This window comes from Pseudorasbora parva, chromosome 2 (assembly GCF_024679245.1).
Source record: "Pseudorasbora parva isolate DD20220531a chromosome 2, ASM2467924v1, whole genome shotgun sequence".
Classification (NCBI taxonomy): Eukaryota; Metazoa; Chordata; class Actinopteri; order Cypriniformes; family Gobionidae; genus Pseudorasbora; species Pseudorasbora parva.
The window spans coordinates 9,484,050-9,556,138 of NC_090173.1; the positions used below are offsets into that span (position 1 = coordinate 9,484,050).

Consider the following 72,089-nt stretch of genomic DNA (forward strand, 5'->3'; position numbering starts at 1 on the left):
TCTGTTCCTCTTTAGCTTTCATGTATATTGAGTTGCAATGTCAGATAGAAAGTACTCATCTCTTTGGAAAAGGGCAAGAAGATTAGAAGAAAAATGTGCAAGTGCTCAAACAGCTGCATCAGAGTTTTTGCCAAAAAATGACTCTCCTCATTGTCCTTCAACGCTTTCCCAAGAAATTACAGAAGAAGAGAGTTCTGTCAAACTGAAAAGTGCAGATGAGAGAGATCTGGATGATATCCTGTCCCAGAGCAGCTATAGGGAAACTAACCTACCACTTAGACAATGCATTGCACAGTGGACAAATGAATTTCATGTAAAACACAATGCAGTGGATTCTTTGCTAAAACTTTTGATTGAAAATGGACACCCAGACCTGCCAAGGACCGCAAAAACACTGCTTGGCACCAGTGAAAGTGTTGAGTTCGAGATCAAATCAGGAATGCAGTATATCTACCTTGGCTGCAAAGACCAGCTCCTGAGTCATTTGAAAATGTATCCTTTACAGGATATTTCTGAATTAGATTTCATTGACTTTTCGCTCAATATTGATGGCTTGCCACTTTTCAAAAGTAGCAAGAAGACTCTGTGGCCAGTGTTGTGCCAATTGAATTTATCTCCTCCCTCAGTATTTCCGTTTGCTTTATGTTTTGGTTTGTCAAAGCCCAAAAATCTTGACTTTCTTGATGATGTTGTTGGTGACCTTCGCAGCATTATAGAAAATGGACTAGAGACAGACAGTGGTTTGATTAGGATGAAGCTGCGTTGTGTTACATGTGATGCCCCAGCCAAGGCTCTTGTGAAGTCCATAAAGCTGTGTTCAGGCTATTATGGGTGTGACAAATGTACACAAAAAGGAGTGTGGGATGGCAATCGGGTGATCTATCCTGAAATAAACCATCTAACATTGAGAACTGACAAAACATTTCGAGATCAGTCTCAGGAGGAGCACCACACGTCTTCAGTTCTGTCACCATTTTGCCAGCTCCCAATTAACATGATTGAACAGTTCCCAGCTGATTATATGCACCAGTGTTGCCTTGGGGTTATGCGCAAAATGATCCTCATGTGGCTGAGGGGACCACTGGGAATCAGACTGTCATCTGGTCATATTAAGCAGGTCAGTTCACAGCTTCTGAAGCTTAAAGCAAGCATTCCAAATGTGTTTGCAAGGAAACCAAGAGGCTTAGAAGAGGTTGACAGATGGAAGGCCACAGAGTTGAGACAGTTTACCCTCTATACAGGAAAAATTGTGCTTAAAGGCATAATTGCAGAACAGCTCTATGAGCACTTCCTGGTTTTTAGTGTGGCATTATCCATCCTTGTTTGCCCAAGACTAACAAAACAGTACAATCACAATGCAGAGGAGTTGTTGGTGTACTTCATTGCACAGGGAAGACATTTGTATGGGGATGAGTTTCTTGTTTACAATGTCCACAGTTTGGTACACCTGGCATCAGATGCAAACCGTTATGGCAGTCTAGATGAGTGCAGTGCTTTCTCTTTTGAGAATTACTTGCATCAGCTGAAAAGATTGGTTCGTTCTGGGCGAAATCCTCTCTCACAGATTGTGAGGCGGCTTGGGGAAGCAGACAAATCGAGGAAGATACTTCATGAACCAAAGAAGACTATAGGAATAAAGAAACCCAACAATGTCTTCACTCTTAGTGATCTAGAGTGCTGTGAAGTTGTTGAAGTGTCTGGTGAGACAGAGCATGGGGAGAAGATGTTGCTCTGTCGTGTCTATGATCAACTTGAGCCATTCTTCATGCAGCCCTGTGACTCAAGGTTGATTGGAGTCTACACAGCCAGAGACAGTCACACTCGGATGAAAACATTTTCTGAGAAGCATTTGGGCAGGCAGGCATTTATGACTGAGGCAGACAGTGGTTTGAGGATTGTACTTACCTTGCTCCATTCATTCTGAGAAGTTCTCAGACTTAAAGGATTAAATCACTTTTTTAGAATGAAATGTCCTGATAATTTACTCACCCGCATATCATCCAAGATGTTTATGTCTTGCTTTCTCCAGTTAAAATAACAGTTAAGGTTTTTGAGGAAAACATTCCAGGATTTTTCTCCATGGGTTTCACCGGGGTCAAAATGTTTGAAGGTCCAAATTTCAGTTTCAGCTTCAAAGGCTCCACACAATCCCTGCCAAGGAATAAGAGTCTCATCCAGCGAAACGATTGGTCATTTTCTAAAAACAAATCTGACCGTATATACATTTTAACCACAAATGCTCATCTTGCTCTAGCTCTGTGATGTACCACACATTACGTCATCATGTTGGAAAGGTCACACATGACGAAGGCGTGAGTACCGACCCAGTGTTTTACCTTTTTTTTTTGTAAAGTGCGATGTTGGATGATTTTGAAGTTGGAGAAGATGAGATGGAGTTTTTCACCCCACAGTCGGATTTCACGTCGCGCATTACCTTTCCATTATGATATCGTAATGTGTGGCGCATCGCAGAGCAAGCATTTTTGGTAAAAAGTAAATAAATATATAAATCAAATAAATAAATAAAAATATTTACAACATGACAGATTGTTTCACTAGATGAGACCCTATTCCTCAGTTGGGATGGTGTAGTGCCAACTTGCTGGTTGCAATTCCATTATATAGAGAACAATCCTGGAATGTTTTCCTCAAAATCCTTAATTTCTGTTGGACTGAAGAAAGAAAGACATTGACATATTGGATGACATGGGGGTGAGTCAATTATCAGGACATTTTAATTCTGAAGTGAACTAGTCCTTTAATACACAGTAACATAGTTGTTCATGTATTATGTAGCAAAAATATTTAGTAATAGCTTTATAATTAATATTGCTCACAGAGGACACATTTAGCTGTGTGGCATATAACTGCTAGTTGCCATTTTTTTGTGTTGTAAGCCACCCCAGATTTTTTTATTTTATTTTATTTTTTCATTGTGTGGAAATCCAACACATCCAGATTCATACATCCAAGTGGTACGAACTTGTAAGTGTTTATGAATATAAATTTGCTTGGCCAAAGATCACAATGTAACAACATTTTAATTTTCCCCCCAGAACACAGTCAAACAGTTTGCAGTTGTGAAATTTGTGAAATCCAACACAGTGGATGCTGTGCCAACTAACTGGCTAGAGACAACTGAAAAGGTATTTCCTAATAATAGATAAGTTCATGTAATAGATAATGATGTAAGCTTGTACTGTCTTTAAAAAAGGGATTCTAAGCTAGGGAAATATTTAAACTGGCACAGATGAACTATCAAATGCTGTTGTCAGTCATTCCTGGAAATGGCAAGTATGACTAAACATTCTGCAAATAATGCTGGAAGGTGGTCAGTTAGCCTCTTTGCAGCAACATAATACTGAAGAATATATCCTGCAGATTAAATAAATCCTTTATGTTGTATTTGACTTAAAGTGGGCTTGGTCACACCTCTGATCTAGTGTTTATTATACAAAGATGCGCATTTATTTTGTATTTTTTGTAGACTGTGTTTTGCTACTGGCCACAGAAGAATGTTACTGCCAAAGTCAAAAGGAGAGAGATACCAGACAAAACACTTTGGGCCAAATGTAAAGTCTCAGTTTTAACATACACAGGTATTGTATTGTTTCACAAGGTATCTTGAGAACTTAGCCCACAGACATCTACTAAAAAAGGACAGATTTTCTCCACACAATGGACTTCAATCGCAACCAGAATCCAAATCAATGCATTTCCAAAGGGCTTTAAAATGCTTCAAATGACTCACCTCGATCCCAACTGAAGAATATGGCCTTATCTAGCAAATGCATCGGTCATAAAAATTTATATATATATATATATATATATATATATATATATATATATATATATATATATATATATATATATATATATATATATATATATATATATATATATACTTATTAACCAATATTGTTGTTGCTGGATTGCGACACGTGGGGCATGACGTCATCACGGAAAGGTCACGACATTAAACATTCATTATACATCCAGGATACGCACATGAAAGGACCATTTTAAACAATAATCTGACACAGACATAAATGTCATTCAACATACAATAAAATGTGATCTATCCTCCTTCTCCATGCTAGTAAAAATGGGGCAGTATGAACACTTGACCTTTCCAATGTGATTAGGGCTGCAACTAACGATTATTTTAATAATCGATTAATCTGGTGATTATTTTTCAGTTAATCAGATAAAAAAAATTAAATAAAAAAACAAAACATTCTAACCCTTTATTCAAAACCAGTACAGATAGTACAAATTCACAGTGCAAAAAAACTTTACAAAGCGCACAAACAGGTTGCTCATTGAACATCCCTGAGCTGTTAAAGCTGTATATATAAATTTTTTTTTTTATTGACTAACACAAGAAACATGCACATGTAAGCTAATATTAAAGTTCTTAGTCAAGAGCAGTGAGTGATTTCTTCTTTGTGTTTTGTTGTTTTATTAACATTTAATGGATAGATCTCCCAAAATGTTTAATTGTCATAATTTACTCTCTGAAGTTGTTTTAAACCCAAATAAGTTTCTTTCTTCTGTTAAAAATAAGTTATTTTGAAGAATGTGGGTAACCAAACAGTTGATGTACCTCAGTGACTTCTATGGTATATTCTTTTCCTTTGGCAGTCAATGGGGACCAACAACTGTCTGGTTAGCCACATTCTTCAAAATATCTTCTTTTGTGTTCAGCACAAGAAAGGCAGCATGTTTACTATTAGGGCTACTGTCTCTTTAAGACCTGCATGCGAGGAGTGTAATATACACGCATTTCTCTCAATTTTCTCTGTTTGCTTTCACTTTAGACATAACCAACTGTGTTTATGTAAACCTTGTGTGTATTTAACAGTATTAGCGCAATAAGACGCGATATATAACTTAGTCCAGTAACCAAGTAGCCAGTAACCAAGCGCTGTTTGACAGGCTTTTAGTGCCTGTGCGCGTCGGGTTTTTGCGCTCAGAAAAGCGCATGTTAGAACAGCGCATCAGCATGCGAATGACATGTTTAACCGGAAGGGTTTTAAAGCACATGAAAATAATGAACATTTTGTGAACTGCAGTGTCCTGTTCCTCTGATTTAACATTTGATGTGTCGCGTTGTACAGTTGGTCTATGTTGAGACGGAGCCACCAGAACTGCAACTGATAGAATGCACGATACTACGATATTTCTACAAAAGCAAATCACATGACACAAAGAATCGATAATCAAATTCGTTGCCAACACTTCTAATAATTGAATTTTATTAATTCGTTGTTGCAGCCCTGAACGTGATGACGTCATTCCCGGCGCGTCACAGTCCAGCATAAGACCAACAATTGTGGTTAAAAAGTATATAAATTATTATTATTATTATTATTATTATTATTATTATTATTATTAAATGACCGATTGTTGCGCTAGATGACACTATTCCTCTGCTGGGATCGAGGAGAGCCATTTGAAGCACTTTAAAGCCCTTTGAAACTGCATTGATTTGGACTTCAACATTCTGGTTGCAATTGAAGAAAGAATGATGTAAACATCTTGGATTTTAATAAATTTCATAAAATTTATATTAAATTTTTTTTTAATAAAATTTAATACATGCAATAAAATTTTCTGATACATTTTCAGAAAATATTATTTTTGTGGTGAATCCTTTAAATGGATAATTCACCCAAGAATGAAAATGACTTGAATATGAATAAAGAGACCACTTAACATTGATTTCTGAACTTGAGGTATCTTAATTTTTTTCAATACAGATATACTGTATACACACACACACATTGTATAGAATATCTCTGCTCTGATCTCTACCGATATTTTGTAGACACCTACAATAAGGCCAGAGACAAGGTCAATCAAGCAACAATGACCTCAAATTTGGACAGTGACCAGGAAGTAGAAACAGGAAGAAAGATTGTCACTCCTGCTCGCTACCTCGACTCAGGTAAAAGACTGCTTGTTGGCTCTTTGTATTTGTTTCCATTTTTCAAAAGAATATCTAATGTTATAATGTTATGGTGTATGTATGTATGTGTGTGTGTATATATATATATATATATATATATATATATATATAGTATGTACAGTACAGGCCAAAAGTTTGGTCACATTACTATTTGTAATGTTTTTGAAAGAAGTTTGTTTTGCTCATCAAGCCTGCATTTATTTGATCAAAAATACAGAAAAAAATGTAATATTGTGATATATTATTACAATTTAAAATATATGGTTTTCAATTTATTATACTTTAAATTCTCATTTATTTCTGTGATGCAAAGCTGAATTTTCAGGATCGTTACTCCAGTCTTTAGTGTCACGTGACATCCAGTCTATCAGATTATCCTTCAGAAATCATTCTAATATTCTGATTTATTATGAGTGTTGGAAACAGTTCTGCTGCCTAATATATTTGATGAATAAAAGGTTCAAAAGAACTGCATTTATTCATAATAAAAACATATTTTCAAATAATATAAATCTCCTTTACTATCAATTCTTATCAATTTAACACATCCTTGCTGAATAAAAGTATTGATTTATTAAAAAAAAAAATCTATATAAAGATTTCTATTTTTAAAACATTTGCTTCTTTTTTCTTTTTTTTCTTTTTTTTTTATTCATCAAGGTATTATAAAAAAGTATCACAGGTTATGAAAAAATATTAAGCAGCAGAACTGTTTCCAACTTTGAAAATGAATCATCATATTAGATTATGATTTCTGATTTCTGAAGGATCATGTGACACTGAAGACTGGAGGAATGAAACTGAAAATTCAGCTTTGATCACAGAAATAAATGATCATAGAGCAAGTATAATAAATTGAAAACCAATTATTTTAAATTGTAATAATATATCACAATTAAATTTTTTTCTGTATTTTTGATCAAATAAATGCAGGCTTGATGAGCAGAAGAAACTTCTTTCAAAAACATTACAAATAGTAATGTGTCCAAACTTTTGGCCTGTACTGTATTTGTATATATATATATATATATATATATATATATATATATATATATATATATATATATATTTATATATAAAATATATCCATTAGATACAGATATAGATGAGCCCTTTGCCAAGAGAGTGAAGACATTAACTGACACTGCCACGATGAATCAGACTCCACAGATGCCAAAAATGCCTTCCTGTAAGTAAATGGTACTGAGTAACCACAAAGTGTTTGATGTCTGTGAATAATCTTTGTCTTGTTTTCCTCAGAATTTTTTTATATATACTTTCAGTGAACTGCTTTGACTTTCTAACTTGCTACCTTGTGTTTTTAGTCACCCCATCAATGGATTTCTTTTCAGCCAGACACAACGAGGACAGCCCAAGTAAATTTCCATTTTAACATTAATCCATTTCGTTTTTACCCCTGTCTGGCTGTGCATTTAGGAATTTTCTCACAAACACAGATATCACTGGAGGGGTGTAAAATGGCGGGTTCATTATTATTCTTAAAGAAAACACAACAAAACAGTGTAATGACAAACGTTTAAGTAGGCTCTTTTACATTTCGCTTTGAAACCAAATCTGCTTTTTTAATTGTTCTGTATTTTCTCTAACTGAACTGAATGATTTTTAAGTACTATAAGAAATCAAAACAACGGTGGGGGCAGTGCAGTTGTGGACAAGTGATGTAACCAGTGTTGTGGCTGAACACCAACAATCTCAGCAAGCCTACTTTAAACATTTGTAAAACCTACAGCAGATTTTATGCTTTCTAAAAGCAAGGATTATGTTATAAAAACAAAACATACACACGAGAGTATGATGAATCATATTGATTACGGTTTAGAAGCCTGGAAAGGACCTCATGGTGTGTGTTTTTTGTTTAGAAAAGGCTCTCATACTTAATGCAAGACAGAAAATATAGAATTCGTCATATTGACTGATATACTGTAAGTCTATTGAAATGTTCCCAACTGTCAACTTGAGATTTGAATCCATAGTGGAAGGAAGAGTTCTGCACACAATAGGAAAGACACTCCGTCATTGTTTCTTATTTATTAACTCACTTATGCCGTCAAACTGTTGTATGAACACAATATCACACATGTAGCTGTGCGATATGGCTGTATATCAGCAAGCTGTGATTACTTATGGCCGAATTACAGCTGAGCTGATATGCCATATGTGTCTGATTTTAATAAATTAAATAATTTTGCCTATAAATGTATCATTGTATCCCTTTATCAAGGAAAACACATTTGCTAATTTTTCATTGTGGCCATAAAGTTTATAAATGGTCTCCTAAGATTTATTTATAATGGTCTTAAAAAGTCTTAAATTAGACACGATGAAACCTGCAGAAACACAGATGTAACCAGCTTTTCTTTTTTTCTATTTTTGCCAGCTTTTCACACAAATTTGGATGTGACCCCAACAAGGACTATGTTACAGAGCAATGACCAAGGTATGCCTGTCATCACTAGACAACTTTGTTATGGTGACATCATGTAATTGTACATCATTTAAACGTGTTATTTTGCACAAATTTAGGTCCCTCTATCACAAGCACTCCGAATACAACTCCAAACACTCAGAGTAAGTTGGATTCTTGATCATTGCCATGCAAGTACTCAAAGAATTACACAAACTACTTGCCATTGTCAGCTACCAAAGGCACTGGTACTTTCAGTAATCTGGGACTTTTCAGAGCTTAGTAAATTCTGGGACAGATTTTTGTTTCCATTACTACTTAATGAACAATCAACAATGATGAAGTAGGTACAATTACACTACCTATGTAATTTCTCATGAGTAAATGTGAGATGGCAGCCAAATGGAATGTTATGTTAATCATGTTTTTAATTTCACTCTTGTGGTGAAGGTAACCACTGGGCTCAGCTGTACCTAAGTTCTTGTGGTCAAAAAGGACCATTTCTCAGATGTATTTTTATATTTCAGATGATTCTTGCACACCAGCATATGTGAGGGCCATCTTTATGAGACTGGACAAGATCGAACTCTCTCTACAGACCATTCAGTCCATTTTAACCAAAACCATGAGTTCTGATGACCCTGAAATTGAAGAGCTGACCAGGTCACTACAGACTCCAGCTCAACTTGAAGAAGCTTCTGACAAGCTAAAGGACCTCGCTCACAGAAAGAAAGTGGTATGTGAAAATAGGACATTGCATTGGGTGGCAGTTCTCCTCTGGCAGGGCGTTATTTTGATTCAGGCAGCTGTACAGGTCAGATTTGATCGGAACAGTCTGAGATTGTGTGTTTTTGTGTTCATTGGAAAGGGCAATCGACACTCAGTCATGATCAGTTAACAAGCTCATTCTATTTGTTTGGACAAGGTGTTTAAAAAACTACAGATGAATTTGACAACTTTTTTAACCTAATGAAAGGAACACTGAGAGGAAAGGAATTCACTAGGAGATATGCCTTGTCCTATCAGAAAATTGTTTTTCTGCATTGTTTCTCTTTACAGGTTGATTATCTGTCACTGCTGGGAGGTAAAACTCCTGGTGACTCCGTGAGACGAATGATGAGAGAAATTGGAACAAATGGCCTTTGGGCAAATTACAGTTTGAAGGGTCGAAAGGGGAAAAGAAATTTTCAGGATTTGGCTATATATCCCATCATAATCCGTAAGTTTCAAAAGAGAAAAGAGGAGACGTTTTTTTCATAATCCTCCACTCCACAAGCGTTCGTTCTCGCTGTTGTTAGATGTGAAGACTTTAAATCCACCCAATTATAAATTTTTTGCTCTGTTTTATTTAATCTTTGCAATCTGGCAACCATGTGCACATACACTACACTGTAAAAGAAGCACTGATTATCATAAAACACTGGCAAACATGTACAGTAAATAGGAGTATAGTAATCTCCATTGAGATATTCTGCTTTAATGATTATGTCATACAGTAGTCTATTTCTTCACAAGCTACTTGTGGGTTTTGCGACAAAATCTGCCATCAAACCTAATAAATCCAAAAAATTACTGTAAAGGGTTTGTTGAAATTTCAGCTTAAATTGGGTGCTTACTACAGGATGTTAATAAATAAAAGGGTTGATCTTGAAATATTGAAACTACAAGGCTACAACTACTTTGTCAATTACTGATTCAGCTACATTAAAGTACTTATACTTTTCTCATTCTTGTTTTTCCCTCTTTTCCTTTCTTTATATTTAGAGGCCTGCCACAAGATCCACCCGACAACTCTGCAAAAAACAATAGAAAATTGTATAGCTGATACACTGAGATATGCCCCTCACAGAGTGAATCAGGTCAGTGTTAAGCATTTGTTCAAAACACAAGGATGTAAAGTATTCGCTATTCAACGAATTATGCTGTTTTTCCAGATAAATTTAGGTGACTTTATTTTTTATAAGTATTATATAGAAATTAGTAATTCCACTATCGTGACAACAATAACTTGATTAGCTCAAAGATGAAAATGTATTAGCTTAGCAAAATTTTCTGGCTAAGCAAGAAAGCCATGTTTGGTGAACTTGAAAAATGTAACTGACCCACTGCATAGTTTACAGTGTCATTGTAGCTAACATGTAGCTGCAAATTTACATGATATAAATGTGATTTTAGTGGCAGGGTAGTTGAAGATGGTAATGCAAATTTTCAAATCGAGTTTTTTCATTTGACAAAACCAAAGAAAATACACCTTTGTCAGAAAAATGTACATAATTAATGGCATAGAATTGACATTTATTTGAATGTTGTTACCTGTTTTTATTAGTTTGGTTCATTTATCCATCTTTGTTTTATAAATCAATTAATTTCATAATAGGAAAATATATGAATATAAATAAAAAAATGATAAATGATTTGTTAAAAAAAGTTGTTGCTAACTATTTTATTTTACTTTATTTTTTATTTCTATATTTACTTAATTGTAATGCATTAATTTGTATTTATTTCCCTATGTATTTGTACATGCATGAAAGACAACAGCATCTACTTTAAGATATCATAAATTATTATGATTTTAATTAATAAAATTGTCTATGCAGCGGGATAATGGAGGACCCTCCATGGATGAAAGCCAGTTAATGAGTCAAGAACATGCAGCAGCAGCAGAGGGGAGCGGCCTGATTGAATCTGCTGACTAGAAGAACTGTTTACAAATACAAAATGTATAAAAATTAAAAAAAAAATGTTGTTTAATCATAGTTGTTTCTTGAGCAGTTTTTGTAAATTATTATTATTATTTGTATCATGGTACAATACAAATGTTTAAAAAAAAAATTATTCATAGTTGTATTTCATGATGTACAGTACACATTAATCTGTAAAGAGAACACAGCTTAAACACTTGCTAGCTGTTAACATAGGATTCCATTCATTATGCTAAGCTAAGCTAGCGGCAACCCTGCCAAACGAAAACAATGCATGCACTGAGACAAATGCATTTGCCCACATATCTAAATGTAGGAAAGAAGTTCAATAAGCCCTATTTCTAAAAACGGTGGGAGTGTTCCTTTAAAGATAATAAAGTTTAAAATGTTACAGAACATTTGCATGTTATTGAAGCATGAAGTTCGACTCTACATAAAATCCCCTTTTGTCTGGTAACATTTAACAAACTAGAAAAAAAAAAACTTTATAACAATGTTAGGGCATAATGTTCCAACAATGTTATCACAAAAAATTTGTTTGTAAAGTACATTATTGTATCTTTTAGGAGAACATTCTAGAAACGTTTTAAGACTTTGGGGTAGACAATGTTCTAAAAATATTATCACTTAACATTTTAACAAGGATATTCCCAAACCATTTTATAGAACATTATCACACCTCTTAGGAGAACATTGTGTGAAGTACAATAACATTTACCACTTTATAAAATGTTAGAGGATAATGTTCTAAAATTTTTATTTGTAAACATTTAAGGAATATCACAAAACATTTATAATGTTTTTATAGAATGTTATCCTAACTTTCAAAAGAACATTCTAAGAACAAAAATAAAACATACAACATAAAACTTTATAAAAACGTTAGGGAATAATGTTATAAGAATTTTACCACTAAAACATTTTTACAATGTTTTTAGAAGAATGTTCTCCTAACTTTGAAAAGAACATTCTGGGAACAAAAATAAAACTACCCGCTGAAAACTTTATAAAAACGTTAGGGAATAATGTTATAAGAATGTTACCACTAAAACATTTTTACAATGTTTTTAGAAGAATGTTCTCCTAACTTTGAAAAGAACATTCTGGGAACAAAAATAAAACTACCCGCTGAAAACTTTATAAAAACGTTAGGGAATAATGTTATAAGAATGTTACCACTAAAACATTTTTAGATTGTTTTAGAGGAATGTTCTCCTAACTTTGAAAAGAACATTCTGGGAACAAAAATAAAACTACCCGCTGAAAACTTTATAAAAACGTTAGGCAATAATGTTATAAGAATGTTACCACTAAACATTTTTACAATGTTTTTAGAAGAATGTTCTCCTAACTTTGAAAAGAACATTCTGGGAACAAAAATAAAACTACCCGCTGAAAACATTTATAGAACAATACATGGTAATGTTCTCAGAACATTCTGATAACAAAAAAATTCTAGCTGGGGATACACATGAAATAAACAGTGCTTTTCAGGACGGTCTGTCAGTAGTTGTAATATAACACTGTATTGTCCTCACTGTAAAAAAAAAAAAAAAAAAAAAAAAAAAAAAAAATGGTTACAGATGGTTACCGAGTAGATCGTTCTCTGGGATGCGTTTTCATGGAAATCAAGTGTAAAGAGTTTTATCTCTAAAAACAGATTTGAGTGACGAACGCTGTGCTAAGTGATGAACTGTGACTTGGAATCTCATATGGGCCGTTGTTTCCGGAAGAAAGCACTGAACGCAGTAGAGAAAAAAAAAGAAAAAAAAGTCCATGTAATTAGATTTCACAAACTTAATTCCTATCGACCAGCTCACTTAGCACAACGTTCGTGGCTCGACTAGTCGAGACTGTTTTCCAAGATGGCTGCAGTCTGTAAACGTGTAATGTACTGTCTTTAGAAAGTATCTTCTTATTAAACCGTTTGTACTCTAACAAGTTCTCAATGCTGCGGTTTGCATGTAGGGATCCTCATTATGCTGCCTTGTTAGTGTGAGGTTATTTTGAGCCTTGTTAGTGGTATTAACTAGCGATTTAATTTCACTTATTCCATGTCCCATAGACAAACATTATAAGCTAATCTGTGTTTAGAGATAAAACTCTTTAAATTCGATTTTCATGAAACCGCATCCCAGAGAACGATCTACTCGATAACCATCTGTTAATTACCCCTAGGGTCATTTCTCACCGGAGTTGTCCTTTAAGCGCAATGTGATTCGTGTGGCACTGAAAACCGAAAGCTAATATTTTAGTCTATGGATCAGTTACTGTGTGGATCAGTTATATGATGGTTAGATGCACTTTTATGGACCGACAAGGCACTGGCATTTTAAAGCTGGGAAGAGCCAGGACTTTTTTTAATATAAATTTAAATAACTCAGATTTTATTCATTTGAAAAAAGAATGTCATATACACTTGGGATGACTTGAGGGTGAGTAAATCATGGGCTAATTTTCATTTGTAGGTGAACTAACTGCTGTAAACCGGGTCTACAAACACAGTAGATCCACACAACCCCCCACACAATTTACATTTTAATAATAATAAATAAGGGAAGACTTGAAAACCTAGGGCCCTATAATTTCCACGATCACGGAATCGCGGACGGAATCGCGGAATTGGCATATTAACGCGGAATCTGCATATAAACGCGGAATCTGGTGTTAACGCAGATTTCCCCGGAGTTTTATATATTTGTAATGAAATTCTGTGTCGTGTGGGTGGAGAACGTATGTCTGAGGAAAGTGCAGACCGGGGGAAGCAAATCTTCGCGACACAACCCCTCCCGTAATTTCAGCTCGGCCTTCAAAACAATGAAAGTATGGCGAAGTTGGTCTCCACGGCTCTGCTTTCGGCAGCGAAAAAGTTAAGAAACTCGACGCTAACGGCGGTTTCACACTGCACGCGCAGGCGGTGCAGAAGCTTTGCGTATGGAGAGCGGGAGCCGCGCTCGTGTATTGCACAGACAGACAAATATTGTCCATTCTGTCAGATTTTCCGGTGTTCTGCTCGACCCCTGTCATCTCGTGCTTTGATTTATAATGTGCACATTAGGCAGCAATGCATATCTGCTGCAAATGCGACCGTTTTCCCCTCTGTTAGTCTGTTCCAAACATGCATTTAACATGCTGTATATGGGTAGTTTACATGATAAGTAACCTTAAAGTTAAAATTAAGCATCTAGTTTTAATCATTTAAAGGGGCCTTTGAAGTTGGGGAAAAAAACTTCAGGCAGTGTTGTGTTTTCGTGTATTTTTATTTTTCACAGCTCTGGATATCATAATGGTGATTGTTAAACACACAGAACAATTCACTACATGATTTCATGGTGCAATGTTTTTTTTTAATGTTAATTTTCAAATTTAAATGTTTTACTTAATAGTACTTAAGAGTACTGTAAAATATGATTCTTATGATTTTTTTTTTTTTTTTTTAGTTCTTTTTAAAAAAAAATTACTTGAAAGAAAAAGCTAATGGAGCACTTTCATTTTAACTTATATAAACTATTATAATTTATTTTACCGGAAAGTTTAAAGCTAATAACCATTAATATTTGAAGTATTTGAAGTGCAGTGTTATGTCAAATATCATATTTGTCCTAAAAAGTAAATGTGATGTTTGTTACCTCGATAAATTTAAGGTCATTCCTATTTTTTGTTTTATGTTGTATTATATTAACATTAAAAGCAAACTCTTTTTTCACCAAAATTACAGTAAAGGGTAAAAAAACTGAATTACCAAACATTTTAACGGAAAAAAAGGAATCTGCAAAAATTAAAACGGAAAAAACGGAATTTGCAAAAATTTAAACGGAAAAAACGGAATTTGGGAAAAAATAAAACGGATTTTATAGGGCCCTAAAAACCCAGTTTGTGAACCAAAGGCCAACCTAGAGGAAAGGAAAATCAAACCTGAGATCTCCTTCTCAACTCACATCTTTCTCCTAAACAGAAATGAGATCAAGTGAACATCAAATTGAGACATAAGGCTAAGTCTCCTGCTTCTCACATGTTTATCCTGAGACAAAAAATGACATTCTCTCATGTTTATCTCCTCTAAAGTTTCATAAGAGATCTCAACAACATCACATACTATGCTCTGATTTGTCTCCTTGGCTAGAGAGACTGGATTGCTCATATGTGTCTCCTCTAAAGTTTCAGAAGGGATCTCAACAGTATCGCATGCTGTGCTCAGACTTTTTTCTTCAGCTAGATACTCTGGAACTCTCACTTTTGTCACCTCTAAAAAGTTTCATAAAAGATCTCAATAACATCACACATTGTGGTCAGAATATTCTCCTTAGTTAAAGTCTCTGGCACTCTCAAATTTGTCAAACAAATGTTGGTCACTTTTTCAAAACTCTTCACACAGTGATCACAACTTCAGTCTGTGCAAGCTAAACTGTGGATCATTGGCACTTGATTTGAGACATGAATGAAGTGTTTTGTTAGTTTTTGTGGATTTTGAATGTGAAATAACTGATGTGAAGCAGAAAGTTGGTTTGGAGAACAAGTTTTGAAAATGACCAAAGTATTGAGAAATGTGGCCTAGCGATTGTAAAAACTGTAATTTAGTTTAATTTGGCAGGGCAAATCCCAGCATCTTCTCTAGTTTATTTGAGAAGGGTTCTGCCACATTGGTAGTTTGAGCTCTTTTGGCCTGTGGTTCACAAACTGGTTTTTCAAGTCTCCTTTATTGAAATGTAAATTGTGAGTGGGGGGTTGTGGGGGTTGAGGAGAGAAACACATAGGCGTCGTGATTTACTATCTAACATCTAACTATCTATTAATACATTAGAGAGCTATTTCTGCTTGATTTAACCCTTTAAGCTCAGGTATTGCAGTAAAAACTCTAAATCTTTACAGTTTGTTTGTGATGATAAGAAATGTCACAGCAAACACACAGGCGTCGTGATTTACTATCTAACAGGGGACCTGAGTCAGTGTGTGTGTAACGTAATCACTATTCAATAATGACCTGCAATTAATACATTAGAGAGCTATTTCTGCTTGATTTAACCCTTTAAACTCAGGTATTGCTGTAAAAACTCTAAATCTTTACAGTGTGTTTATGATGATAAGAAATGTCACAGCAAACACACAGGCGTCGTGATTTACTATCTAACAGGGGACCTGAGTCAGTGTGTGTGTAACGTAATCACTATTCAATAATGACCTGCAATTAATACATTAGAGAGCTATTTCTGCTTGATTTAACCCTTTAAACTCAGGTATTGCTGTAAAAACTCTAAATCTTTACAGTGTGTTTGTGATTATAAGAAATGTCACAGCAAACACACAGGCGTCGTGATTTACTATCTAACAGGGGACCTGAGTCAGTGTGTGTGTGTAACATAATCACTATTCAATAATGGCCTGCAATTAATACATTAGAGAGCTATTTCTGCTTGATTTAACCCTTTAAACTCAGGTATTGCTGTAAAAACTCTAAATCTTTACAGTGTGTTTGTGATTATAAGAAATGTCACAGCAAACACACAGGCGTCGTGATTTACTATCTAACAGGGGACCTGAGTCAGTGTGTGTGTAACGTAATCACTATTCAATAATGGCCTGCAATTAATACATTAGAGAGCTATTTCTGCTTGATTTAACCCTTTAAACTCAGGTATTGCTGTAAAACCTCTAAATCTTTGCAGTGTGTTTGTGATGATAAGAAATGTCACAGCAAACACACAGGCGTCGTGATTTACTATCTAACAGGGGACCTGAGTGAGTGTGTGTGTAACGTAATCACTATTCAATAATGACCTGCATTTAATACATTAGAGAGCTATTTCTGCTTGATTAACCCTTTAAACTCAGTTATTGCTGTAAAAACTCTAAATCTTTACAGTGTGTTTATGATGATAAGAAATGTCACAGCAAACACACAGGCGTCGTGATTTACTATCTAACAGGGGACCTGAGTGAGTGTGTGTGTAACATTATCACTATTCAATAATGACCTGCAATTAATACATTAGAGAGCTATTTCTGCTTGATTTAACCCTTTAAACTCAGGTATTGCTGTAAAAACTCTAAATCTTTGCAGTGTGTTTGTGATGATAAGAAATGTCACAGCAAACACACAGGCGTCGTGATTTACTATCTAACAGGGGACCTGAGTCAGTGTGTGTGTGTAACGTAGTCACTATTCAATAATGACCTGCAATTAATACATTAGAGAGCTTTTTCTGCTTGATTTAACCCTTTAAACTCAGGTATTGCTGTAAAACCTCTAAATCTTTGCAGTGTGTTTGTGATGATAAGAAATGTCACAGCAAACACACAGGCGTCGTGATTTACTATCTAACAGGGGACCTGAGTGAGTGTGTGTGTAACGTAATCACTATTCAAAAATGACCTGCAATTAATACATTAGAGAGCTATTTCTGCTTGATTTAACCCTTTAAACTCAGGTATTGCTGTAAAAACTCTAAATCTTTGCAGTGTGTTTGTGATGATAAGAAATGTCACAGCAAACACACAGGTGTCGTGATTTACTATCTAACAGGGGACCTGAGTCAGTGTGTGTGTAACATAATCACTATTCAATAATTACCTGCAATTAATACATTAGAGCTATCTCTGCTTGATTTAACCCTTTAAGCTCAGGTATTGCTGTAAAAACTCTAAATCTTTGCAGTGTGTTTATGATGATAAGAAATGTCACAGCAAACACACAGGCGTCGTGATTTACTATCTAACAGGGGACCTGAGTCAGTGTGTGTGTGTAACGTAATCACTATTTAATAATGACCTGCAATTAATACATTAGAGAGCTATTTCTGCTTGATTTAACCCTTTAAACTCAGGTATTGCTGTAAAAACTCTAAATCTTTACAGTGTGTTTATGATGATAAGAAATGTCACAGCAAACACACAGGCGTCGTGATTTACTATCTAACAGGGGACCTGAGTGAGTGTGTGTGTAACGTAATCACTATTCAATAATGGCCTGCAATTAATACATTAGAGAGCTATTTCTGCTTGATTTAACCCTTTAAACTCAGGTATTGCTGTAAAACCTCTAAATCTTTGCAGTGTGTTTGTGATGATAAGAAATGTCACAGCAAACACACAGGCGTCGTGATTTACTATCTAACAGGGGACCTGAGTGAGTGTGTGTGTAACGTAATCACTATTCAATAATGACCTGCATTTAATACATTAGAGAGCTATTTCTGCTTGATTAACCCTTTAAACTCAGTTATTGCTGTAAAAACTCTAAATCTTTGCAGTGTGTTTGTGATGATAAGAAATGTCACAGCAAACACACAGGCGTCGTGATTTACTATCTAACAGGGGACCTGAGTCAGTGTGTGTGTGTAACGTAGTCACTATTCAATAATGACCTGCAATTAATACATTAGAGAGCTTTTTCTGCTTGATTTAACCCTTTAAACTCAGGTATTGCTGTAAAACCTCTAAATCTTTGCAGTGTGTTTGTGATGATAAGAAATGTCACAGCAAACACACAGGCGTCGTGATTTACTATCTAACAGGGGACCTGAGTCAGTGTGTGTTTAACGTAATCACTATTCAATAATGACCTGCAATTAATACATTAGAGAGCTATTTCTGCTTGATTTAACCCTTTAAACTCAGGTATTGCTGTAAAACCTCTAAATCTTTGCAGTGTGTTTGTGATGATAAGAAATGTCACAGCAAACACACAGGTGTCGTGATTTACTATCTAACAGGGGACCTGAGTCAGTGTGTGTGTAACGTAATCACTATTCAATAATTACCTGCAATTAATACATTAGAGCTATCTCTGCTTGATTTAACCCTTTAAACTCAGGTATTGCTGTAAAAACTCTAAATCTTTACAGTGTGTTTATGATGATAAGAAATGTCACAGCAAACACACAGGCGTCGTGATTTACTATCTAACAGGGGACCTGAGTCAGTGTGTGTGTAACGTAATCACTATTCAATAATGGCCTGCAATTAATACATTAGAGAGCTATTTCTGCTTGATTTAACCCTTTAAACTCAGGTATTGCTGTAAAAACTCTAAATCTTTACAGTGTGTTTGTGATTATAAGAAATGTCACAGCAAACACACAGGCGTCGTGATTTACTATCTAACAGGGGACCTGAGTGAGTGTGTGTGTAACGTAATCACTATTCAATAATGGCCTGCAATTAATACATTAGAGAGCTATTTCTGCTTGATTTAACCCTTTAAACTCAGGTATTGCTGTAAAACCTCTAAATCTTTGCAGTGTGTTTGTGATGATAAGAAATGTCACAGCAAACACACAGGCGTCGTGATTTACTATCTAACAGGGGACCTGAGTGAGTGTGTGTGTAACGTAATCACTATTCAATAATGACCTGCATTTAATACATTAGAGAGCTATTTCTGCTTGATTAACCCTTTAAACTCAGTTATTGCTGTAAAAACTCTAAATCTTTACAGTGTGTTTATGATGATAAGAAATGTCACAGCAAACACACAGGCGTCGTGATTTACTATCTAACAGGGGACCTGAGTGAGTGTGTGTGTAACATTATCACTATTCAATAATGACCTGCAATTAATACATTAGAGAGCTATTTCTGCTTGATTTAACCCTTTAAACTCAGGTATTGCTGTAAAAACTCTAAATCTTTGCAGTGTGTTTGTGATGATAAGGAATGTCACAGCAAACACACAGGCGTCGTGATTTACTATCTAACAGGGGACCTGAGTCAGTGTGTGTGTGTAACGTAGTCACTATTCAATAATGACCTGCAATTAATACATTAGAGAGCTTTTTCTGCTTGATTTAACCCTTTAAACTCAGGTATTGCTGTAAAACCTCTAAATCTTTGCAGTGTGTTTGTGATGATAAGAAATGTCACAGCAAACACACAGGCGTCGTGATTTACTATCTAACAGGGGACCTGAGTGAGTGTGTGTGTAACGTAATCACTATTCAAAAATGACCTGCAATTAATACATTAGAGAGCTATTTCTGCTTGATTTAACCCTTTAAACTCAGGTATTGCTGTAAAAACTCTAAATCTTTGCAGTGTGTTTGTGATGATAAGAAATGTCACAGCAAACACACAGGTGTCGTGATTTACTATCTAACAGGGGACCTGAGTCAGTGTGTGTGTAACATAATCACTATTCAATAATTACCTGCAATTGATACATTAGAGCTATCTCTGCTTGATTTAACCCTTTAAGCTCAGGTATTGCTGTAAAAACTCTAAATCTTTGCAGTGTGTTTATGATGATAAGAAATGTCACAGCAAACACACAGGCGTCGTGATTTACTATCTAACAGGGGACCTGAGTCAGTGTGTGTGTGTAACGTAATCACTATTCAATAATGGCCTGCAATTAATACATTAGAGAGCTTTTTCTGCTTGATTTAACCCTTTAAACTCAGGTATTGCTGTTAAAACTCTAAATCTTTGCAGTGTGTTTGTGATGATAAGAAATGTCACAGCAAACACACAGGCGTCGTGATTTACTATCTAACAGGGGACCTGAGTCAGTGTGTGTGTGTAACGTAATCACTATTTAATAATGACCTGCAATTAATACATTAGAGAGCTATTTCTGCTTGATTTAACCCTTTAAACTCAGGTATTGCTGTAAAAACTCTAAATCTTTACAGTGTGTTTATGATGATAAGAAATGTCACAGCAAACACACAGGCGTCGTGATTTACTATCTAACAGGGGACCTGAGTGAGTGTGTGTGTAACGTAATCACTATTCAATAATGGCCTGCAATTAATACATTAGAGAGCTATTTCTGCTTGATTTAACCCTTTAAACTCAGGTATTGCTGTAAAACCTCTAAATCTTTGCAGTGTGTTTGTGATGATAAGAAATGTCACAGCAAACACACAGGCGTCGTGATTTACTATCTAACAGGGGACCTGAGTGAGTGTGTGTGTAACGTAATCACTATTCAATAATGACCTGCATTTAATACATTAGAGAGCTATTTCTGCTTGATTAACCCTTTAAACTCAGTTATTGCTGTAAAAACTCTAAATCTTTACAGTGTGTTTATGATGATAAGAAATGTCACAGCAAACACACAGGCGTCGTGATTTACTATCTAACAGGGGACCTGAGTGAGCGTGTGTGTAACATTATCACTATTCAATAATGACCTGCAATTAATACATTAGAGAGCTATTTCTGCTTGATTTAACCCTTTAAACTCAGGTATTGCTGTAAAAACTCTAAATCTTTGCAGTGTGTTTGTGATGATAAGAAATGTCACAGCAAACACACAGGCGTCGTGATTTACTATCTAACAGGGGACCTGAGTCAGTGTGTGTGTGTAACGTAGTCACTATTCAATAATGACCTGCAATTAATACATTAGAGAGCTTTTTCTGCTTGATTTAACCCTTTAAACTCAGGTATTGCTGTAAAACCTCTAAATCTTTGCAGTGTGTTTGTGATGATAAGAAATGTCACAGCAAACACACAGGCGTCGTGATTTACTATCTAACAGGGGACCTGAGTGAGTGTGTGTGTAACGTAATCACTATTCAAAAATGACCTGCAATTAATACATTAGAGAGCTATTTCTGCTTGATTTAACCCTTTAAACTCAGGTATTGCTGTAAAACCTCTAAATCTTTGCAGTGTGTTTGTGATGATAAGAAATGTCACAGCAAACACACAGGTGTCGTGATTTACTATCTAACAGGGGACCTGAGTCAGTGTGTGTGTAACGTAATCACTATTCAATAATTACCTGCAATTAATACATTAGAGCTATCTCTGCTTGATTTAACCCTTTTAACTCAGTTATTGCTGTAAAAACTCTAAATCTTTGCAGTGTGTTTATGATGATAAGAAATGTCACAGCAAACACACAGGCGTCGTGATTTACTATCTAACAGGGGACCTGAGTGAGCGTGTGTGTAACATTATCACTATTCAATAATGACCTGCAATTAATACATTAGAGAGCTATTTCTGCTTGATTTAACCCTTTAAACTCAGGTATTGCTGTAAAAACTCTAAATCTTTGCAGTGTGTTTGTGATGATAAGAAATGTCACAGCAAACACACAGGCGTCGTGATTTACTATCTAACAGGGGACCTGAGTCAGTGTGTGTGTGTAACGTAGTCACTATTCAATAATGACCTGCAATTAATACATTAGAGAGCTTTTTCTGCTTGATTTAACCCTTTAAACTCAGGTATTGCTGTAAAACTTCTAAATCTTTGCAGTGTGTTTGTGATGATAAGAAATGTCACAGCAAACACACAGGCGTCGTGATTTACTATCTAACAGGGGACCTGAGTGAGTGTGTGTAACGTAATCACTATTCAAAAATGACCTGCAATTAATACATTAGAGAGCTATTTCTGCTTGATTTAACCCTTTAAACTCAGGTATTGCTGTAAAAACTCTAAATCTTTGCAGTGTGTTTGTGATGATAAGAAATGTCACAGCAAACACACAGGTGTCGTGATTTACTATCTAACAGGGGACCTGAGTCAGTGTGTGTGTAACGTAATCACTATTCAATAATTACCTGCAATTAATACATTAGAGCTATCTCTGCTTGATTTAACCCTTTAAGCTCAGGTATTGCTGTAAAAACTCTAAATCTTTGCAGTGTGTTTATGATGATAAGAAATGTCACAGCAAACACACAGGCGTCGTGATTTACTATCTAACAGGGGACCTGAGTCAGTGTGTGTGTGTAACGTAATCACTATTCAATAATGGCCTGCAATTAATACATTAGAGAGCTTTTTCTGCTTGATTTAACCCTTTAAACTCAGGTATTGCTGTTAAAACTCTAAATCTTTGCAGTGTGTTTGTGATGATAAGAAATGTCACAGCAAACACACAGGCGTCGTTATTTACTATCTAACAGGGGACCTGCATCATTTTGTTAAACATAAATAAATCAAAAGTGGTTAGTTTAAAAAGCTCATAAATGTATAAGGTGGTAAGATGGGCCTTTTATATGGGCCAAAAGTCACACATTATTTTTACAAATACTTGGCTAAAATAAAATGTTTTTAATAATGTCTATGTTAACACTTGTTTAAAAGAACTTTAGATGCAAAGTTTGTCCCATTTACCGTACCTTTTTTTTTTATATAAATAAAATAATGCATTATTTTTCAATAATTATAGGCCACTGTCATTAAAATGTTTTATATATATACACAGAAACAAAAAATGTTTACAAAAGCATTGAATGAGATCCCTTAATAATTTAATAAAGTTTTACGGTCTCTCCACGGCCATGATGGATGGTATTTACTATATTTATTTGTAGAAACTGAGGACACACACATTTTGATGGCAGATGTATTTCTAATTACATCCTGGTTATTTAGATTTTTTAATCGTTTTTTCTTGGATCCTGTAGTATTTAATTTTAAAGTAATGCAAAGTTTGAAACTAGTCAGGGTATTTAGTAAAGAGATATAATCTATATAATGTTTGTTCCTTTAGTAAGCAGCCTGTTAAACAGCAGCTCTAGAGTCAGAGGACAGCAGGCCATTCAAACAATAGAGGAGTGTGTGTGTGTGTGAACGACGTGTGTTTAAGGGCTATTACAGTTCCTGCTCCAGCCTACAGGGGAGCTGCTGAGCATGGCCTTAAACACTCACACACTCTTAGGTCCCCTCTTGGTCAAAATTTTTAAAAATTTACCAGAGTGTTGTTTCTTGATTTTAACATGATTTAAACACACACACCTGTAGGTCCTTACTTGGTCAAACATTTAAAAAATCACCAGAGCATTTCTTTAGTTTTTTACTTCATTTTCACATGATTTAATGCATGACCAACAGGGGACTTGAAAAATGTCCCCTCTTGGCTCAGAGGTCCCCTGTTGGTGAGTGTGTAACGACGCCAAGGTCCCCTGTTAGATAGGTAGACAAGTACACACACACACACACACACACACACACACACACACACACACACACACACACACACACACACACACACAGGCTGTTTGTTAGTTTGTTTGTTTGTTTGTTTGTTTGTTTGTTTGTTTGTTTTTTGCCGTGTTTGGAGCTACTGTTTGGAGCAGGGCTTAATTATTTTGCTACTGTACTTTCTGGATTGGACTTTTTTTGTACAAGTCGAGTTGTAAATTAACTTACAGTTTGTCCTGCAAAAGTGCCCAAGTCTAAATTGCGCATAAATGCAAACACACAGTTGTGTATGCATATCATACGCATACAGATGAACATACACACACACACACACACACACACACACACACACACACACACACACACACACACACACACACACACACACACACACACACTCTCGACACCAGGGGCCTATTGCACAATACTAGGATAAGGGATGAAGCTGGGATATTTTGGTGATCCTGGCTCAATTTATCCACTAATATGCAGTTATCTTTCATTATCGTTATCATTCTTGGTATGAGTTTGCCTTCAGGGTATGTTTACATGACAGCTGTGTACTAAATTTTGCATAAAAATGACAAGATCACCAAGATATCCCGGCTTAATCCCATATCCTAGTTTTGTGCAATAGGCCCCTGGTTGGGTTAATATTATGGATCACATGTTTTTGTTGCCGAATTGATTTCGGACATTTTTAGTATAACTAAAAAAAATGTGTGTCTATATGCTTGACTTTTATTGATCACTGAAATAGCATTGATTGGAATGAAGTGGGTTCAGTATAAAATTAAATAAATAAAAAGTAGCTTAGATGTAGTAAACTACTTTTGTCAAGTTGCTGTAGCTTAGCTTGCTACATTTCCCAGGGGGTTAGCTTCAGTGTAGTGAAGCTTCATTTAATGTAGAGTAACTGGTAGCTTAACTCACTACATTTTCCAAGTAGCTTGCCCAACACTGTTAACACGGGGTCTGGGTGAGGAAACCATTCGATTTCGAGAAGCTCTCTGTTCCTATTCCCTGGTTGAAACAATCAATCTAATCTTGTTTTTAAATGGTTCTGTATTCGAAGTCGAAGAGACTGTGAGTTTGCCTCATCCAGACCCGTCAACAACATCCGCGGCCTGGCCAGTTCGCCAGCAGCCGGGTTCCTCCACCCATCCCTCCAGTGGACCGTCCGGTGAGGTCCTGCCTGCGAAGAGGCCGAGGAGGCAGAGGAGGACCATCAGGAAGCCCTCACCTCCAGCCATGGGTCTGTGGGTGGGGAACATAGGGGTGGGGCTCCAGCTCGGCCCAAGGCTCCAGCCCTGCCCAAGGCTCTAACTCCACCCTGGGCTCCAGTCATGCTGGCCATGGCGGGGTGCTACTGTTATTTCTATGGCCACCCAAGACTCCTGACCCGCCATGGCCACCCAAGGCTCCTTACCCGCCATGGCCTCTGCTCCACCCCGAAGGTCCCCAGCTAGCCTCAAGGACTTCAGGGTGCCCGCCCCCCCCTCCCCGGTGGACTTCTTAGGGTGCGAGGACGTGCCTACCAGGAGGGGGAGTAATGTTACATGTTTGGTCTGTGTCTGTTGTGTTTCGCCCCTGTACTTCCTGGTTTGAGTATAGTCACATGTTCCTTTGTTCTTAGTTATCCCGCATCTGGTCAGTCCCCTCATTAGTTTAGTTATGTCAGCTGTGTTTAGTTATTGTCAGCTGTCCCCACTAGTTAGTTAACTTAGTGTGTTAGATGTTCTTTGTAAAGTCAGTATTTTGAATAAAGCTCATTTGTGTTTGGAAGTCTTGGAACTCTCTCTTAGTGCTGCATCTACACCGTAACACATATAAATTGTATTCGGTGGGATAGGGGCCAGAAAAGCTCTTCTGATGTTGAAGGCTGCAGACCCCTGCCATAGAAGAACCATTTTTGGTTTCCCAAAGAACATTTTATATATCTTAAGGACCTGGACATTGAATCTTTCATTCCACAAAAGGGTCTTTATAGTGAAAAAAAAAAAAAACTTTAGATTTTAAAAAGTGTTCTTCACACTAAGATACAATATATATATATATATATATATATATATATATATATATATATATATATATATATATATATACACACACACACACACACACACACACACACACAACTGTTTTCAACGAAAAAATAACATTTACACGACAATATTGTTTTAGGGCTTGAAAGCACAAGCTTATGAAGAATTTGTGTTGAGAATAAATGGATGGATGTTCACATACTGTAGCTTCAAAATGGAAATTTACTTGAAATGTTGCAATTTCTCATACCAGAAAATGGCAAAGACAATTTACTGATAATATTTGAGGACTCCCCTGTTGGCCCCGAAAGACTAAACGCTCACACCCTGAGTCTGGGAATCGAAGTCATCTCTGGAGTTTCAAGAAGAACTGGCCCTTTCTGATTTTGCAGAACAACCTCTTTCAAGTAAGAGCATGTGACATCGTCCAAACACATAAAAAAAAAAAAAAGATTCCTTACCATATCTGATCACATATCTAGATATTATGACGTTTTATAAAATTACGTCCATTATCACATTTTAGTAAATAAATGAAAAGCTGCAATTCCTTATTTATTATTCAATATATTGCAAAATACACTCACCTAAAGTATTATTAGGAACAGCATACTAATACTGTATTTGACTCCCTTTCGCCTTCAGAACTGCCTTAATTCTACATGGCATTGATTCAACAAGGTGCTGAAAGCATTCTTTAGAAATGTTGGCCCATATTGATAGGATAGAATCTTGCAGTTGATGGAGATTTGTGGGATGCACATCCAGGGCACGAAGCTCCCGTTCCACCACATTCCAAAGATGCTCTTTTGGGTTGAGATCTTGTGACTGTGGGGGCCATTTTAGTACAGTAAACTCATTGTCATGTTCAAGAAACCAATTTGAAATGATTCAAGCTTTGTGACATGGTGCATTATCCTGCTGGAAGTAGCCATCAGAGGATGGGTACATGGTGGTCATAAAGGGATGGACATGGTCAGAAACAATGCTCAGGTAGGCCGTGGCATTTAAACGATGCCCAATTGGCACTAAGGGGCCTAAAGTGTGCCAAGAAAACATCCCCCACACCATTACACCACCACCACCAGTCTGCACAGTGGTAACAAGGCATGATGGATCCATGTTCTCATTCTGTTTACGCCAAATTCTGACTCTACCATCTGAATGTCTCAACAGAAATAGAGACTCATCAGACCAGGCAACATTTTTCCAGTCTTCAACTGTCCAATTTTGGTGAGCTCTTGCAAATTGTCGCCTCTTTTTCCTATTTGTAGTGGAGATAAGTGGTACACGGTGGGGTCTTCTGCTGTTGTAGCCCATCTGCCTCAAGGTTGTGCGTGTTGTGGCTTCACAAATTCTTTGCTGCATACCTCGGTTGTAATGAGTGGTTATTTCAGTTAAAGTTGCTCTTCTATCAGCTTGAATCAGTCAGCCCATTCTCCTCTGACCTCTAGCATCAACACGGCATTTTCGCCCACAGGACTGCCGCACACTGGATCCTTTTTCCCTTTTCACACCATTCTTTGTAAACCCTAAAAACGGTTGTGCAGATTGTGAAATACTCAGACCGGCCCGTCTGGCACCAACAACCATGCCACGCTCAAAATAGCTTAAATCACCTTTCTTTCCCATTCTGACATTCAGTTTGGAGTTCAGGAGATTGTCTTGACCAGGACCACACCCCTAAATACACTGAAGAAACTGCCCTGTGATTGGATGATTAGATAATTGGCATTAATGAGAAATTGAACAGGTGTTCCTAATAATCCTTTAGGTGAGTATATTTCCACAATATTATTCTGTATATTTTCAATAGATAAAGTTATTTAATATGTTGATCATTCATGTATAGAGGAATTATATTTTCTGTCCATAAGGGTTGGGCTCTTCCAGTTAAACCTATTCTCACTTTTGGCTTTCACTTTCAGATGTTGCCCTACTCAGTGTATATATAGCGAGCAGAAGTACTAACTGAGACTCAACGAGAACTTCTGACACCCTAAGATGTCTCAAAAACTACAACTAAGCCACCATGGACATGGTGAAAATGGTAAGTGCATTTTAATATAAAGCTTGTTTTCTAAATATTTGTGACTATTTGCACAATAAATTATTTTAATTTGCAGAGGAAGACTGTGATATACACACAACCAAACATGGACTTGGTGAAAATGGTAAGTGTACTGCAATATTTAGTTTATATTTACTAACAATGACTCTGCATAAACTCTATTTGTGTCATTTGTTAATCTATGTATTTTTTATGTGTTTATTTACTTCTTAATTTTCTCAATGTAGTTTGTTATATGCGTTTCTTAATATTCCTAAAAACTGAATGAAATAGGTAATTTATGTCAAATTTTATGTCTTTAATGTCTTTATTAAAAAAATAATAATAATAAATATATATATATATATATATATATATATGTGTATATATATATATATATATATATATATATATATATATATATATATGTGTATATATATATATATATATATATATATATATATATATATATATATATATATATATATATATATATATATATATATATATATATATGTTACTAACACACTATAAAGATGTAGGAAAACCAAATCTCAGACTGAGTTCTATATAGAACCTTAATGGTGTTATAAACAACCTTTTTTTATTAATATTAATGTTCATTAATATTAGTATCTTAATATTATTAATATTATAATTATTCGTATTATTTATGTATTTTTTAATAATGTTGTTTTTAGTCAACTCCAGTGTTAAATGAACACTCCTCTTTTGTTCTTTTGTTCTTTTGACTCCACACTCAAGAATTTTAAAGTAACTCTGAAGAAGTGTTAAAGTTAATGAGATAATTAAGAGATGAATTAAGTGATGAGTGAGCTTTAGTGATTGACACCTGATGATAACAAGCAGAATCTCTGATTATGGTGAGTCACCATTATGGAGATCAGTGTTTATTTTAGTTGGGCTTTTATCCTTTGGTTTTATAACATTAGTTTTTGTCTGTCTTCTGTAACTGATTTATGAATGTGATCAGGTGTTGTTGGTTGTGTTTTGACGTAATCATCATGAGCTGGATCACTGATGTCATTCAGAGCCAAATCTTTGAGTTAGGTTTGCTTTATTGGTTAAAAAAAGATTTGAATCTCTTTGTCATTTAGACACACAGAGTCATCAATAATCAACACATAATTCTCAACAATGGTGGCCATTAAAAACCTTTTTGCCGTGCATTCTGGGTGCACCAATCAAAACTCAGCCATGGCTCCCAGCATGCATAGCGGCATGAATAAATTATAAGATTTTTGTTTTGTTTTAGTAATTTCTTTTATTCTTCCATCTTTTATTTTAGCAGCTTGTTTTCTGATGTTCAGAGTTAATCTGTGTATCTGATATGCTGTTTGTCACCATTATTGAGATTTATGCAATGATTATTGATGTCTGTGTGTGTCTAAAGCAGTGAAGTAGTTGCAAACTTTTTGCAGAATCTCATGATGATCAATCAATAATGTAAAATCAACACATCACCCATATAATTAGATATTGTTCTCAGAATTATATTAGTTTATCGGGTCACTAAATGATGATTACGTTAATAATGTCAATCAATACATAATCAACTCCTGAACAGATTTTCTCTTTTCCAAACACACAGTTAAAGCAGCCAGAAAAACAAACTAATGTCAAAACGTCAAGGGTCAAGAGCTCAACTAAAGCAAACACTGATCTCCATAATGGTGACTCGTTCAGTGATTCTCCTTGTTATCATTAGGTGTCTTCACTGGTCATTGGTCAATCATCACTTAATTCATCTCTTAATTATCTCATTAACTTTAACACTTCTTCAGTTACTTTTAACACTCTTGAGTGTGGAGTCAAATAAACTCTGAGGAGAGTTCATTTAACACTGGTTTTTGCTGTGTATCTGCCTGGTCTTGTAATATTTATTTGCCTCTACTATTTGGATTTTGACAATATGCAGTAAAACAAAAAAAGAAAGTCAATTAGGTCCTTTATTTTTTTATTGACATGGCAAATCGTAGCAAAAATGACTGATCTAACAACAGTTATTAGCTGAATACATTAATAAATAACAATTAACATTGAAGATGATATGTGATGGAGACCAAATTCCAGTGAAATATCTTCACAATCTTCAATGATATGAAGTCTTTATGTCCTTCATTATGTGGCAGTTTCTCTCAGTAGATGATGAGGTGATGGTACGTGACAGCATCTGAAATGCACAACTTTAGAGTTAGTTTAGTTTAGAGTTACAGTGTGTCTCTTCCATTTGATAATGTAAAAAACAATTGTTTAAGAAGGCTAAAGTTAGCAAAAATTAATATTATTCAAGCCCTTTAAATTTTTAAAGGGAAAAGTGATATACAGTCATGGGATAGCTTTACTGTTTTTTGTGACTAGGTATGTTAAGACATAAAGTAATAGTAATTCTTACAAGATGGATCATAAATTCAATATCTCTGGTACTTACTTTGTGGAGAAGTGAAGATGAGTATCTTTAACTGAACAGAGCTGCTCACACTTACATGTTCTGTTAAACTGAAAAAAAAAAAACATAATTGGACCTTACAATATTTAAAGCTAAAATTCATAAAACAATAATTCACCTGTTGAGAGGGTGTTGATAGTCTGTATATATATACTCCAGAAAATCAGTAATGAGGCGGCTTTGACAGCTTTAGATTTGGAAAAACAAAAAGGCGGGAATAAAGAACCCTAAACTCTAATGGTGCGTTCACACCAGAAATGAATGAAGCGTTAAGCGTGAGTGATTTACATGTTAAGTCAATGCAAAGATGCGAATGTGGCGCAAATTATGCGATTCATGCAAATCAAGCGTTTCGGGCGTTTGATGCGTGTAATGCGTGATTCGCGCAACTTGAAAAATCTGAACTTTGGCGGATATTCGCGCCTTTTGGTTGTTGTAAGGCACTATATAAATAAAATTTGATTGATTGACAAAGTCATATGTGGATCCCGGAGCTGTATAATACATCTTCATACTTTATAGACACAGGGATAAAAAGGATCTTGCTTGAAAGAAAGTGAGTGAGGAGGTCGGACAATCTGGTAAGTTGTAAAAAATGCTCTTTAATCAATTTGAGCTATATATATACATACATATATATATGTATATATATGTATATATATATAGATAGATAGATAGATAGATAGATAGATAGATAGATAGATAGATAGATAGATAGATAGATAGATAGATAGATATATAGAGCTTATTCACCATATTTTAAAACAATCTATGTCAGCCATTTCACAACAAGACGAGCCGGCTGGCAGAAGCCCCGTCCATGACGAGCATTTGTGTCTGTTGTGAAGTGAATGTCACACGTGAATGAAGCGAGTAAACTCAAAATGTGCACGTGCCCAACTACATGCAATTAGCACCCCAAACGTGAAGCGAATAATATTATTGCCGGGGGCGGCAGTGGCTCAGTGGTTCATGTAGGTTGTCTACAAACCAGAAGGTTGGTGGTTCAATCCCCGGTTCCACCTGACCAAGTGTCGAAGTGTCCATGAGCAAGACACCTAACCCCAGCTGCTCTCGACGAGCTGGATGGCGCCTTGCATGGTTGACATCGCCGTCGGTGTGTGAATGTGAGGCAAGATGTAAAGCGCTTTGGATAAAAAGCGCTATATAAATGCAGTCCATATTGCCATTGTGTTATTCGCTCTAGTTTACTTGCAGGATAATTTGCTTGCCCCTTAGGAGAACATCACGCGAGGAGGAGTGTTTTCACACACATCATCAAGGACATTTCTTTCTGCTATTTTTCATCAAACATGTTGGAGAGATAACAACTATTGCTGCTCTGTATCTGTTGTGGAAGTCCCAAATACACCGAACCCCCAGTTTGATAACCTGTCAAACCGGACGTGTCAATAAGATCGTCACTGATTGGATTATGTGACAGTGCGTCATGTGAATTTTCTGCTCAAGTTGAAATTTTCACTCTATTGCATTGACTTTGTACGTAATCCATGTGCGCAAATAATAATATTTGCTTTTGTTACACCATAACACAAAGAACCATTTCAGCATTTAAAGGGTTCTTCAGGATGATACGGTTTTAAATATAACTGATCCTGCATGTAAAGAACCTTTAAAGAACCTTTTTTGAGTTTAGAAATATTAGCTTGGTTGAGTAAAACCAACTTGTCACATTTACAATGTTCTAATGTTCAGTCAAAAACGGCGTTCATTTATATAGGAGCTTCTTGTTTTTCTAAACGTCTGTGTCTATTTGCACTGCATTAACACTCATGTGTTTCATTTGCAGATGAAGATTCTGACACACCTTCTACCAGACAGCAGCAGAACAGGGGCATAAATGAAATCACAGAGGCTACTATAACAAAGTCAAAAGCGCAAGATACAGCAGCTATAAGCGACATCATAGGCATGATTGACACATATGACAGACCAGCAGGTGCCAGTGCAGAAGGCAGTTATGCCAATCAAGGAACATATACTGCAGGAAAGATAATTCAGAAGACTGGATACATTGCAGAAGCAGGATTTGGAAGAGCTCATGTTGCAGCCAGTATATTTGAGGCAGAAGCCAGAGGCCCCAACGCCTCAGCTAATGCTGAAGCCAGTTGGCTTAATGTCAAAGCAATAGGTCGAGCTGAAATAGCCAGTGCATCCGCTAAAGCTGGTCCATTGTGTGCGAAAGTGGGACTTGGATTTGACACAGGTGCATCTTTTGGTGTGGACGGAGTGGAGGCCAAATTCCTGGGAACTGGAATCTCAATTGGTCCAAAAATAGGTGTATCTGTTCTGGGTTCAGAAGTGTCCTGCTCAGTCATGTAGTCATAGAGGTATTAATTACCTTTGAATATCTATGTGTAACCTTTTACTACTAAACCATGAAGACAAACAAAAAACAAACAAAACACTTTTTTTAACCAGTTTTAATGCAGAATTAGTAATGTTGTTGAGTCATAAACACAGATAATTATACTTTAACAACATGAAAATTTTTTATTTTCTAATTTTACAGATGTAATGAGTTGTATTTTCATTTCAGAATAAATGTGTGTGCTTGGTTATGCATGGGTATGCTCATTGCTTTTCTCTTCAGTGCTGTCACTCCATTGTTAAATTATGTAAGTAAGTCCACTGATGGCAAGTTTGAAGAACCCGAATGCAGTTTTATTAACATGAAAAAAGAACTTCCCAACTATTCCGTGTTTTTAACCACATCATGTTTATTTTAGGTTCCAGACATTTAAATGCACATAAATCCTAGCAAACACACACACACTAATGTCTATGGAAGCAGCAATAACAATCCTTTCAGACAGTTATAATGTGACAACGTGTCTTATACATATAAGATACACGTTATAAGTTACTTAACTATATAGTTTATTATTTTCTTCTCCGAGTTCACCGGTCACTTACTTTCATGTATTTCATGATACAGGGATGAATTTACAAACTATGCAAACTATGGCGGCGCCCATCGTGCAGTATAAATCAACTAACATGATCATTATGACAAAACACATTCACATACATATATTTGAACATCAGAATACCATATAGTTAATGATATATTTTGAATAAAAAAGAGAAAAATGCATCTGTGATACAGCACTTTTGTGGCTGCTGTGTGTCATGTGTGAAGCATGAAAACAATAAATTCTAAAATATTCTAAAGTTCTAAAATATTTAGCCAGAGAATATGTTCATATTTCAGCAGAATAAAGCTGAACCTTGAAGATGGTAAAAAAATAAAAAAAATAAAAAGCCATTCTTTAATGTCATCCACCGTAATTTTGTGGCTCTTTTTTTCGTTTTGTTTAAGTGTGTTTTAAAAGTACCGGTTTGGCACCGGTATCGTAAAAAAAACCAAATGATACCCAACCCTAGCCAGGATGCACTGGTCCGGCTGGACAACACTACGGTCGTTACGTACATCAACCAACAGGATGGCCTATGTTTCGTTGCATGTCCTAACTCGCCCACCATCTCCTCCTCTGGAGTCAGAAGCATCCGCGGTTGCATGAGGGCAAAGCTCAAACCTGCAGCCAACAAGCTCTCACATCAGCCCGCGTTCCTGCAAATAGAGACTCCCAGACAGTCAAGCTGATTTGGAGACGTGTTGGGGCCACGCAGGTAGACCTGTGGTAGACACATCACACTGCCAGTTGTTTTTCTCCCTGATCGAGGGGACAAAACTTAACTGAGCAAGTGCACCATGCTTCCTTTTACCTGCTTTGTGGGCCGGGGTTTGTGATGCAAATCTGAGTGAACACTGGCAATACTTAAAAATAAATGCAAAAGATGCAATGCAAATTTGCTGGGAACAGGGAGGGAGCAGCAGGCTGCTGCGCAAAAAGCTGACCCATCATTGGATAAGTGTGTTGCCATGGCTGTACAGAAGGATGAGGTAGCGACTAAGGATGTAGGTTACGTTTGGGAAGATGGAGTGCTCATGCGTAAATGGTCTCCAATAAAGAAGGATTTGAGCTGGAAAACTGTGTTTCAGGTGGTGGTCCCTGATAGTTATCGTGAACAGATTTTGTGCCTAGCTCATGATCATGTTCTTTCTGGCCATTTAGGAGTAAATAAAACTTTCAATCGTATCATTCGTTATTTCTTCAGGCCTGGTTTAAAAGCAGCAGTTTCCAGATATTGTCCTTCATGTCATGTATGCCAGTTATCTGGTAAACCTAATCAGGGAATTCCTAACGATCCTCTTTATCCTATTCCAGTTCTGTCTGAACCATTCGAGAGGATCATTATTGATTGTGTTGGTCCATTACCGAGGACAAAGTCTGGCTTTCAGTATCTGTTAACTCTAATGTGTGCTGCCACTCGGTATCCAGAGGCGATTCCTATGCGTTCAATTAGCGCTAAAAACGTGACAAGGGAACTGATTAAATTATTTTCTAACTTTGGTATTCCCAAACTTATACAGTCAGATCAAGGTATACATTTTACCTCCCAGCTGTTTGCTCAGGTTTTGACCTGCCTGTCTGTGAAGCATACCTTTTCTAGTGCATATCATCCTGAGTCACAGGGGGCAATAGAACAATTTCATCAGACGCTAAAGAGCATGTTGCGTTCATAGTGCTTTGAAACAGGAAAAGATTGGGATGAGGGTGTTCCATTGGTTATGTTCGCCGTGAAAGAGACCATTCAAGAATCCGTGGGTTTCAGTCCAGCTGAATTTAGTGTTTGGCCACACTGTGGCCCAATTGAAACTGTTGCGAGAACAATTGGTAAGTGAGACACAACCACAAACTAATGTACTTGAGTATGTGAGTTCCTTTCGAGAACGTTTATACAGAGCTTGTGAAGTGGCACTTTCAAGTTTGAGCACCACTCAAACAAAAATGAAAAAAAACACTTTGATAAAAAAGAGTGTTTATCGCAGTTTTCAGGAAGGTGATTTGGTGCTTCCCTGTTACAAGTAAAGTTTTATGGTCCTTATACAATCAGCACAAACTAAGTGACTAAGTGATTATGTCATCAATACACCTGACAGAAGACGTAAGACCAGAGTATGTCACATTAATATATTGAAGGCCTATGTAATGAGAGATGTATCACAGAATGTGTCAAAAACCACTGTTCCTGTCGCTGCTGTCATAGCTGCGTACTGTCCTGAGGAGGACGGGCTCAGAGTGCGAGAAGTATCGTGTGCTCGCTTAGAAATATCAAAGCTCTTGAAGAACTTAAGGTCTCATCTGTTATCGGAGTGAAGAGTGTCAAAATGATGTTATTGCTCTAATTGAAAAGTTTCTGTGTCTTTTCTCTGATGTGCCCAATGAAACCACAGGGTTGGAGCATGACATTGATTTTGGTGGTTGTTCTCCCATCAAACAGAATTCTTACCGTGTAAACCCATCCAAGAGAAGAATGATGCAAGAAGAATCTGCATACCTGCTAGAACATGGTTTCGCTGTGCCAAGTTTAAGTTCGTGGAGCTCACCATGTCTGCTGGTGCCGAAGTCCGATGGGAGTTTTAGATTCTGCACAGATTACCGTAAGGTAAATTCCATTACAAGACCTGACTCTTATCCTTTGCCAAGGATGGATGATTGTATTGACAGGGTTGGCGCTGCAAAGTTTGTGACAAAGCTTGACCTTTTAAAGGGGTATTGGCAGGTCCCTCTGACAGCCAGGGTTTCGGAGATATTTGCTTTTGTCACTCCTGATCATTTCCTTCAGTACAAGAGAATGGCTTTCGGGATGCAAAATGCGCCTGCTACATTCCAGCGCTTGATGAGAATTGTGCTTGCTGGATTAGAGAACTGTGAAACATTATTTAACTGGAAACAGCATGTGACCAGTCTCTGTTCAGTGTTTGAGCGGTTAAATGCTGCATCACTTACCTTGAATCTTGCCAAGTGTGAGTTTGGTAAGGCCGTCTTGACCTACCTGGGAAAACGTGTGGGCCAGGGACAGGTGTGTCCTGTGGAAGAAAAAATTGAGTGTATTGCTAATTTCCCAGCTCCAACCACAAAACGGGAGTTGCGTCGTTTCTTGGGAAAAACTTTGCTGACATTGCATCACCACTCACACATTTATTGAGTCAGTCTAAAGTGTTTGATTGGAATATGGAGTGTCAACTAGCTTTTGATGCTATCAAGAGGTTATTGTGCAGTGCTCCAGTTTTGTCCGCTCCAGACTTCTTAAGAGCATTTAAACTAGAAGTAGATTCAAGTGAGGTGGGAGCAGGTGCAGTTCTTATTCAAGAAGATGCTGTGGGAATTGATCACCCAATCTCTTACTTCTCGAAGAAATTCACAAAGTCACAGCAGCATTACAGTACGAAAAGGAAGCCCTTGCACTGTTCTTGGCCCTCCAACATTTTGAAATATATCTTGATGCTTGTATTGTTCCTGTTTTAGTGTATACTGACCATAATCCCCTTGTGTTTCTTTTCCGAATGTCAAATCAAACCAGAGGTTGATGCGCTGGTCTCTCCTGATCCAAGGTTTTAACCTGGAAATTCGGCACAAGAAAGGATGTGAGAATATGATTGCGGATGGTTTGTCACATGCTCCAAGTAGGCATGAGAGTTAAGAATTTTCTGTTTTTTTATTACAAATGTATTTATTTGTAATTTTACATACACAACATACAATATGCCATAGACATAACACCCCCAGTGTTATGTCTATGGCATATTGTATGTTGTGTATGTTCCTCTGTCTCCTCTCTCACAGGATTGGCTCAAGGTTTAATGAGAGACTGTCAGTGGTTGGACCAGCGATGACGTCTGGACTATAAATTCCTCCAAGTCTTCCCGGAGAGCGCTTTCACTTTTGGCTCTCGCCTTTTACCTTACCGCCAGCTCTTTGTTACGTGTCTTTATCTCACTTATGTGTATCTCTCCTTGATTATCATTGCTCATGTGTTAGCTCTGGTGTTCAGCTGTAGTGAAAATGCTGTTAAATCAAGTTATATTTTAACAGAGTGCTGTTAAATATCGTGAGAGCTTTATGTCTTGAATTTCTATGTCCTATGTACCTGTTTGTTGAACACATGTGAAGCTGTAGGGGGTGAGTGCCTTATTTATTTTGTAGGCCACTTGGCCACCACCCTTTTCTCCTGTTTTTAGATAGAAAGGGAGGTAGGTTATGTTGCTGTGTTTTGGTTTCTTTATTTTGATGCACAGTGAAGTTGGTTTATTAAGTGTTGTTTTTTTATTGTTTTGGCGTTTGCTCACCCCTGATCATTTGCTTCAGTTATTTTCTTTATTTAATTTATTTTTTGTTGGTGTACTTAAATGGCTGCCTCACAAACGATTTGATACAGACAAACTCTAAGCTACAGAGAGAATAAAATTAGTACTTGAACAGCCATTTTGTGTTGTTCATTTATGTTGCGGTCCTGACCTAGACCTGGGCCGTAACAATGTAAAAAAAAAAATTTTTCTCTCAATCATTCAAAAACCTGCTGTGAACCAGCACTGAAGGAACGAGAGATACAAACACAAACTACAACTTTCTTCAGCCACAGCCTTAGATGAAATCAACTGAAGATAAAAGAAGACATTAAATCTCTGAAGAGCTCCTCAGAGGAGGATTAAACAACTCCACAAACAGCATCACCAGCTTCACACATCACTGACCAGACTGACTTTATTTCTCTCAGACGACTACAGAAGCTCTTACTGAGAATCAACAGAGGTTTAGATGTTGATGATTGGTTGAATGTTGACATACTTTCCAAGTTCCAATAACGTCAAGAAAACTGGACATTTACTATTATGACTGATAGTGTAGGTTTATATGGTGTGGACGCGTTGAGTATTAAGAAGTCTTTAAAAGTGTCTGAGAAAGATGCAGAAATGGCCGTTTGCAGACACTGTTCTGTTGAATTGTCTAAGCACCCTTAAATGCAAGCACAAGCACCCTCAGTTGATACAGTAATAATATATTGGCAGCCTAAACATATATACTAAATATACTGTAATATACTAAACAGCAATGCATATTTTGTTTGAAAGTAACTGTACAGCTGCCAGTGTTTTCCTTTCTTTCTAATGTTCATAAGATGTTGTGTTCTCCTTTGTCACATACAGCAATTAAATGTCAAGAATTTTCTTTTTGTAGTTTTATAATTTCATAAATGCAACAAACTATAGTTATTTTATATCAGCATAACTGGATATAACACTTTATATGCCGTATTATTTTTATTTTACAGAACAAATAGCTTTTGTTGCTCCATATTCGGTGGGATAGGTGACAGAATGGCTCTTCTGATGTTGAAGGCTGCAGACCCCTGCCATAGAAGAACCATTTTTGGTTTCCCAAAGAACATTTTAAACATTTAAAGAACCTGGACATTGTATATTTCATTACACAAAAGGGTCTTTATAGTGGGAAAAAATCTTTAGATAAAAAAAAAAAAAAAAAAAATATATATATATATATATATATATATATATATATATATATATATATATATATATTACACTAAAAAAAAAGTTATTTTAAGAGCTGTTCACCGGAAGGTTATTTGGGGAACCAAAAATGGTTCTTCTATCTAAGAGAATATTTACACAACAACTTTTTTCAACAAAAAAAAAAATTTGTTTTTCAAAAGACAAAATTGTTTTAGGGCTTGAAAGCACAAGCTTTTGAACACTGGTTTTAAAGTGCACGTTTTTGAAAATAACGGCTGCTTCACACCATAAGCGTGAGCAGCGCGTATTTTTTTCGGCACCCATGTTAATCAACGAGTGCATTCACACTGGGAGCAGCACGTGGCTGTGGAGATCCACTTTTGCGACACGACTGACCGCGGAGATCCACTTTTGCGACACGACTGACCGCGGAGATCCACTTTTGCGACACGACTGACAGTGGAGATCCACTTTTGTGATACGACTGACCGCGGAGATCCACTTTTGTGATACGACTGACCGCGGAGATCCACTTTTGCGACACAACTGACGGCGGAGATCCACTTTTGCAAGATGACTGACCGTGGAGATCCACTTTTGCAACACGACTGACAGTGGAGATCCACGTTTGTGACATGACTGACCGTGGAGATCCACTTTTGTGACACGACTGACCGTGAACTGGAGATCCACTTTTGTGACATGACTCACCGTGGACTGGAGATCCACTTTTGTGACCCGATTGACCGTGGAGATCCACTTTTGTGACACGACTGACCGTGGAGATCGACTATTGTGACACGACTGACCGCGGAGATCCACTTTTGTGACACGACTGACCGTGGAGATCCACTTTTGTGACACGACTGACCGTGGAGATGCACTTTTGCGACACGACTGACAGTGGAGATCCACTTTTGTGACACGACTGACCGTGGAGATGCACTTTTGCGACACGACTGACCGTGGAGATCCACTTTTGTGACACGACTGACCGTGGAGATCCACTTTTGCGACACGACTGACCGTGGAGATCCACTTTTGTGACACGACTGACCACGGAGATCCAATTTTGTGACACGACTGACCGTGGAGATCCACTTTTGCGACACGACTGACAGTGGAGATCCACTTTTGTGACACAACTGACCATGGAGATCCACTTTTGTGACACGACTGACCGTGGAGATCCACTTTTGCGACACGACTGACAGTGGAGATCCACTTTTGTGACACGACTGACAGTGGAGATCCACTTTTGTGACACGACTGATAGTGGACTGGAGATCCACTTTTGTGACACGACTGACCGTGGACTGGAGATCCACTTTTGCGACACGACTGACCGTGGACTGGAGATCCACTTTTGCGACACGACTGACAGTGGAGATCCACTTTTGTGACACGACTGACAGTGGAGATCCACTTTTGTGACACGACTGATAGTGGACTGGAGATCCACTTTTGTGACACGACTGACCGTGGACTGGAGATCCACTTTTGCGACACGACTGACCGTGGACTGGAGATCCACTTTTGTGACACGACTGACCGTGGAGATCCACTTTTGTGACACGACTGACCGTAATTTGGTGCTAGACTGAGAAAAGACAGAAAATGTATTTTTATCTCATGGGGATGAAAGACTACAATTCCCAGAATGCTTTGCTGCCCTGTGAGGCCATTCACAAAGCCACCTACTGGATTACAGAGACTGAGTTCCTACAATTAAATACTGTACGTGTCTGTTCAATATAACGATCGAGTTGCCGCGTGAGTTTCACAGCAGACTCAGATTACATTTAACGTCATAAATGAGTTGATGAGCTCTCGTGATGAGAGCTGAGGTAATCGCGACCACATTCGCGGCATACATTCACAGCGCGTTTTCAGTTCATGCCTTTGGAAGCTTAACTTTCATAGAAATTAATTTGAGAAGTTAAAACACTTACGGATTGATTGTTCCTGATCGATTGCTCCTGTCTGTCTGCCTGCTGCTGCTGCCACCACAGTGTTTGTAGCTCTGTATAGCTGTGTTTGAATCTCTATTTGATATATTTTCTTTGTAATTTACACTGCTAAATATAACTTACTCATCACCATATAGTGTTTAATATAGCCTATCAATTTAAATTTGACATTACTAGCTTTTAATCTAAATCACTACCACACGTTAGCTTTTCGCTAGCCTGGTAGCTTTCCATCCCAGCATCCAGGTCTCCTGTTTTCTGAGTTCTATAGACAACTGTGGTGAGTTGGATTATTAAAAAGACTCCATCAGACAACTGTGGTAAGTTTTGAATTCATCAACAAATACGGTAAGCCATGTCTTCTTCTCCTGTCATTGTCACTTGCACTGCATGCTACATGTTTAGCATATCTATCTCCGTTGGCGAACAGGGCTTCACATGTGATAAATGTAAGGAATTAATCAGGCTGACGGAGAAGATTTCAGATTTAGAGACACGCATCCAAGCTTTATGTGAGAGTAGTGAGAATGTAACAGCTTTAGATACTGCTTTGGATGCGACTAGCTTAGTGAACACTCATTGTTTGGTTCCGGCTGAGCCCGCGCAGCAGGGCTGGGTGACGATGAGAAAGCATAGTCGCGGATCAAAAAACCACTCTTCCGTTCCGATTAGAACATCAAACAGGTTCTCCCCACTCAGTGACGCACCCACTGAGGATCCTGTTGAAAGTGCCCTAGTTATTGGCGATTCTATTACACGGAATGTGAAAATAGAGACACCAGCCACCATAGTCACATGTTTACCGGGAGCCAGAGCGCCTGACATCAAAGCAAATTTAAAAGTGCTGGCTAAAGCTAATCGTAAATTCTCTAAGATTATTATTCACGTTGGCACTAATGATGTTCGACTTCGCCAGTCGGAGATCACCAAAATTAACATTAAAGAGGTGTGTAAACTCGCAAGTACGATGTCAAAAGCCGTATATTTCTCTGGTCCTCTCCCCGCGAAAAGGAGTGATGAAATAGTTAGCAGATTATCATCACTCAATGGCTGGTTGTCTAAGTGGTGTCTGCAAAATAACATAGGGTTCATAGACAATTGGAAAAGTTTTTGGGGCAGACCTGACCTGTTGAAGATGGACGGCATTCATCCCTCCTGGGCTGGTGCTGCTCTTCTCTCTAGTAATTTGGCACATAGTCTTAGAGCTAAACCTTGACTCACTGGGGCCCAGGTCAGGAAGCAGACAAACTGGCTAAACCAACCGTCTGCTAGCTGTCTCACGTCACCAAAGTCAGCAAAATCCCAGCACATAGAGACTCTTTCACCTAGATATTATCATATAGAGACTGTGTCTGTTCCCCGAATTAGTAAATACAAAAAACCATCAAAACCATTCAACAATAAAAATTTAATTGATGTCCAACAAATAAACAACAGATATAATACGGATGAACAATTGATAAAGCTTGGGTTGCTGAATATTCGATCCCTTTCGCCAAAAACGCTTGTTGTCAATGATATGATTATAGATCATAACTTAGATGTGCTGTGTTTGACAGAAACCTGGCTAAAACCTGACGATTACATTACTTTAAATGAGTGCACCCCCCGAGATTATTGTTACAAACATGAGCCACGTCTGAAAGGTAAAGGGGGAGGTGTGGCTGTAATTTATAATAATATTTTCAGTATTACTCAGAAGTCTAGTTTCAAATATAATTCCTTTGAAGTTTTGGTGCTTTATGTAACACTGTGTAGTGTAAATGATAAATCCCTTCTGACATTTTTGTTGGCTACTGTATACAGGCCACCAGGGCACAATACAGACTTTATCAAAGAATTTGCTGGTTTTGTATCGGAGTTAGTATTAGCTGTAGATAAAGTACTAATTGTTGGGGATTTTAATATCCACGTAGACAATGAAAAAGACGCATTGGGATTGGCATTTAGAGACATTCTAAACTCTATTGGAGTTAGACAACACGTATCGGGACCCACTCATCGCCTTAATCATACTTTAGATCTAATAATGTCACATGGAATAAATGTTGATACTGTTAAAATTCTGCAGCAGAGCGATGACATCTCAGATCATTACCTAATATCATGTATACTTAATTTACCTAAGGCTGCAAAGCCATCCCCTCGCTTCAAATATGGCAGGACGATAACCGCTGCGACTAAAGATTGCTTTGTACATAATCTTCCTCATCAGTTCCATCTCCTCAGCATTACAGATAGCCAAGAGGAACTTGATGCTGCAACCGAAACTATTGACTCTCTCCTTACTAGCACTTTAGACATAGTTGCTCCCCGGCGCTTAAAGAAGATTAAAGCAAATAATCCAACGCTGTGGTACAACGAGCACACTCGGGCCCTTAAAACAGCAGCCAGAAAAATGGAGCGCAGCTGGAAGAAAACAAAACTAGAGGTTTTTCGCAATTTGTGGAAAGAGAGCATGATTGCATACAGAAAGGCCATAAAAACTGCTAGATCTGCTTATTTCTCAACTCTTTTAGAAGAAAACAAACACAACCCTAAGTTTTTATTCGATACAGTGGCTAAATTATCAAAAAATAAAGCTTCAGCTTCTGATGTTTGTAAACAACACAGCAGTGATGACTTTATGAACTTCTTTACTAGTAAGATTGATAATATTAGGAATAAAATTATAACCATGCAGCCGTCTATTACAGTATCACTTCAGACAGAGCGCTGTAGTGTCACTGAGGAAAAATTACACTCATTCACTGCTATAGGAGGAGAAGAACTGGCTAAACTTGTAAAATCATCAAAATCAACAACATGTATGCTTGACCCTATACCGACTAGGCTATTAAAAGAGATACTTCCAGAGGTCATAGATCCTCTGCTTAATATCATTAATTCATCTTTGACATTAGGATATGTACCGAAAACTTTAAAGTTGGCTATAATTAAACCACTTATTAAAAAAACGCAACTTGATCCTAAAGAATTAGTCAATTACAGGCCAATCTCGAATCTACCGTTTCTATCAAAAATACTAGAAAAGGCCGTGTCTTCACAATTATGTTCTTTTTTAGAAAGAAATGGTATATGTGAGGATTTCCAGTCAGGATTTAGACCGTATCATAGTACTGAGACTGCTCTAATTAGAGTTACAAATGATTTACTCTTATCATCTGATCGTGGTTGTATCTCTCTATTAGTGTTACTCGATCTTAGCGCTGCATTTGATACTATCGATCACAATATTCTTCTGAATAGAATCGAAAATTATGTTGGCGTTAGTGGAACTGCTTTGGCATGGTTTAAATCGTACTTATCTGACCGTTATCAGTTTGTAGCAGTAAATGAAGAGATGTCACACCGATCACAAGTTCAGTATGGGGTACCGCAAGGCTCAGTGTTAGGACCGTTGCTTTTCACCCTGTATATGCTACCACTGGGAGATATCATTAAGAAGCATGGCGTTAGTTTTCATTGTTATGCTGACGATACTCAGCTCTATATTTCCTCACGCCCTGATGAAACCTACCAATTCACAAGATTAACAGAATGCATAGCTGATATGAAAAATTGGATGAATAGTAATTTTCTGCAACTTAATTCAGATAAAACTGAATTTTTAATTATTGGACAAAAAAGCTCCACAAGTAGTAACCGAGAATACTGTCTAACACTTGATGACTGCTCTGTCAAGCCCTCGTCGTCAGTGAGGAACCTGGGTGTGCTCTTTGATACCAATCTTTCATTTGAAAGCCACGTTTCTAGCATCTGTAAAACCGCATTCTATCATCTTAAAAATATATCTAAATTATGGCACATGCTTTCAATGCAAAATGCTGAACAGTTAGTACATGCGTTCATGAGCTCAAGGCTAGATTAATGCTCTACTGGGTGGTTGCCCTGCTCGCTTAATAAACAAACTCCAGCTAGTCCAAAATGCAGCAGCTAGAGTTCTTACTAGAACCAGGAAGTATGATCATATTAGTCCAGTTCTGTCAACACTGCACTGGCTCCCTATTAAACATCGCATACATTTTAAAATCTTGCTTATTACTTACAAAGCACTAAATAGTTTAGCTCCCCGGTACTTAAGCGAGCTCTTAATGCATTATACCCCATCACGTCGATTGCGGTCTCAAAACTCTGGCCAGTTGATAATACCTAGAATATCTAAATCAACTGCAGGCGGTCGATCATTTTCCTATTTAGCTCCTAAATTGTGGAATAGTCTTCCTAGCATTGTTCGGGAAGCAGACACACTCTGTCAGTTTAAATCTAGACTAAAAACACATCTCTTTACTATGGCATACACATAGAACATTTTTAACTTTCATTATTCAATTCAATTGACTGATTGTTAGGCTGCATTAACTAGGTCAGACGGAACCGGGAACACTTCCCATAACACCTGATGTACTCGTTACATCATAAAAAGAGTGACATCTACGCTAATGTTAGTCTCTCTGTTTATCCCGAGGTTTATCCCGGATCTGGGCCCTGTCCGGATCGGATGGTGGACCTGCCTGGACATGACCAACGCATCCTGGAATGTCTGCTGAGCCGTGTCAAATGGTGTCTCCTCCGAATTTGCCTCACTAGCACGACATGCTCAAAACCCGTCTTCGGCGCAATAATTCCGATCTTTCATGTATTCATACTCTTGTGTAATTGACGCCCCATCCTAAATAAATCTGTATCTTCCGTGATACCCTGAAAATTTTGAATAATCCGATCTAATATGATTTCCGACCTGTAAGGTTGCCAGAATAATAATCTTACACGGTGTGTTAATAGGCCAGAGGAGAACTGGCACCCCGACTGAGTCTGGTTTCTCCCAAGGTTTATTTTTCTCCATCATGCCCCGATGGAGTTTTGGTTCCTTGTCACTGTCGCCTTTGGCTTGGCTTGCTCAGTTGGGGACACTAAAAATATGATTAAAGTTATTCAACTTATTATACAAATAAAATATATGAATTAGGTCTTATTTAATTCTATAAACTATAATACTGATCTGCCAACATTGTCGCTATATGATAAATTAAAATAAGCTGATAACATCACTGTTTTCTCCAGTACGGCTGTACAGCCAAATCTAATTTTGTCGCAATATTATCCTGTTTGACACTGTGAAGCTGCTTTGACACAATCGTGATTGTAAAAGCGCTATATAAATAAAGTTGATTGATTGATACAATTACAATAGGTGTTCAGCACTTCGTGCTTGAACCCCTAATAATAATAATAAAAATCTTTACAATTACAATAGGGTTTCAGCACTTCGTGCTTGAACCCCTAATAATAATAATAATAAAAATCAGTACAATTACAATAGGGTTTCAGCACTTCGTGCTTGAACCCCTAAAAAAATCAGTACAATTACAATAGGGTTTCAGCCCTTCGTGCTTGAACCCCTAATAATAATAATAATAATAATAATAATAATAATAATAATAATAATAATAAAAATCAGTACAATTACAATAGGGTTTCAGCACTTCGTGCTTGAACCCCTAATTAAAGCTGCAAGCAGCATTTAGCGGGGTTCAAGCATTTAAGGCCTTTAAACAGTTAAGGTCTTTTGTATTTAAGGCCTTTAAGCATTAAATTAATTAAAACTGAGATAAAATGAAGATCTGAGCATTCATTGAGGATTTATTAAAGGGTTTCGGGGACACTTGGTCAAGGCCACATATTGAAATGACCCAATTATAGCCATCCAAATGCAAATGCCAGTCATTTTGGATAATTATTGACCTGTCAGAATGAGCAGATCTAACAAATCATTTGAGCATTATACGATAATAGATACAAAAGACCATTTACAACAATTACAGGAAATTTACCATAGCAAACGCATCAAAGCTTTTATAGTTATAGCGCCACCTATAGACCAATCTCCATAAAAGTTTGAATGCTTGTTTAGAGTCACATGTCACATTTACTTAACTATTTTTGAGAAGATCTAAACATTTATTGAGGAGTTAAAGGTTTAGGTACACTTGGTCAAAGTCACATTTTGATATGACCCTATTATAGCTATCCAAATGCAAAAGTAATTTTTTTGGATAATTATTGAGAATGAGGACATATGTCATGGTAGCTTGCTGTCACGTGACGAATTGGGCGGTGTCTAAGCCCGTCCACCATTTTGGGATCCTACGCTATCGGTTGCCAGGGGCAACATTGTAAGAGCTATACAGAGATCGGAGCAGGAAAGACGGCTTGAGGAATTATCATCACTGCGTTTAAACGGAGAAATGGAGGCCTCTTACAGGGAGAAACTTACTACCAGCGCCAGGCAGAGGTATTTAAGCTGGCTGAGATCAAAAACGTCGACCCATACGAGCTGCCTGCAGCACAATGGAACAGAGACCTAATGTTAGACGCTTTACTACCTTCCTGAAATGTTTCTATACATATATTTTCTGTGCATTCTGAATAATAAATAAATAAATCTCCCCACTATCCTGCAGCAGTCCAGTGCTCGTCCTCTCAGTAAGAGTTTTTCTCGTACTGATCACTGTTTTGATTTCTAAATGAATTTGACTAATAAAAAGGATCGCTTGTGTGTGCTGGTGCTTTTAGTCCAGCCTTCTTAAGTAGAATAAATGCTCGGTACGTGCCTTAAATTAATGTAACGTTAGAGGAAAATTTGTCAACTATAGGCCTACTTTGAATATTAATTAAGCGTTTTGGGCATAAACATGTAAATTACATACAGTAAAATGATTGATAGTGAAAATGACAGAATAGTGATCAAAATGTTTAATACAAATAAATAAAGGATCGTATTCATCAGGTGTTACACACTTCAGCTTCGCGGTCACAAGTTTAGACGATGACTGACACCCTGTGGTGAATTATACCGTATGTTTATCAGCAGCTGCTTTCTCAGCTCGGCTTGGGTGGATTAAAACTTCATGTTACATTGAGTTTAGAAAATGTTGTACTTAATAATCATCAGAATATCTCTTCTCCAGTCTCTGTCCGACTCCACTAAGGCGAGTACTATCCTCCCAAAATGGCAGAAGGGGGAGGATTCCATGATCTCTATGGGCGGGGCACTGTGTCGTGACGACATCTCATTCTCAATTGATCTAGAGAGTCAGAATGAGCAGATCTAACAAATGATTTGAACATTATATGATAACAGATGGAAAAGGCCATTTACAGCCAATAAAGGGAATTTACCATAGGAAATGCATGGTTTTAAAGCTTTTTAACAGTATAGCGCCACCTATGGTATGATCTCCATAAAACTTTGCATGCTTCTTCAGCATGTTATGCCACATATACCCAACAATTGTCGTGAAGTTTTGAGTTTTCCCTTAGTATTTATAGGCTTTTGAATGTATTTTGCCACACCTCTTTTCTAAATGTCCCTGTTATGGCCATCCAAATGCAAAAGTTCAACTTTTTTTTCAAAGATGATTGCTCTAGAGAGTCCAGAAAATTGTCCTAGAGTGGTTTGGTTCCAATCGGGTAAAAAAACAGGGACTAGTTTGCAAAAGTAGGTTTTTAACATAATTGCAAATATTTAATGAACGATTTGATTGACAGCAATGGCTCTAGAGGCAAAGTTATTTAACATGAGGAGATCTATCAATTGATATGCATATGGTGTGGATATGTCAAACACCACGTGATTACAGAGCCATAAAACTCGTTAGCGCCAACTAGTGGTTGATTTCTTTCAAAATTCTTACAGACCTCTAGGGCCATGAGTCAAACATGCCCATCAAGTTTCGTTCTGATTGGCCTCCGTTAACCTTGTCTTATAGGTATCAACTTCATTGGCCGATGGCGGCCATGTTGATTGAGATACGCTGATGTCCTCATATACATACATGGGGCCTTGGACCAAGATACTGCATACCAATTTTCAAGTCAATCAGACTAACAGTCAGGTGGTTATAGCCGTTTTTATGTTTTTTTAACATTATAGCGCCACCTAGAGCCCAATCATCGCGATTTTTTTATCGTGACCAAAGATTGAGCCCATACATAAGTGCACCAAGTTTGGTGATGATATCTCATTTCTTTCTTGAGTTATAGCCTTATTAATAAAATAGGCTCCGCCTTGAACGTCCATTTTGACGCCCCTTAGCAAAATTGAATCAAAGTTTCAACTTTTTTTCAATGATTATTGATAATCTGACTCCAGAGAATATTTCTGCACTGGTTTGGTTCCGATCGGTCAAAAAACCAGGGACCAGTTTGCAAAAGTAGGTTTTTCAAAAAACCCAAAATATCTCAAAATTGGCGCCCGAAGAGCGAGCCAATCCGAGGCATGCGTCTGGTCCGTCTCGAGCCAAGTCTCTAGCCCTTATGGTTTGGTCTGCACGATGCGTTTTACGGCAGAATAATAAACCGGCACAAATACAATAGGTTTTCAAGCACTTCGTGCTTGAACCCCTAATAATAGAGGCGTAAAAGGGCCTAAAAAGGCTTGTAAAAAAAAAACTATAGGGTCTCAGCGCCTGATTTTTGAGCTGCTGGTTACAAAAACTTTATCAAGCGTTTTGACATGGCCGGCAGAGAGGAACACGGTAGATTTTTGCATTTTCAGCTCATTTATCATGGAAATGATTTTTATTTTTAATTAAAAAAAATTCCCTTTTAAACTGTAATACCTCTACCGATGGCCCGATCTCCATAAAAGTTTGCACGCTGCTTTACAATAATAGGGTGCACATGCTCAGCTAATTTGGTGAAGTTCTGCGCAGAACAGACATTTTTTAGTCATTTAAATGTCATTTTGCATAGGATAATGTAGTTGACCTTTCTAACAGTTAAAGCGCCACCAAGAGGCCAGTTGCCACGTCCTTTTTCGGGTGACCACAGAATGAGCTCTTACATAGTTGTGCTGAGTTTGGTGAAAATATCTCGTTCCGTTGACGAGCTATAGCCAATTAAGTCGAAAGGGGCTCCTCCCACCTCAAACTTGGCGGCCCTTAGGAACCCTGAACCCAAATTTCCACTTTTTTTCAATGATTATCGACATTCAGACTCCAGAGAATCTGCCTGCACTGGCTTGGTCCCGGTTTGGCCAAAAAACAGGGACTAGTTCGCAAAAGTAGGTTTTTGGAAAAAGCCAAAATAGCCGGACATTTTCCCAGGTCACGAGCCAATCCGAGGCATGCGTCTGGTCCGTCTCGAGCCAAGAATTCCAGCGTTATAAGGCACTTGAGGCTACGGCCAACGGTCTAGGAGTTATGAGCAGTTTTGCGCAATTGATCGCTATAGCGCCACCTATGGGCCAATCTGGCTCATAATTTGATAACCTCTCCTCGATTTTTGTACTACCTATTGGCCAAGTTTCAAGTCTCTAGCCCTTATGGTTTGGTCTGCACGATGCGTTTTATGGCAGAATAATAAACCGGCACAAATACAATAGGTTTTCAAGCACTTCGTGCTTGAACCCCTAAAAATCAGTACAAATACAATAGGTGTTCAGCACTTCGTGCTTGAACCCCTAATCAATACAATTACAATAGGTGTTCAGCACTTCGTGCTTGAACCCCTAAAAATCAGCACAAATACAATAGGTGTTCAGCACTTCGTGCTTGAACCCCTAATAAAAATCAATACAATTACAATAGGGTTTCAGCACTTCGTACTTGAACCCCTAATAATAATAAAAATCAGTACAAATACAATAGGTGTTCAGCACTTCGTGCTTGAACCCCTAATAATAATAAAAATCAATACAATTACAATAGGGTTTCAGCACTTCGTGCTTGAACCCCTAATAAAAATCAGCACAAATACAATAGGTGTTCAGCATTTCGTGCTTGAACCCCTAATAATAATAAAAATCAGTACAATTACAATAGGGTTTCAGCCCTTCGGGCTTGAACCCCTAAAAATCCTTACAATAACAAGAGGTTCCCTTTCAGTCGGTCACGTTCGACGTACGTCAGAACTGAACCGACGAATGGGATCTTACTTTAGAGACCAATCCTACTTCGAGCATCTAACAACGAGCCAATGAAATTTGGCATGCGATCACGCATTCCACGCTCCGCCCCGCAACGCGGGTATAAAACAGGAAGTGGAATGATAGATCAGCGCTTTCTACTTTGGAGCCGAACTGTGCTATTGCTGTTTCTACGAAGAGCTTTCTGACTACGAGTCTACAAGTGTTTGAGAGTTTGCCAGTGCGGGTGATACGGCGCGTCAGTGAGAGACCGTCTAAATCAGTGATTGAGTGTTCAAAGAGCTGTTGGTTCGCTGAGCGTTTCCTTTCACACATTACAGTTGGTTCGCTGGGCGTTACACACACACATACATATCACTGAGAGCTCACACAGGCTTGCAGATCGAACTGTGTGGAGCCGCGGTCATCTCCCTGAGTGCTTCAGCACGCTAAAAGAGCAACTTCCATTCACAAAAGAGCAACACGGTTTGACCCTGCGTCCTTTTCAAGATGTCATTCAAGCCGTGTGTTTCTGGGTGCGGTCGATTTCTGTCTCCGCTTGACGGGCACGTTCGTTGTCTCTCGTGTCTGGGCGCACAGCACGCTGAGGCTGCGTTCGTGGATGAGACATGTTCCCATTGCGGGAATATGTCCATCGCAGTGTTGCGGTCCCGTCTCCAGTACCTCAGAAGAGGTGGAGCGCCATCGTCCATCCCCCGATCTAGTGGTCCTCCAGCTGCAAAGCAGAGGGCTACTACTTTGGCTGATGACCTTGGCTGGGACCTGAGGGTGTCGGTCAGGGTAAACCCGACGGGTCTCACGGCTCCTCGGGCCCCTCCCCCCTCCACTGTGCCGGTGGAGCTTCCGGAAGGGCGCGCTGACCTCCCACGTGGAGCGCCAGTCGTCTCTTTTGGGGCTCCGGCGGAGGACCAGATGTCAGTCGCTGCATCGGGGGATGAGCTAATGGGTTCCGAGGATGAAGACTCGGCTGCGTTGCCCCCCTCGGGTGTGACAGCGTTGCCTGAGTCCGACCCGGAACTTACGGCTATGCTTGCCCGGGCCGCCGCAAGTGTCGGGCTTGAGTGGAACCCTCCACCACGTCCCGAACCTTCGCGGCTGGACGATTGGTTTCTTGGGACGGGTCGCGCTGGTTCTCAGCGTCCCGCCCCGGTGCCATTCTTTCCGGAAGTGCATCAGGAGCTCACAAAGTCGTGGGTGGCGCCGTATAGCGCTCGCCAGCGATCGACTGACTCCTCCATCCTCACCACTCTCGATGGTGGTGCAGCTAAGGGCTACGAGGGGATCCCTCCAGTCGAGCGGTCGGTTGCGATGCGTCTGTGTCCTAAGACCGCTGCGGACTGGAGGCACGCCCCGCGTCTCCCCTCCCGGGCGTGTAAGTTCTCGTCCGGTTTGACGGGCAAGGCTTACTCAGCCTGCGGAGAAGCTGCATCAGCTTTGCACGCCATGGCGCTCCTGCAGGTCCACCAGGCCAAAGCGCTCATGGAACTGCACGAGGGTGGTTCCGACCAGGCAGTTATGCAGGAACTGCGTGCCGCGACGGACCTCGCCCTCCGGGCGACGAAAGTCACGGCACGCTCCCTGGGTCGGGCGATGTCCACTTTGGTGGTCCAGGAACGCCACCTGTGGCTGAACCTGACAGACATGCGGGACTCGGACAAGGTTCGGTTTTTGAACGCGCCTGTCTGTCAGGCCGGCCTCTTCGGCGACGCCATCGAGGACTTTGCCCAGCAGTTCTCGGTGGCCAAGAAGCAGACGGAGGCCATCAAGAATATCCTGCCCCGGCGGCCCGCTGCTGCCTCCACCCAGCCGCCCGGGGCAGCCCCCCAGTCTGCTCGTCGCCGAGGGCGTCCCCCGGCGTCCGCCTCCGCCCCTGCTAAGCCCAAGCAGCAGCCTCCACCCGCGAAGCAGGGTGCCGGACGCAAGGGGGCCGCCCAACCCGTCCAAGGGCCCGCGAAACCTGCCGGCAAGCGTAAGGGGAAGCGGCCCTGAGACGGGCAGCCCAGGGAGAAGAGGAGCTGCTCTGAGGGAGATGATGTCCGCATCCCCCCCCCCCCCCCCCCACAATGCGGTACCCACATTTTCACGAAAAGACCAATTTCCTCTCTCTCTGGGCCCCAAGAGGGTCAGGTTGGCAGTGTGCGACGCCCACGGGCCTTGTCACTCCTTTCCTACCCTCCCGTCGCCAGGGGGCAGCTGTGTGGGCCTCGAGGACGCCCCCGGGCCTTCTCACCCACACACTGCCTCTCTCGTGAGCACTCAGTCAACACTCCGGACCGCCCACGGGCCTTCCGGGTCGGGGCTGAGTGCTTCACTTCCCTGCCTCCGGGCAGTGGGCAGCAGAGTGGGCTCCGAGGACGCCTCCGGGCCTTCTCACCCACTCTCTGTCCAAACCAGGAGTGCTCAGGCAACACTTTGGGCCGCCTCCGGGCCTCCCGAGTCGGGCCAGAGTACTCCGCTTCGCTGCCCCACCCCGGGCACGTCTGTGGTGCCGTTGGTCCCGCTTGTACGGTCTCTGGGGGCCTGGCTAGGTCTCCCCAGGCCGTCTTGCTGGCTCATCCGTAGCATCAGACTCGGCTACGCGATTCAGTTCGCGCGCTGGCCGCCCAAGTACAAGGGCATCCTCTTCACCTCCGTGCGAAGCAGCGATGCTCAGGTCTTGAGGTCAGAGATCGAGGTCCTACTGGCGAAGGACGCGATCGAGCCGGTTCCTTCAGCCGATATGAAGACGGGGTTCTACAGCCCCTACTTCATTGTGCCCAAGAAAGGGGGTGGGTTACGACCAATCCTGGACCTGCGAGTTCTGAATCGGGCCCTGCACAAGCTCCCGTTCAGGATGTTGACGCAGAAACGCATTTTCCAGTGCATCCGTCCCCAGGATTGGTTTGCAGCAATCGACCTGAAGGACGCGTACTTCCATGTGTCTATTCTCCCTCGACACAGACCGTTCCTACGCTTTGCGTTCGAGGGGAAAGCATATCAGTACAAGGTCCTGCCCTTCGGGCTGTCCCTGTCGCCCCGCGTCTTTACAAAGGTCGCGGAGGCAGCCATTGTTCCGCTCAGAGAACGCGGCGTTCGGATCCTCAACTACCTCGACGATTGGCTGATCCTTGCCCAGTCGAAGGACCAGTTGTGCGAACACAGGGACCTGGTGCTCAGTCACCTCAGCCAGTTGGGCCTTCGGGTCAACCGAGAGAAGAGCAAACTCTGTCCTACACAGAGGATCTCTTATCTCGGTATGGAGCTGGACTCGGTCAACCGGACTGCGCGCCTCACCGAGGAGCGAGTCCAGTCGGTGTTGAACTGCTTGAATATGTTCAAGAGCAGGACAGCGGTCCCACTGAAATTCTTTCAGAGGCTCCTGGGGCATATGGCATCTGCAGCCGCGGTCACGCCGCTCGGATTGCTTTGAAGCATTGTACTGGTCCGTACGGACAGCACCACGGCCGTTGCGTACATCAACCGTCAGGGTGGTCTACGCTCCCGTCGTCTGCTCCAACTCGCCCGCCACCTCCTCCTGTGGAGTCAGAAGCAGCTGAGGTCGCTTCGGGCCATTCATGTCCCTGGTGTGCTGAACCAGACAGCCGACGAGCTCTCTCGTCAGCCGACACCTCCGGGAGAGTGGCGACTCCACCCCCAGGCGGTCCAGCTGATATGGGACCAGTTCGGAGCCGCACAGGTCGACCTGTTTGCCTCTCCGGACTCGACCCATTGCCAGTGGTACTATTCCCTGACCGGGGGTACCCTCGGCACAGATGCACTGGCGCACAGCTGGCCCCGGGACCTACGCAAGTATGCGTTTCCCCCAGTGAGCCTTCTTGCACAGACTCTGTGCAAGGTCAGGGAGGACGAGGAGCAGGTCTTGTTAGTTGCGCCGTATTGGCCCAACCGGACCTGGTTCCCAGAACTCACACTCCTCGCGACAGCCCCTCCTTGGCCGATTCCCCTGAGGAAGGACCTTCTTTCTCAGGGACGGGGCACGCTATGGCACCCGCGTCCAGACCTCTGGAATCTTCATGTCTGGTCCCTGGACGGGACGCGGAGGTTCTAGATGGACTACCACAAGCTGTCGTAGATACCATCGCTTCAGCTAGAGCCCCCTCTACGAGGCGCCTCTATGCTCTGAAGTGGAACCTGTTCGTTGAGTGGTGCGCTTCCCGCCGGGAAGACCCCCGAAGGTGTTCGATCAGTGTCGTGCTTTCCTTCCTGCAAGATGGGTTGGAGAGAAGGCTGTCTCCCTCCACCCTCAAGGTATATGCTGCAGCAATAGCAGCGTACCATGATGTAGTAGAAGGTAAGTCCGTGGGGAAGCACGACCTAATCGTCAGGTTCCTCAGAGGTGCGAGGAGACTAAATCCTCCTCGTCCATCCTCGATACCCTCTTGGGACTTAGCTCTAGTGCTCAGAGCACTTCAGAGCCCTCCCTTCGAGCCTTTGGCGTCTTGTGAGCTTAAGATCTTGTCAATGAAGACAGTGCTCCTGACGGCATTGGCCTCGATCAAGAGGGTAGGGGACCTGCATGCACTTTCGGTCAACGAATCGTGCCTAGAGTTCGGGCCAGGTAACTCTCACGTTGTCCTGAGACCCCGGCCCGGATATGTGCCCAAGGTTCCTACCACTCCCTTCCGGGATCAGGTGGTGAACCTGCAAGCGCTGCCTTCGGAGGAGGCAGACCCAGCCCTGGCTTTGCTGTGTCCGGTCCGCGCTCTTCGCGCTTACGTTGACCGGACCCAAAGCCTTCGGACCTCAGAGCAACTCTTTGTCTGTTACGGAGGCGAGCAGAAGGGAAAGGCTGTCTCCAAGCAGAGGTTAGCCCACTGGATAGTGGATGCTATAGTCTTGGCCTACCAGTCCCAAGACGTGCCTTGCCCGTTCGGTGTAAGAGCTCACTCCACTCGGAGTGTTGCTTCTTCCTGGGCGCTGGCTCAAGGCGCCTCGCTGACAGACATATGTAGAGCTGCGGGCTGGGCGACACCTAACACGTTTGCTAGATTCTATAGGTTACGTGTAGAGCCGGTATCTTCCCGCATCCTCGCCCCCAGTGGCCAGGAGCGTTAAGTGCCCGTTCTAAGTGTCGGCTTGCGAAACGCCACTCCCGCCCTCTGGGCCGGATACGTGCGTCTATTGTCTCCAGTTGTGTTCCCCGGGAAACCGGCTAACCCTGTCGAGCTCCTCCGTCACCCCTCCGGTGTCAGACGTTGCGGACCGTCTGACGCCAGGCCTGCAACCGTATGCTTGTGAAACGTGGCTGTAGGCTGGGTTCCATATGTAGCGGTTCCCTCACGGCAACCCCATATGTGTATTTTTCCACGGTTCCAGCTACCTTTTGGGCTAGCCCCGTGTCTTTCCCTCGACAGAGCCCACTCTGTCGTCTCTGGGCGTGTTCTTTCCCCCCTTCAATCAGGCTGGAACCACCCCAGAGACTGCCATATGTTGCACTACCCTGCCAGGTTAGTCCTTATGTGTATTCTGCCACCTCTCCTTTCCTGAAGGACGTGGCCCCGCAGCGTACCCTCTCTCTAAAAGAACGAGGTAGGCACGCTTTCCCAGCGTTATCCAATAGTCATTCTGAGTGGGTCTTGCAGAAACAGCAGTGACTGTACTCCCTGCTTGGAGCCCTGACTTCCGTACCATACTAGACGGTGCAGTGCGCTCAAGCAGGACGCTGGAAGGGCCAGCATCCTGGCGTTTTCCATAGGGATCCCATTCGTCGGTTCAGTTCTGACGTACGTCGAACGTGACCGACTGAAAGGGAACGTCTCGGTTACGTATGTAACCCTCGTTCCCTGAAGGAGGGAACGGAGACGTACGTCCCGTCGCTAGATGCTGTGCTTCCGCTGGGAGTCCGGTCACCTTTCGGCTCCTCAGCAGGAAAAGCGCTGATCTATCATTCCACTTCCTGTTTTATACCCGCGCTGCGGGGCGGAGCGTGGAATGCGTGATCGCATGCCAAATTTCATTGGCTCGTTGTTAGATGCTCGAAGTAGGATTGGTCTCTAAAGTAAGATCCCATTCGTCGGTTCAGTTCTGACGTACGTCTCCGTTCCCTCCTTCAGGGAACGAGGGTTACATACGTAACCGAGACGTTTTCAAGCACTTCGTGCTTGAACCCCTAATAATTAAAGCTGCAAGCAGCATTTAGCGGGGTTCAAGTCTTTAAGCCCTTTTAAGCACATAGGCATTAAAGACATTAAGTTTTATTTAGCAAGATTATAAAAACTAAAATAATAGATGGAAAAGTCCATTTACAGCCAATATAGGCAATTTACCATAAGAAATGCATGGTTTTTAAAGCTTTTTAACAGTTATAGCGCCACCTATAGTCTGATCTAGGCATGTGCCGATATCAATTTTTCATGTTGCGATTAATTGATGAAGTTTTATCACGGTATATGATATTATCACGATATTGAAATAAGTTGCAAAAAAAAGTGTTGCCATAGCATAACAGCTTTAAGAACTATTTTTGTAAGAACAAAAATAACTGAATGTTCAAATACAATAATACAAAGCACCAAAAATATATACAGCTCTGGAAAAAAAATTAAGAGACCCCCTCATTGAGAAATCAATGTCTCTTGATATTTTTCAGAGCTGTAAAAGTACAATTTTCAAACAGATTAAATTGCAAAAGAATTAGGCTATAAAGAACAACAGGTAGGCTTATAAATTACAATAAGGTCTGATTTTTTAATGCATTAACTAAGATTGAGCAATTGGTACAGAAAGTATAATGTTTTTGGTAATGTTAGTTAAGAAATACTGATCATTGTTAGTTTTATCTTAAGTCCATTAAAAAAGTTATTTTGATTTTGATTTTAATGTTATTAAACAGTAACTAAGAAATTAACATATAATGATTAATTCTTTATAAGTATTTTTCATTGTCAGTTTGGTAATAATGAAGTCGTATGTCTCAAAATTTGACTGAACAATAACAAATAATCAGAACAGTTCTAATCATTAGGGCATGTTGTAGTCCAGATTAAAACACAAAAATGTTTAAGTTTGAAAATAAATAGCCTATTAAGTCTTTAAGTATTAAGTATTTGGTGCTGTGATGAACAACATTGAGATTACAAAAACGAATGGCTGTTTTAAAAACTACACACGTTTTTTGTTTGTTTGCTGGTTTCCGGGGTAACCGTGGCATTCTGCCGTTCCATCAGCGCCCTCTGCTGTCACTGAGCGGCACTTTAGCAGCGCCTCTCCTTCACCTATTCAGTCATGTACAAACGCACATTGGGCTTGTTTATATCAATCAATCAATCAATCAACTTTATTTATATAGCGCTTTTACAATCACGATTGTGTCAAAGCAGCTTCACAGTGTCAAACAGGATAATGTTGCGACAAAATTAGATTTGGCTGTACAGTCGTACTGGAGAAAACAGTGATGTTATCAGCTTATTTTAATTTATCATATAGCGACAATGTTGGCAGATCAGTATTATAGTTTATAGAATTAAATAAGACCTAATTCATACATTTTATTTGTATAATAAGTTGAATAACTTTAATCATATTTTTAGTGTCCCCAACTGAGCAAGCCAAGCCAAAGGTGACAGTGGCAAGGAACCAAAACTCCATCAGGGCATGATGGAGAAAAATAAACCTTGGGAGAAACCAGACTCAGTCGGGGTGCCAGTTCTCCTCTGGCCTATTAACACACCGTGTAAGATTATTATTCTGGCAAACTTACAGGTCGGAAATCATATTAGATCGGATTATTCAAAATTTTCACGGTATCACGGAAGAGACAGATTTATTTAGGATGGGGCGTCGATTACACAAGAGTATGAATACATGAAAAATCGGAATTATTGCGCCGAAGACGGGTTTTGAGCATGTCGTGCCAGTGAGGCAAATTCGGAGGAGACACCATTTGACACGGCTCAGCAGACACTCCAGGATGCGTTGGTCATGTCCAGGCAGGTCCACCATCCGATCCGGACAGGGCCCAGATCCGGGATAAACCTCGGGATAAACAGAGAGACTAACATTAGCGTAGATGTCACTCTTTTTATGATGTAACGAGTACATCAGGTGTTATGGGAAGTGTTCCCGGTTCCGGCTGACCTAGTTAATGCAGCCTAACAATCAGTCAATTGAATTGAATAATGAAAGTTAAAAATGTTCTATGTGTATGCCATAGTAAAGAGATGTGTTTTTAGTCTAGATTTAAACTGACAGAGTGTGTCTGCTTCCCGAACAATGCTAGGAAGACTATTCCACAGTTTAGGAGCTAAATAGGAAAATGATCGAACGCCTGCAGTTGATTTAGATATTCTAGGTATTATCAACTGGCCAGAGTTTTGAGACCGCAATAGACGTGATGGAGTATAATGGGTTAAAAGCTCACTTAAGTACCGGGGAGCTAAACTATTTAGTGCTTTGTAAGTAATAAGCAAGATTTTAAAATGTATGCGATGTTTAATAGGGAGCCAGTGCAGTGTTGACAGAACTGGACTAATATGATCATACTTCCTGGTTCTAGTATATCTGAGCGCGTGTCCCTTTGACGCAGAATACAGCAGTGTTGAGCATTTATACGGTTGATGGGCAAAGTATTCTTGAGTGCATTATAAAAAAATTATAAATTGTTAATATATTATTATTTATGATATTTTAAAGTGCCCATGATAACAATATCGTGCATATTCATTATCGTGATAAATCGCATTATCGAAAATCGGCACATGTCTAGTCTGATCTCTTTAAAACTTTGCATGCTTCATCAGCATGCCATGCTACATATACCCAACAATTTTCATGAATTTTTGAGCTTCCCTTTTGAGTGAGCGCCAACTAGTGTCATCGGAGAGAGAGGATGCTTTTGCACTGAACTCCATTGGAAAACATTGTTTTTGTCTAAACTAAAGAAAAATGTTATATTGCAATCTAATGTGAAACAACTTAATATTATTTGTTTAGCTTTTTTTTATTTATTTTACTTTTAGGCCTTGTACCACATCAATGGTAGTGTTAGGGGCGGAGACTGGGGGTGTGTCTTTACAACTGTGTCGACAACTGAGGCACTGAGACTGGCAAAAGCACAAATAACGGAAATTTCCGTGTTTGGCGGGGAAAGAGTTAATAAAAACTGATTTCCATGATCTTATACTTGTCACTGCTATTCATATGACATTACCCCACTCATATTAAAAGGTTCAAGCACATTTGAAACATTCTTTGATTGTTTTCAAACCGTTACGAAAACACACACACACACACAAAGTTACCAAAACAGTCATAAATTCCTTTGAAGGGGGTGTATAGGAGGAGGAGGGAGGTAATAAAACAGATGGTCAAACTGATAGTCATAAAACAGGTGTCCAGTCCGGTGGGAGGGAGGAGGGGGGGGGGGGGGGGAGGGGTTATGGAATTTTTATGACCACATCAATCAATCAAATCTGACATATGGTACCCTTTACTCTCTCTCACAAGTCATATTCACGTATAGATTTCTTCCTAACAAAGAAACTCCATCATTTCAGATATTATAGAGACTAAAATTAATCCAATCATTATCTCAGATCATGCACCCATCACGCTAACGCTCAACAATAAAAGTTATATTAAATATCCACAAAGATGGAGAATGAACACATCTTTTCTTCAAGATAAAGAGTTCAATGAATTTTTCAAAACAGAATGGACATCCTTTTTAGAAATAAATGATACACAAGATATATCTGCATCAACATTATGGTAAACCGCTAAAGTAATTTTAAGAGGAAAAATTATATCATATTCTACATATAAACACAGGAAAAACAAAAAACTAGAAGAAGAATTAGAAAACAAATTAAAAATATCAAATAACACATATTGTCTAAACCAAAGTGATCAGACCCTAAAAGAACTAAATAATGTAAAAAATCAATTGGAAGAAATTATCCTTAAAAAAATAGAATTTCAAAAACAACGATTAAAATCTCACTACTTTGAACATAATGATACATCTGGGAAACATCTTGCTAACTTACTCAAACAAAATAAAGAAAAAAACCTTCATAAAAATATCCAGAACATAAAATAATCCATAACCCACAAGAAATAAACACAATATTCAGGACATTTTATGAATCATTATATAGTAATAAACAAAAGGAAAATACTAAAGATATGGACTTATTTTTTAAAAGTATAAAAATGCCGATATTAAATCCCACACAAATAAAAATGTTAGAGGAACCATTAACAATAGATTAATTCAAGAAAGCACTATTCACACTGCCTAACAATAAAGCACCAGGTCCGGATGGTTACCCATCTGAATTTTATAAACATTTTTGGCCAATAATTTCACCATTATTCCAAAGAGCGACTACAGAAATCAATCTCCAAACATATGAATATGGCGCTAATATCAGTTTTTCTTAAACCAAATAAAGATCCAACTCTATGCTCCAGTTACCGTCCAATATCACTTATTAACACAGATATGAGGGGCGGCAGTGGCTCAGTGGTTCATTTAGGTTGTCTACAAACCAGAAGGTTGGTGGTTCAATCACCGGTTCCACCTAACCAAGTGTCGAAGTGTCCATGAGCAAGACACCTAACCCCAGCTGCTCCCGACGAGCTGGATGGCGCCTTACATGGCTGACATCGCCGTCGGTGTATGAATGGGTGAATGTGAGTCAAAAATGTAAAGCGCTTTGGATAAAAGCGCTATATAAATGCAGTCCATATGAAAATAATTGAAAAAATGAAAGTAAAGCATTAGCAACTCGTCTAGAATCAATCTTGCCAACTCTTATCCATCCAGAACAAACAGGCTTTATCAGAGGACGATATTCATCCAACAACATACATCGGCTATTCGATATAATTAATAGTTTAGTGGCAAGTTCCACTAAACAAAAAAAACACAAATGATTATCGTCTCCCTTGATGCTGAAAACGCATTTGACAAGGTAAATTGGAAATTTCTCTACACTACACTAGAAAAATATGGTTTTGGGAATTATTTCATACACTGGATCAAGTTGTTATACAGTACACCAACAGCATCAGTTATCACCAATGATATCACATCAACACCATTTAAACTGCAGAGAGGTACTAGGCAGGGATGCCCATTATCTCCGCGACTTTTTGCACTATTTATAGAACCATTGGGAATAGCTATTAGACAAAATAACAATATTAAAGGTTATAAATCAAACAGTACTGAACATAAAATATCATTATATGCAGATGACATCATACTATACTTACAGAATCCAGAAAAGTCTGGATATCCGATTACTCCATAAATTGGAATAAATCGGTAATTCTCCCATTATATAAAGAATTCGGAACCACCACTATTTAAAAAAAAAAACAACAACAATCAGTTCAGGGTAGGTAACATTACATATTTAGGAATACATTTCTCTCCAAATATATCAGATCTGTTTGATCTAAATTTTACCCCGACATTAAAAAAACCCGAGAATGATCTAAAGAGATGGATGAACCTACCGATCTCAACTATAGGAAGAATAGCCACAATCAAAATGTCAGTACTACTGAAAATAAATGATCTCTTTACCATGCTTCCAATACAACCCCCCTAAAAAATGGTTTAATACATTAGACAGCATAATAAACAATTTCTATTGGAAAAATCAAAAACCTAGAATTGCATTACGAACACTACAAAAAAAAAAACTAAAGAACAAGGAGGACTGTCTGCACCGAACTTTCAATACTTCTATCTTTCAGCACAGCTACAACACCTAACTAAATGGATAAATAATGACCACTATCACAATCCATGGATACAATTAGAACAAACTGCATGCCAAGAAATCCCAATATCTGATTTCCCACGTTTTAGTAATACTATTAAAAAACATAAACTATTTCATAACACCGCAATCCAGACTACACTAATGGCTTGGTGGAAATTAATAAAATAACTGGTCAATCTTTTTCGCTATAACCTTTCGCCAATCTGGAATAACCCAGACTTTACCATTAACAAACTCCCACTTGTCAATAAAAAATGGATGGAGAAGAGCATTATGTATTTACATCCATAGACCGTAAAAAAATATGGACGACTCGACATCATCCGTTTCCGCTTGGCAGATTTGAAGCTTTCAGGCGGCCTTGCACGGCGCGGACATCTTGGGACCGAGTCTGCGCAGTAGCGATTTCGGGACCGGAGTTGCGCAGTAGAGCGCAGGAAGTAGAGCAGGAAGTACAGCCGCGATTTCAAAAGCCCGCCCACACTCTCGCAGATGCAGAACAATTAATTATGTTGGTGTGAAATAAACAGTTATGGAAATGTAGAAATTAAAGCTAAAGCTCTAATCTGCTCCCAAAAATTTCGAAAAAAGTCCGTTAGTGCCTCAGTGACAACTTCACTCAGAGAAGCCGTCAGTCTCAGCTGTCAATCATGACGTCACACCTCCGTTTTTAAAGCGTCAGATAACTGACTAAAAATAAACTTATTTTAAAAACGAACACCTGAAATGAAATCATCGTGATGATAACTGCCTTCAGTGACATAAACTAACTTTGGGGAAAACATTTTGAAGTGTAATTTAATTATTTAGTTTGCCTCGCGCCCATTAGAAAACACAGAGGGGCGGCTATACTGGGACCGGTCACCGGGGGGCGATCGAGGCGCGAAAGCTTCAGTAAATGAGAGGGAGACTGCAGGCTTGATTTACATCATGTATATAAGAACAATAAATTCCTACAGTTTGAAGAGTTATCAAAAAAATACAATCTAGATAAAAATCACCATTACTTTTATTTACAAATAAAGAGTGCAATCACTACTAAAATTGGTCACTTACAAATACAACAGGCACCAGTATTAGACAAAATGGAGACGATTAGCCAATCATCGAAACTAATACGGAAAATATATGATTTATTAAATTCAGCAGATTATACATGCTATGCACCCGTCAAAAAATGGTAAAAGGATCTCAATATACATACAGACATCAATTTCTGGAACACAATCTGTAATAATGTATTCAGCTTCAGTATAAATAAAAACATTCAATTTATCCAATATAAAGTATTACATAGAACACATTTCACTCAACAAAAATTGTTTAAAATGGGTTTAACCAAAACAGACAAATGCGTACACTGTACTCTAAACACTCCAGACACATATCTCCATGCGATATGGTTATGTCTATCTGTCACCCTGTTCTGGAAGGAAGTTATCAAAACTATTTCAATACTTTTTAACAGTAACATCCCAGTCTCCCCATCACTATGCCTGTTAGGTGATACATTAATAATACCGAATACAATAGAACACACTGCTCCACTACTCTTGTCTCTAGCGATTGCCAAAAAAACAATTTTCTTACACTGGAAAGACAAAACTAATATCTCCACCACACACTGGACTCACTTATTAAGAGATCACATAATCAATGAAAGACAAACAGCAATAGCAAAAAACCGATTGGACACATTTATAAAACAATTCACCCCACTCCTCTATTATATAGATAAGTAGACAGTATCCAGGCATTTCAATTATTTCAATCATTATATCTAAAATCACTAAATTATATAATTAGATACTATATAAACAATACAAATGAATTGATCCCCATATGGTAATAAGAACATGTCAGAACAAATATTAAGATAATACATCTCTACACATAATTTTGAACATTTATTAGCTATATAAAACTGATACCTTTGTTACTGTTAACCGACTTTTTTTTTTTTTTGCACGTGTAATTATGTAAGCGCCATAAATACCATTACGTGTATCTCTACTCAAACACTGCAAAATCTGAAAACACTGATCGAAATATTCTTATGTAATAAGTAGGCCTATATGTATGAAAAAACATTAATGTGTAATTTGTACATTAATGTAAGGCAATGTATTACATAATATAATCTGTATCATTATTATTATTATTATTTTTAATGTATTTATTTATTATTATTATTATATATATATATATATATATATATATATATATATATATATATATATATATATATATATATATATATATATATATGTATATATATTTTTTTTTTTTTTTTTTAATTTTTTTTTTTTTGCTATATTATAGCTAAGTTCCCCGTATGGCTAAAGTAATACTGCATTAATGTTTATGCTAAACAATACTTAATATACTAAGTTATTATTACGTATTTATTTTCCTTGTTTCCCAATATATCAGAACCTCCCCATTATATCAAAGGTGATATACAGATATATCTTTTTTTTTAAATTATTATTATTACTATGTATTTATTTTAGAATGTATGCATGTATATGTATATATGTAAAATGTATGTATTATATGGTATAGGGTTTATGTATTTGTTCTCATTTTCCCCATTTTTATCCCCTTATTCTACATCTCCTTCCCCCAACTACTTAACAAGAGGTTATAGATCATGTTTTGTGTGGATATGTGTGCATGTCCCTGGGGGGGAATGGGCTGCTCTGCGGAGACTTAGCCTTGGGGTCCCTACTCGCTCGACTCTCAGTGAAGTATGCCGGTTTAGATAGTGGTCATTGTAACTAATTATTATTAGTATTATTGTTTGTTAGTATTATTGGTATCTTTTTTTTCTCTCTCTCTTTTTCCCTTTCCAAATGGTTCTCTTTCCCTTCCCTTCGATTTAAAAGAAGGGGGAAGTCAAGAATACTGTAAAGAATACATGCAAAAGAAGGGTGGGAGAAAAAAAAACAACAACAACACTCAAAGCAATAGCAGATATGCCTGACAGGGGTTTTGTGAGGGGGATCTCTAGCAGAGGCGTGCTGTACTGCCCCTGAAGAGGTGCACCAATATACATACAATAATAAATGGGGTAATCGGACCGTAACACCGATTGGTCTTGTTGTGTGAGAAGAGAGATGCGGGAGAGGAAAGGGGGGGGGGATCAACCAAAGGTATAAGAAACTTCTTTTCACTACCTTTTTTGTTTGTTTGTCTGTTTTTTGTTTTTGTTTTCATTTCCCATTATTTAGCAGTTGTCTATTGTGTTTTTTGTTTGTTGTTTTTTTCTTTAAAAAATAAATAAATAAATAAAACTAAGAACTGCAACGTTTCAGCATAGCGTTTGAGCGAATCGCCTGTCAATTGCGTCATATCTGCGTTACCCTCGGTTTTATTCTGCAGGAGCACTTTTCTCTTAGCAGTGCGAACATGTCACAGGAGCACCGAGCGAACACACAGAGTAATGTCATAACATCATTTTAAACACACTTAAATGTATCTAATATGCTAAACAGACCTCCTTTACCTTATAATCATGACCGGAAAAATCAGAAGTGCGCGCGCCTGGAGACTGTGTCCCGTCCCGTCATAATAAAAGTCCCGGTACTCGCGAGCCGTGTGTTTGTATAACAATCGCTCCAGCGGCCGTGCTCAGCTCCTCAACACTCGGCCCTGCTCTGCTTCACTACAGTAACGTTAATAACCAATCGCTCCAGCGGCCGTGCTCAGCTCCTCAACACTCGGTCCTGCTCTGCTTTAAACTACAGTAACATTAATAACCAATCGCTCCAGCGGCCGTGCTCAGCTCCTCAACACTCGGTCCTGCTCTGCTTTACTACAGTAACGTTAATATCCAATCGCTCCAGCGGCCATGCTCAGCTCTTCAACACTCGGTCCTGCTCTGCTTTACTACAGTAACGTTAATAACCAATCGCTCCAGCGGCCGTGCTCAGCTCCTCAACACTCGGTCCTGCTCTGCTTTAAACTACAGTAACGTTAATATCCAATCGCTCCAGCGGCCGTGCTCAGCTCCTCAACACTCAACACTCGGTCCTGCTCTGCTTTACACTACAGTAACGTTAATAAACAATCGCGCCAGTGGCCGTGCTCAGCTCCACAACACTCGGTCCTGCTCTGCTTCACTACAGTAACGTTAATAACCAATCGCTCCAGCGGCCGTGCTCAGCTCCTCAACACTCGGTCATGCTCTGCTTCACACTACAGTAACGTTAATAACCAATCGCTCCAGCGGCCGTGCTCAGCTCCTCAACACTCGGTCATGCTCTGCTTCACACTACAGTAACGTTAATAACCAATTGCACCAGCGGCGTGTTAAGCTCCTCAACACTCGGTCCTGCTCTGCTTCACTACACTAACGTTAATAACCAATCGCTCCAGCGGCCGTGCTCAGCTCCACAACACTCGGTCCTGCTCTGCTTCACTACAGTAACGTTAATAACCAATTGCACCAGCGGCCGTGCTCAGCTCCTCAACACTCGGTCATGCTCTGCTTCACACTACAGTAACGTTAATAACCGGCCGTGCTCAGCTCCTCAACACTCGGTCCTGCTCTGCTTCACTACAGTAACGTTAATAACCAATCGCTCCAGCAGCCGTGCTCAGGTCCACAACAATCGGTCCTGCTCTGCTTCACTACAGTAACGTTAATAACCAATCGCTCCAGCGGCCGTGCTCAGCTCCTCAACACTCGGTCATGCTCTGCTTCACACTACAGTAATGTTAATAACCAATCGCTCCAGCGGCCGTGCTCAGCTCCTCAACACTCGGTCCTGTTCTGCTTCACTACAGTAACGTTAATAACCAATCGCTCCAGCGGCCGTGCTCAGCTCCACAACACTCGCTCCTGCTCTGATTCACTACACTAACGTTAATAACCAATCGCTCCAGCGGCCGTGCTCAGCTCCACAACACTCGGTCCTGCTCTGCTTTACACTACAGTAACGTTAATAACCAATCGCTCCAGCGGCCGTGCTCAGCTCCACAACACTCGGTCCTGCTCTGCTGCACTACAGTAACGATAATAACCAATCGCTTCATCGGCCGTGCTCAGCTCCTCAACACTCGGTCCTGCTCTGCTTCACTACAGTAACGTTAATAACCAATCGCTCCAGCGGCCGTGCTCAGCTCCACAACACTCGGTCCAGCTCTGCTTCACTACAGTAACGTTAATAACCAATCGCTCCAGCGGCCGTGCTCAGCTCCACAACACTCGGTCCTGCTCTGCTTCACTACAGTAACGTTAATAACCAATCGCTCCAGCAGCCGTGCTCAGCTCCTCAACACTCGGTCCTGCTCTGCTTCACTACAGTAACGTTAATAACCAATCGCTCCAGCGGCCGTGCTCAGCTCCTCAACACACAGTCCTGCTCTGCTTCACTACAGTAACGTTAATAACCATTCGCTCCAGCGGCCATGCTCAGCTCCTCAACACTAGGTCATGCTCTGCTTCACACTACAGTAACGTTAATAACCAATCGCTCCAGCGGCCGTGCCCAGCTCCTCAACACTCGGTCCTGCTCTGCTTCACTACAGTAACGTTAATAACCAATCGCTCTAGCGGCCGGGCTCAGCTCCACAACACTCAGTCCTGCTCTGCTTCACTACAATAACGTTAATAACCAATCGCTCCAGTGGCCGTGCTCAGCTCCACAACACTCTGTCCTGCTCTGCTTCACTACAGTAACGTTAATAACCAATCGCTCCAGCGGCCGTGCTCAGCTCTACAACACTTTGTCCTGCTCTGCTTCACTACAGTAACATTAATAACCAATCGCTCCAGCGGCCGTGCTCAGCTCCACAACACTCGGTCCTGCTCTGCTTTACACTACAGTAACGTTAATAACCAATCGCTCCAGCGGCCGTGCTCAGCTCCACAACACTCGGTCCTGCTCTGCTTCACTACAGTAACGTTAATAACTAATCGCTCCAGCGGCCGTGCTCAGCTCCTCAACACTCGGTCCTGCTCTGCTTCACTACAGTAACGTTAATAACCAATCGCTCCAGCGGCCGTGCTCAGCTCCTCAACACTCGGTCATGCTCTGCTTCACACTACAGTAACGTTAATAACCAATCGCTCCAGCGGCCCTGCTCAGCTCCTCAACACTCGGTCCTGCTCTGCTTCACTACAGTAACGTTAATAACCAATCGCTCCAGCGGCCGTGCTCAGCTCCACAACACTCGCTCCTGCTCTGCTTCACTACAGTAACGTTAATAACCAATCGCTCCAGCGGCCGTGCTCAGCTCCTCAACACTCGGTCCTGCTCTGCTTCACTACAGTAACGTTAATAACCAATCACTCCAGCGGCTGTGCTCAGCTCCTCAACACTCGGTCCTGCTCTGCTTCACTACAGTAACGTTAATAACCAATCGCTCCAGCGGCCGTATTCAGCTCCACAACACTCGGTCCTGCTCTGCTTCACTACAGTAACGTTAATAACCAATCGCTCCAGCAGCCGTGCTCAGCTCCTCAACACTCGGTCCTACTCTGCTTCACTACAGTAACGTTAATAACCAAACGCTTCAGCGGCCGTGCTCAGCTCCTCAACACTCGCTCCTGCTCTGCTTCACTACAGTAACGTTAATAACCAAACGCTCCAGCGGCCGTGCTCAGCTCCTCAACACTCGGTCCTGCTCTGCTTCACTACAGTAACGTTAATAACCAATCGCTCCAGCGGCCGTGCTCAGCTCCACAACACTCGCTCCTGCTCTGCTTCACTACAGTAACGTTAATAACCAAACGCTCCAGCGGCCGTGCTCAGCTCCACAACACTCGCTCCTGCTCTGCTTTACACTACAGTAACGTTAATAACCAATCGCTCCAGCAGCCGTGCTCAGCTCCTCAACACTCGGTCCTGCTCTGCTTTACACTACAGTAACGTTAATAACCACATCCATGAACATGATTTCTGCCCGAGTCCTATTTTCCACCAGCTGTTAGGTGAAGATCACATGTCCCAAGATACTGTGCTTACACTTGGGCATCATCAAACTATGCCTTTGTTTAGAATAGGCGCCCTCCAGTGGACGGAAAGTTGCATAGTGCACCTTTAAGTAATATGTAATTGTGGTTATGGGTTTTTAATTAATTTAGAATTAGTTAATAGTCATGTGCCCCAACAAGTAAAGTCATAACATAATGATACATTTATAAATCATTAGGTAATGATTAATTAAAGCAGACAACTGGAAGTTGAAATGCATGGCTTTGACCTGTTGTGTTTTGACCACATTAATTTACACTATTAATAATAATAATAATAATAATAATAATAATAATAAAGCTTTCAATTTATATAGCGCTTTTCAAGGCACTCAAAGCGCTTTACATAGAAGGGGGGAATCTCCTCAACCACCACCAATGTGCAGCATCCACCTGGATGATGCGACGGCAGCCATATTGCGCCAGAACGCTTACAACACACCAGCTGATTGGTGGAGAGGAGACAGAGTGATGAAGCCATTTAGGATATGGGGATTATTAGGAGGCCATGATTGGTTTCATGGACAGAAACCAATGGGCAAATTTGGCCAGGATGCCGGGGTTACACCCCTACTCTTTTTCCGAAAGACATCCTTCCATCCATCCAGGGATTTTTAATGACCACAGAGAGTCAGGACCTCGGTTTAACGTCTCATCCAAAAGACGGTGCTCTTTGTCAGTATAGTGTCCCCATCACTATACTGTAGAGGTGCAACGGATCGCAGTTGATTTGTTATTTTAACGTAGTCTCGCCGGTTTATAAGGTACTAGGCTATATAAATATAAAGTAATGCATTGAATAAAACATTGTTTGAATGTGGTGTTTAAACATTATATAAAGTAGTGTAGACCTACAAAGAGAATTGCAATGATGACAAGCCATGTTCAGTACCAACTTTTGGATTTTAAATAAAAATAATGATTATGTGTCAAACTGGCGTGAAGGTCTACTCTCTCTCCTGAGAATGTTGACATCCTAATCTTGTTTTTATTTTTATTTTTTTATTATATGCTCAGGCCCATTTTCACATCACAGGTTGTATTTCACATGTTACACTTTAACAATTGAGTAAAATGTGATTTATTCAGCTAGTTAGTTATTTATATTTGTTAAAACCATAACCATATAGGTTATGCTAACACCAACATTTTTCATACAATAAATGGAGAGCAAATATAAATAGTCTCCTCCCCATTTTTTTCTGATCCGAAAAATGATCCGATCCGTGACTAGTGATCCGTGATGTGATCCGATCTGTGAGTTTTGTGATCCGTTACACCACTACTATACTGGGGTGTTAGGACCCACACAGACCCCAGGGTGAGCGCCCCCTGCTGGCCTCACTAACACCTCTACCAGCAGCTCCTGGTTTTCCCAGTTGGTCTCCCATCCAGGTACTCACCAGGCTCAGCCCTGCTTAGCTTCAGTGGGAAACCAGTCTTGGGCTACAGGGTGATATGGCTGCTGGCATTAATTAGTTTATTGATATTAGTTAATATAACATGTTATTAAGCAATTAATACATTGACACATTTAACTAATAACAATTGAATGATTACTTAATCTATTAATCATGTAGAATCTTCACTAGTTGCTGATGCTGTAATCATTAATAAATGGGTTAGTTCACCATTAGTAATACATTAACTCATGATTATCTGTGCATTAGTTTACATTTACATTTATGCATTTAGCAGACACTTTTATCCAAAGCGACTTACAGCTCAGGCGTACAGGGAGCGATCCGTCAAGAAGAGGCAAAGAAAACGCAAAAAGTGCCCCAAATACCAAGATTTGTATACTACTCAGAGTTAGCCTAGAAATCTAGACGCACCCTAGCGGCAGCAAATTTAATTTGCCCGCAAATGTGGTCTAGCAACTCTCAATTCCTATCTGAGCTGTATTCCTCAGAATCTGGACGGCCCAATCACATTGTGTAGGCTATAGAGTCAGCAGTTGGGGCCATAATGACGACGGCCGAGTTGCGTTTGCGTGCTTCTAGTAACACAGTCTTCTAGTCAACACAGAAACTGGCGAACGGCGGCGGTCTTTCGAATCAGCTCTGCCCGCGCCTCCGGAAGACTTGGAGTTAAGCTTTCCTCTGAGAAAAGAACAAAGAGCGGCACTGAAGTCATTCTTAAAAAGGGAAGATGTGTTCGTAGTTTAGCCGACCGGATACGGTGAATGTTTAATCAGTCAGTGAGCTCTGCTTCACCTTCGTTGCTCTGGTTGGTGTAGCGCTATCCTATCGCGTGCAGAGGGAGTTTGAAAGACAACCGTTTATCCGCCCCTCGGATTGAGCCGTCAATGGTGAGTTTCCAGACCAAACATCTTGATGTGGGTCTGGCTTGTCAGGCTAACTCAGAGTAGCAAAAAACAGAAAAAGGGAAGAAGAAAAGAGAAATAGAGGAGGAAGATTTTTATTTTATTTTTTATGATAAGATTAAGTGCTCATGGAAGAGATGAGTTTTTACCTGTCTTTTGAATAAAGCGAGTGATTCTGTCGTGC

The 72,089-nt window shown here is 39.6% G+C and overlaps 2 protein-coding genes across 3 annotated transcripts; both read left to right on the forward strand.

The window, feature by feature from the left end:
* Window positions 1–7,073: 7,073 nt before the first annotated feature.
* Window positions 7,074–25,315, forward strand: LOC137048543 (uncharacterized). The gene is made up of 7 exons (XM_067426790.1): window positions 7,074–7,160; window positions 7,297–7,347; window positions 8,370–8,429; window positions 8,516–8,560; window positions 8,924–9,132; window positions 9,456–9,615; window positions 25,065–25,315. Exons 1-7 carry the CDS (start codon window positions 7,124–7,126, stop codon window positions 25,313–25,315), a joined length of 813 nt encoding a protein of 270 aa, XP_067282891.1. The 5' UTR covers window positions 7,074–7,123.
* Window positions 25,316–27,977: 2,662 nt separating this feature from the next.
* LOC137050024 (uncharacterized) lies at window positions 27,978–33,136 on the forward strand. Of its 2 annotated transcripts, XM_067428736.1 has the most exons (3): window positions 27,989–28,084; window positions 28,161–28,208; window positions 32,365–33,136. In XM_067428736.1, the coding sequence occupies exons 1-3, from the start codon at window positions 28,039–28,041 to the stop codon at window positions 32,895–32,897; spliced, it is 627 nt and encodes a 208-aa protein (XP_067284837.1). In that variant the 5' UTR covers window positions 27,989–28,038; the 3' UTR covers window positions 32,898–33,136. The 2 variants fall into 2 exon arrangements, with proteins under 2 accessions (XP_067284838.1, XP_067284837.1); XM_067428737.1 differs by lacking the exon at window positions 28,161–28,208 and having other exon boundaries at window positions 27,978–28,084.
* The last annotated feature ends 38,953 nt before the right edge of the window (window positions 33,137–72,089 follow it).

Excerpts from the sequence above, each read along its gene's own strand:
- LOC137050024 (XM_067428736.1), top strand. The coding sequence starts at position 28,039 with ATGTCTCAAAAACTACAACTAAGCCACCATGGACATGGTGAAAATG. Across the intron at positions 28,085-28,160 it reads CCATGGACATGGTGAAAATG|AGGAAGACTGTGATATACAC; the intron begins GTAAGTGCATTT and ends TTTAATTTGCAG. Across the intron at positions 28,209-32,364 it reads ACATGGACTTGGTGAAAATG|ATGAAGATTCTGACACACCT; the intron begins GTAAGTGTACTG and ends TTTCATTTGCAG.
- LOC137048543 (XM_067426790.1), top strand. The coding sequence starts at position 7,124 with ATGAATCAGACTCCACAGATGCCAAAAATGCCTTCCT. Across the intron at positions 8,430-8,515 it reads GTTACAGAGCAATGACCAAG|GTCCCTCTATCACAAGCACT; the intron begins GTATGCCTGTCA and ends GCACAAATTTAG. Across the intron at positions 9,616-25,064 it reads TATATATCCCATCATAATCC|TCGAAGAGACTGTGAGTTTG; the intron begins GTAAGTTTCAAA and ends CTGTATTCGAAG.